Here is a 72,089-nt window from a genome sequence, read left to right as displayed (position 1 = left end):
TCTGAACACAAGTCATACTGTCAGGGTGGAGACTGCAAAGGAAAGAGTCACTTTTCTTTCTTGTTGCCCTTTAACTCTGTTCTGGGCAATGTGTTTGTTGAGTGTGATTTATCTACCAGAGATTTTTCCACAGAAATGTTCTCTTAAACTTCATTCAAGTTTTTCCTCTGTTGCTACTCTTGATTCAACAGGTGCAATAAAGGCAAGGTGTAATAAAGCTGTGGGGAAGAGAATATTTGTTCAATAACATCATGGGACTGGACATACGCATCATATTGCAGTGAAGGAAGAGGCATCAAATTCAAGTGTCTGAGCATCATGGAGCAGCATCCTACAAAAGTTGTGGATAATTCATCTGTGCATAATGGAATACATTCCTTAGATCTAATGCTACAAACAAAATTATCAGGTTTTGCCTGCTGTATACAAGCTAAACATGGCTGAGAGTGCGGGATCTGGTTAAAATTTAGCTACAATAACATCAACATCTGCCTTTTTTTTTTAAATAGTGTTGTGACTGAAGATGACAAACAGTTGGCTTTTTTTTTGTCTCTTCTGCAAAGTGTCATTCTTTAGAAGAACTGACGTCACTATCAACCACATCCTTCAGGCTCTTCTAATTTTATTTTGCCTTGTTGATATTAAGATCTTTTTTTTTTATATGAAGATATGACACTATGGGAAAGCTGCTATCTCAGAAATATCTTTAGGCTCTGATTGGTATACAGTCGACAATAGGTTATGTTGACTAATGGTCAAGAGGTAAATGATCATTCTTTTATGCTGTAAAGTTTCAAACTTCACAGATTTTCAGGATATTAGACATACCATACTTGCTTCCTAAAACTTTCCAAATGTGTCAGGTTAGAGTGCAAGAGGCTGCTGTTTTAACCAACATAGATAATCTGAAACAAAAATCTGAGACAACAAAGTTGGAAAAAAACAGGCTATTTTGATCAGTTGTTATCTATTGTGTGTATCTGTGTCAGATGATTTACTGTGAGCTCACAAATGCCTCTGTTGTTTTTGCTAGTTCCAAGAAATGGTGGCAACTCTAGGGACATGTGCTCGTGGTTACTTAGCACAGCCAGAGCCTTTCAGTGGCATGTCTCTGTCTCCAACACTTTGCCAAAAGTCTGAAGGATCCAACGCCAATCACCAAGTGTCTGACAGGCCTTGGCAAGTTCACCTAATTAGCCTGAGGACTCTTGCAGAGCTTCTAAGCCTCAGAGTAAGTCCAGCCAACATTTAAAGCCATGTCGTGAAACAGATCTCCCCCATCCCCAAAGGGGTTCCTGCTAATCTCCTTGGCCCCACTGCATTCTTTAGCCAGAGAAACCCTGGCAGAGGGCAAATGCTGTGAGGAATTTCTAGTCCTCAGAGGGACTCTTGCAGGGATTTGAGGCACATCTAGTTGAATTAAATGGTTTTGTGAAGGCCCTGATAGTAGCTTGGGGAAGACAAAAAGCTACAGACAAACTTTGGGTACAATTCTAGCAAGCAGGAGACCAAGATATGCTAATTAACACAGCTGCCATTGAGGATGTAATCTAATTTACATAGTTGGTAGTGAATAAATGCTTCCATATGGCAGAGTACCAGTATTTTTCCTTGACAACTTTATCAAAAAGTTAATGAAATTCCCATTAAAAAAAAAGAAAAAAGAAAAAAAAATAACAGAAAGAAAGGAAGAAAAAGAAAGGGAGAAAGGGAGAAGGAAAGAGAAAGAGAGAAAGAAAGAAATGCACTACAGCATTCTCCAGGTAACTTGAGCAAGTTCCTCATCTGCTTGCCCTGACCACATCCACAAGAGCCTCACTTTTGCTCAGCCTGTGCATCCTCCCCTGCCAATTTGAGGCAGATGCTCAAATGCTCAGATGCCCAATATGAGCCAGATGCTCAGATGCAGTGCTACTGGACTTCCTGATGCGTGTAAGCCCACAGATCCATCCCTGCCTTCAGAGTCCTGGACTAATGCATGATTCACTGTGTGTGGCAGCAAAGTTCCCCATACTGCATAGGAATATTACAGACTGCCTCAGCAGTCATGTCATCTTCCTGGTGCAAGGCAGTTTGCTTGGTCACAACAGTGACATCCAAAACTCTTGGTATGCCTTCCATTCAACTAGAGAAACCAACTCTCTTGCCCAAGGCAGATGTTACTCTAGATGTCCTGAGGAATGAGCCGCACAATGTACCACTCTTCCCTAAAGTGGTTCAGTATTTAATTTTTTTTCCGACTAAGTAAGAGTTGATTTAGGAATGCTTGTCTGGCAGATCGCAGGCTGACCACTGAGGTTTACAGCACTGTATTATCTCTCTGGACAACAGTAGTTTCAACCAAGTCAGCAAGGTAGCACGAGGATGATGATACTGATTCAGAGTTTCATTCATCCTCCCTTGTTGTACTACTAGAAAACAGGAAACATTAGTGAATATGCACAGTGCAAGTTCTGATGCCATGGACTTTCCCAAGGGAGGATGCCTCTGCTATGAAGATGCTGAGCTCTGGAAAAATTAAACAGCCTTTATTTTTGCCTGAAACAGGACTGTCTGAGAAATGACTGCTCCACATGTTGTGTAATGCCTTCCACACTGGTTTTTAAAAATGAAACTGCAGATATTAGATGTATCCATCATTAAGTTATTGATAGTCTATCTCTAAGTGGTCAGTGATATGAACATCACATTTGTATGAGCAGCACAAACACATGCATAATAATGTGCCTATGCAAACCAAATAGAGGTCTGAATTATCTAGTAAAGGACAGTAGCCAAAGAAGCTATGCTTGGACCCATGGAAGAAAGCATTCCACCATTCCTACAGATTCTGGAAAGCTTCCCAGACAAAATGTGGTGAGAATATTTATACATATGCTTAACTTTAGACATTTGTGTTGTCCTACACAGACTGCATGCTTGAATGCACTGCTGGATGCAATCCAGGGCACAAGGCACCTCCTGAGGATCAGGCTCAGCCTAATAATCATTCTCCTTTTGTACTTACTCTGGCATTTATACAATTCTTACTGTGTACCTGACTTAAAATCTCATTGCATTCTCAGGCAGATAGCCTTACCTTGTCTCAGTCTGTTTTTCTTGAAAAAAAATCTCTAAAGTCTTTGTTAGCTGACTTTAACTGTTGCTGCCAATAGACTAGAAGTAGTCTATCCTAAAGTCCAGGGAGATATGCCTTCTGCACTTGGACCTCACAGTCACGAGCACATGGTCTGTGAGCCACATCTGAAATGTTCATAAGATACTGAACCAATGCAAAATTATTATCTGTAATAACTGGCATCAATACCATCTAATTTTCCCTAGTCCTGAGTAATGTGCAGCTGGCTGGTCCAAGAGAAAAGCCTTGGCCACATCTGCTCTGCCAGGAAAGTAACACAGCAGGAGGTTAACATGCCCCAATCCAGGTGTAAAGGGAGGCCAGCTGAGGCACCAGCCCAGGTTCTTCTAGGGGCTCTAAACAGAAATCACTCTACAAGCAGAAGAGCCTGAGATGACTGCTGGGGAGAGCTTTGGCTTTGATGCATGGATTCATCCTTAAGCTTTTTATTGAAATAAATCATTAGGATTGTAGCTGTGTGTGCCTGAAATGCAGGAATGCACCAGCAAAGCAATGGCTGCTGTTGTGAGCTGCTCCCATAGGGCTTTCTATCTCCAGGACAGAAGTATTTGGTCTCCATCACTGTTGTCTCCTGTTGGACCCATTCCTCCCATCCCCTGCTACTGGTGCAAGGAGCAGACCTGGCACACAACAGGCTGGCTGCCTCCTGCCCCACACACGAGGCCAAAAGCAAACCTGACTGGTGCACTGGGACATTCAGCCTGTGGAAGGATTTTTCCAGCCACGGAACAGTACCACCAAAGGTCACCTCCTCTTGCAGCTAATGCTGGCCAAAGACAAGCAAACTGCACTTGGGAATGTTGGTGGTAGAAATGTCAGGCAAAATGCTGACACAGGCAGCAATCTGCACTTGTGTCTCTGTCTTTCACCGGAGGTCGGTATGGCTGCAGTAGATGCAGCTTCTCTGCAGTCAGTGCTAGCTGCCATAAACCGGAGCTCAAGAAACATCATCTGGGCTGGCACAGCCCTTACTGCCTTCATAACCCCCTTGTCAATGGTTTGAAAGCACGATGGCTAATTTTGTGCCTGACAAGAAAGGACGGATCATTTTCTCAGATGCTGCTATCAGCAGAGTCAGTGCTGGTACACTCTCCGAGGGAGTCCCCAAACTACAGGTTACTGGCAGGCAGACAAACACTCGCTGACAGCCATTTGTGACCAACTATGAAACACCATCTGCTGTAGTTGGAGGGAAGGAACATATCCAGCAAGTGATACCACTGTGAGAAATGATTTTGTATGTTGACACACAGCGGTCTTTAGATAGCCCCAAAGAATAAGCCTTCTTTATTTTTCCAGATTTTTGTAAGGAGGGAAGAAGCATTTCCTCTCCATGTGGGTCCATGTGTTAGACTTCCTGGGTCTATTTGTATCTGAACCAGAAAAACAAAGAGTTTGATGCATTAGTATTAACAGGTGTACTAAGTGCAAGCTCAAGCTGAGCCAAATGCGCCTTTAGCAATGTCCTGTTATGGAGTGAAACAGTATCTGATGGTTAGGGCACCCACTGGGAGGAATGTAAATCAGTCCCTAACTTGCAAGACTGGGCAGGCCTCATTGCTCCTGGTTTGACTGGTTCTGGGTTCTGAGGAACAATAATAATGCTTTTCTCCAGGAGAACATTGCAAGAACTCATTACTCAGCTCTTTTAAATCCTTGGAGAAAGAGAATACCTATTTTTAGTTGAGTTGCACAGTACCTGCGTGCCACTAAGCAGGCAATGATGAACACTTCACCTTCAGTAGGTTATACATATACATATGTGTACATATAAACATAAAGATAGAAAAGAAAAAGAAACATTTTAAGGCTTACAGAAATGTTCTTAAAAAGAAGAAATCATTTAAGTGTCTCCAGCCACATGCAAAAAAGTACCTAATTGAGTCCAAAATGCTATCCAAAAGCACTGTTAATCAACACAGGCAGCAGCAGATCACAGAAGTTTCAGGATAAGGGATGCTCAGCTCCCTTACAGGGAGAAGGAATCATACTTGCTCATTAATGTAAATAAGGCATGCAGCCAAAGGCATATGCCAGCTCTTCCCTCCCTGGTCAGAGAACAAGGCTTTCATTTTAAGAGTCTTAATAGTCCTATGTCTCATGATTAAGTAATGAGAGCTGGCATCCAAAGTATCTGAAGTTCAGCTGATCTTGCACTATCCTTGCAGGCCCTGACAGACTATAAAACAAAGTATTTTGGAGCAAAATATGCAGACAAAAAAACGAACAAAATATACATCTTAGACTTGTCACTCAGTATTAAAGGAGAGGAGTCGTTTTGTCATAGAAAATTATCACTTTGAATTCTAGTGACATTTTTACTCACTAGTAAGTGTTATTTTTTGTGCAATTTTTATGTGCATCGATATTTGCCATCAGAAGGTTGCAGACATTCAATGCTGTTTTCCAGCAGAAAGCCTTACTGGAGGCTAGAACCAGATGCCTGAATTCCATATCATTAAGTCCGCGTATATCACACAGCATCAGCCACGGGAGGGCTTAGTCCAGATCTTGTATCCTTCACCCTCAGGTGATGTTGCAAAGGAGACCAGCTCACAGGAGCATCCCTTGGAAAGGCAGGAGGGGCACAGCTTGGGGACATTCCTTCTCCTGGGAGCTGCCTGTGCAAGTCCCAGTTCTGGGTGAGCCAGCATGGGGGGAACAGGGAGAGGAGGGGAGAGGGGTTGCAGGAAGCCCTGTGATTTAAGCACACTGTCGCCTGTGCCTGTGCAATATGAAAACCAAATCTAAACATTTGTCTGTAGAATCAGGTGATGGCTGGCCCTCTACTGTCTCAAGGGGGGCAGGAAAACAGTGCATGCACCTGCCACCTAATTCAGTTTAAAACCTGACACATTTACCAAGAGTGGGCTGGCATAATGAACTTCATTCATGCTGTCAGTGGAGTCAATAACTTATCCCCAACTGCTTTTGTCTCCCTGGCGGCAGTGCCTCTGATCGGACTGAGGTACTTATTCAAGTAAAATTTATTTTCAATTGCAGGCCATAATACTACTGGCACAAGCCTTGCTTTGACAGAAGCTTTTGCTCAAGGCTAAACTATTGTTAAAGTTTGTGCCCATTGTCCCGGGTCTTTGATCTGTCAAAGCTGCTTAACAAGCTGGTTAAAAACTGTTTCAGATAACAGGTGTGTCCTTTGAGGACACAGGGCCATTTCTCAACTTCTTTAAAAGACTAGTCCAGGAGCTGACTAAAATTTACATGCTGGTTGGTGGTGATATATGTAAAGCACTTTTAAAGCAAGAAATTAGATTTAGTGTTTTAGTTCCCTGAACTTCCTTGTGGTTTGTTGTTGGTTTTGTTTTGTTTTTCTTCAGGAGAGCAAAAAGATTTATGAAGTGTTTCTCTGGGGTCTTGGCAGTATTTATGGGAAAGATGATTGAGAAGCTGAACCTACCTGCGATGCTGCACAGGCACCCAGCCACAGCCACGCTGGCTGGGGCAGCATACACAGCCAGAAGGACGCTCCCAGAGGAGAGCAGTGGGACAATGCCGTGGCCCATGTCCCACTAGCCCACCCCATCTTCTCCACTGTGTCTTGGCTCCACTTCAGGCTGTTCCACGCTCAGGGTCTGCACCGCAGCAGAAACAAGCGGCAGGGCTCACTATCCAGAGAAGCCATTTCCTGGGAGAAGATCCCCATCGCAGTTTGGGTCCCCACTGTATAAACCAGGCCATTCATGCGTGGCCAATGGCCTGAACAAAATTTCCTTTGAATGGTCCATATGTCAGCTATATTCTTTAGGACGTGTGAAAAATAGTCCCTCCCCTTCACATATGTTTTAAAACACCACTGAGGTCCTGCGGGATTTAACCAGCTTTAACCCAACCTACTGTTATTTTTTTTCCTGTCAAAAACAGGCAAGTGTTGTTAACACTCATACTGAGTTGCATGGAACCAGTCTGAAAGCTTAGGGAAAGGGGGGAAGGACAGCTTACTGAATATTCTCTGTGTGCATGGAGGGGAAGATGGAAGGACAGCAGGATGAGCATCGTTAGGGATATTTTTCCCCTTCAGTGCCACCTGTTTGTTGAGCTGTTTACACCGGAATTTTTGTCCACACCAATAATTTCTGTTCCTTTTTGAGTTTCAGCTGATCTGCAGAAATGGGCATCTTCAGTCACTGAGCGTGAGGCCATCTTCAATAGCAAAAACAACAACAAAAACAACAACAACAACAACAACAACAACAACAAAAAGCTGGAAGTTTCCCGCAGAAAGCAGCAAGGCTTCAACGTTTGCTTTCATCCTTCCCCAGAATTGAGCCCAGCAGCTCCCCTTGCTGGAGAAGCTCACATGCCTTGAGAGCCGAGTATGATAGACTGAAATGACTTTGCTCAAAAAGTGAGCCTGCTTACTAGGCATATTTTCCCCAAACAATCTCATCTGTACTGAAAATCTGTCATCAGCTTGTTAGTTCAAGGCAGCTTGAGAATAAAAGAAGCACTTTGTCAAATGTAGTGGTTTTGTGAACATCCATGAAGCGAGTCAGGGATGAAAGTGTAAAACAAAGTTTTTCTAGTACTGCTCGGCTGTGCTCACCATTAGGATCATTACAGCAGTTCAGAGATTACTTTGACATTCCTGTATGCCATTAGTAAGCTCCAGAGCTACATTTAGAGCAATTTGTTTTCAACATTCTGATATAGCCAGAAAGATATGAGGTAGGGGACAAGTTGTTATCTCAAGAATTCGGCTCCACTTTTGGCCTTTAAGCAGTGCTCTCAGTGGCTTTACTGAAATGCTGGCTCAATTCAAAATGATGTGTGCATTCTGGCAACTGAGCCCATGTCTAAGGGCAGGTTAAAGACCTCAGTGAAGATAAAGACCTGTTATTGTCCAAATACATTAAGACATGTTCTCACCTTTCTAAGCTAGATTAAAAATCATTTGTTTTTCTGTGCTGAAAAGGCCAGAATATTTTTTGCTGAGCTGAAAGAGGTGTAGAGAAATCTACTGTTCTCACTTCTTACTGTGAAAAAAGATGTGGGTGTCCTGAACAAAAGCCAGCTGGATATGAACCAGCACTGTGCCCAGGTGGCCAAGAAGGCCAATGGCATCCTGGCTTGTATCAGAAATAGTGCTGCCAGAAGGAGCAGGGAGGAGATCATCCTTCTGTACCCAGCACCAGTGCGGCTTCATCTTGAGCATTGTGTTCAGGTTTGGGACCCTCACTACAGGGAAGACATTGAGGCACTGGAGCATGTTCAGAGAAGGACAGTGAAGCTTTGAAGGATCTGGAACACAATCCTTGTAAGGAGAAGCTGAGGGAACTGGATTATTTAGTCTGGAGAAGAGGAGGTTCAGGGGAGACCGTATTGCTCTATAGAACTCCCTGAAAGGACAGTGGTGCAGTAGGAATCAGCCTCTTCTCCTGAGCAACAGTAGTAGAACTAGAGGGAAGGGCTTCAAGTTACACCAGAGTAAGTTCAGATTGAGTGTTAGGAAAAATTTACTCTCTGAAAGAGTGGTGAAGTATTGAAACAGGCTGACCAGAGAAGTGGTGGAATCCCTGTCCCTGAAGGGGATTCCACAACTATCAGCATTTTCCTAATATAAATAATGAAATACAGTTGATTTAAAATGTGATTGCCTGCTATCCATTGCAACTAGTGTGATATCTTTAACGCAGGGAAGAAACATAGAATAAGGGCCTATTTTATGGTCTCTTCTGTTATGGAAGTACAATATCAGGAAAAAAAGGTTACTGAATAATAAACTCTTTGAGGAGAAATATAAAGACCATACACAAAGTAGCCCAAGGACGTTAAGCCACATAAATATCAAAACCCTTTTATATTATCATACAGTTGTTACCTGGAAAGTAATATAAGAAAATGGTATGAAGTGGCAGACATCCAATAAGTCCACCATATTATTACAGGAGGGTGTCCTTAGCTATTATTTGTCACTAGCTGTTATTTATATTGCAGATGATTCAACAGATGGTCAGGCAGATGCAATGGCAAGGTGAGGCAACCACAGCAGTGAAGGCTGGAATAGAGGATGCTGCAGCTGGAGGAAAAGGGCTGTGCATGGAGAGAGATAGATGGAGCCAGTGAGTGGTGAGGGGATGAGCAGGAGATGGTTAAGCAACTGAATCTGATAAACTCAAAGACAACAGAGCATGGAATACGTGAGATGTGCTGGAACATTGATGGGATCAAATAAAGTAATGGGGTCTGTAAAGAAGTCTAATTCTCCCAGCAAGATGAACAAGAGAGAAGGAGCTGAAGTGTTGCTGTTGGATGTACTGGAAGACTATCCTTATTCTCTATTTCTTAAAATAAGTGAAACAGGATATAATACAATGGAAAGCAAAACAAGACAGCAGATCAGCAAGATCCCAGGCTGCAGCAAGTGAGTCACATCTCAAACACAACATCAATGAACACAGAAAAAAAAGCTGCTTACATTCAGAAGGCCTCAGGTATGCAGGGATCTCTAGGGAAATACCCTTACCTCCACTGCCAACCCTTAAATGAGATCTGGGAAGGAATGAAACCTGGTCAAACCCCTTCCCATAACTCAGGAGCACTGCATACATCTGAACTCCCTTGGGTTGGCCCTTCCTTCCTACCATGTGCTCAATCACTGTTTCAAGCCCTGACTTAAGCATTTCCACTACACAGGGTTAATTTTAGAAATCTCAGGTACAATCCCTATGGGTGGTAGTCAAAGAGTCAGTGTTAATCTTACTAGAGGTGTTTAGTTAATGCTGGCTTTGCCAGTAGGCAGAATCTGGGGCAGAAATCTTGGGTACAGTGATACTGCAAAGAATTGCTGTGGTTCAAAATTATGGAGTGCTGCCAAATCCGTAATATGCATCAGAGAAGGAAAAAAAAAAAATTACAAAAACAAACAAACAAACAAACAAAACACCTACAAATTTCTGAGGAAAACTTTTTTTCCTCAGAAATATTAAAAAAATAGAAAGGAGAAGTTTTGACTTTGGACCACAGGGTGTTGATATGTTGACATATGCTGAAACAAGTGAAGGATGGGAGCGCTTCTTCCATAAGCTATGGAAAACTTAGAAAGCAGAGGGCAACCCCTGTGTTTGCCCTGACTCCTTTTAAATTTGGGAGTGGGAAAAGCAAGGCAGCAGTATCATAGGTTCATTTTTCTTGGTGGAGATATGATGATTGGTGAGAAAGTTCTGCCTCTGGACATCTGATGAATTTTGATATGGAAAACTACATTGCAAGGTTCCTGTGGAACGTGGGACCTCACTGCCTTGGATATCATTTGTGCCATAAAACTTAACACTGCTGGAAGTCGGATATCTAACAAATGGCCCAAAACCAGAAATAGATGTTCTTGACAGTTTCATAGCAATGTTTTGACAGAGCAATCTTGTATAACTGGGCAAAGCTGAGCAGTCAAAGAGTCAAAGAGTAACAGAAACAAACCAGCTAGTGGGAGACTCTGATCAGTTAATAATGCTGATAAGCTACTCACTTGACAAAGGAAAAGTATCCTCTTAGTAATCTGAAGAATAAAAGATATGGAAAGATGACAGCAAGATAAAAAGCACAAAACTTGATGTGAGAGAAAGACTCTGAGACTCCATCTATACAGAACATGCCTGTGACCACTCTCTAGCTCTGAAGCCAGCTGGCACAGAGTGGCTTGTGTCCACATTATTAAATTTTTGCTTTCCAGACAGTGTGGCTTTGAAAAGATTGCCTGCTGGGGTTGGCCTTTGGCCTGTGCTGTCCCCAAACCATGCCTGGGCTGTGTTCAGGAGAGAGTTAGTTGTTGGAACCAAACCATGCCAGAAACCATTGTAGCAGTTTGACTCTATAAATAATTGAGTTTCAGTGTCTGAGAACATTATGTGACACTGTTGAATTTATCGGTAGAGATGAAGTCCACTATCCTATCCAGTAACAGAAATCTTGAGCACCATAGAGCACCTGAGAAAAGGGAAATGCTGCACTATCCAGCAGAAACAAGAGAGGGCTGATGAAATGGAGACAAGTATGATGTTACCTACAGTTACACGGACCTTCACTGATTATTTAATGTAAAGAATATCTGCTTTTTGGAATAAAAAGTCTTCTTTAGCTAACACATCAGCTCAAAGAGGTGTAGCTGGACTTGAAGACTAGGGAAGCTGGTCGGTTACCTCTCTCTATGCAGAGGCTAAGTGACATTTACATTGCTGCTACTGCCCGGGAAGCAGGCTGGGAAAGGTAGGTTCAATTCACAGAGTGGTTGAGGTTTGCCAGGATCTCTAGGTCTCTCTGCCCCCCTGCCCTCGCAGGGCTACCCAGAGCAGAGTGCCCAGTCCCATGTCCCAGTGTGATTGGTGATCTCCAAAAGACAGAAACTATACAGTCTCTCTCAGTTCCTTATCTAGAGCTTAAAGTTAGGTTTCCTATGCTGTAAACTACAATGGTAGGGACACATTCTGCTCCAAGTTATTCTGACTGTGTCCAGTTCTGGGCTCTTCCATTAAAAAAAGTCAGGGATCTTCTAGAGAAAGTCCAGTGGAGGGCCACAAAGATGAGGAAGGGCCTGGAGCATCTCTCTTAGAAGGAAAGGCTGAGTGACCTGGGGCTGCCCAACTTGGAGAAGAGAAGGCTGAAAAGAAATCTCATAACTTATAAATTTTATAAAACTTATAAATATCTAAAGAGTGGGAGTCAAGTGGATGGGACTAGGCTCTTCTCAGTGGTATGCAGCAACAGAAAAAGGGGCAATGGGCAAAAAACTGGAACACAGGAAGTTCCATACAAACACAAGTAAGAACTTCTATGAGATGACAGAGCATTGATAAGGCTGACCAAAGAGGGTGAGGAGTCTCCTTCTCAAGAGTTTTTCAAGATCCACCTGGACACCTTCCTGTGTAATCTACTGTAGGGAACCTGCTTTAGCAGGGGGTTGGACTAGATGATCTCCAGAGGTCCTTTCCAACTCCCATAGTTCTGTGGAGGGTATAGCTGTGTTACTGAGAAGACACCGCTCATTCTGAACGTATAGGAGAGAATAGCCAAAGGCCTTCTGGTCTTTTAGCAGGAAGCAGGAGATTAAGGTTATGTCATAGAGCATTATGGATAAAACCAGGGGTGAGGTTACTCAAAATAAGGGCTCTGTGGGACAAAAGGAGTTGGGGTAGGAACAAAAATGCAGTTGGGTGCGTATTGCTGAGGAGTTTGCATTACCATTCTCACATACAGCAGCACCCAAGGATCTGTAAGAGAATTGAATAAGTTTTGGTAAATTATGTTAAAGCATTAGTGGTAGGCTACTCTATTTAGTTATGCAAAATGGTGCTTGACTTGTGAGTATCAGCTATGTGTGATATCAGGTTCAGATCAAGATGTTTCCTGAAAAATTGGCAAGACAGTTGACTTACGATACTGAGGAGAAAATCTCATACATCTGACTCTCTGTCTCTATAAGTAAAAAAAAACAAAAACAAACAAACAAAAAAAACCCTTCTCCTGACTGAAATCACCCTGTTGTCTTTCACAGTAAATGTATTTTTGAAAATGACAGGATTTTGGGACGTAACTAACTACTCATTAGAAATATTTCTGCCAGCAATGAATCATGGATCCAGAAACACCTCCTTTCCTGATCTATTCTGTAGTCAATGGGCTGTATTTAAAGCTTCCTTTGAATAAATGGAATGTGACTCATTTTAGAAGTAAATGGAAGCCCCTTTTGAGAGACTTTTTTTTTTTTTTTTTTTTTTGTAGCTCAGTATATGTGCAGTATCAGGAAACTCCATGTACTATACTCAAGCAATAATAAACTTAATAAAATAATAAATTGTATAAATTGCCCTCTCATCTAGTTGACCTAGATGGCAATTGAGTGCAATGTAACACTCCTGTTTCTTGCTTGTACCTGTGGCAGTCAGCTTCTGTGATCTGACTGCTGTCCCAGCATCTCTGCCTTAAGAATTGAGTCTTATCTACTTAAACCAGCTCACAAGGCATTAGGAACTGGTCCTGTACAAATTACTTGATTGTCACTCCTCTGCATGTTTAACAAGCAATAATCAGTTTTTGATTTGCAGGTCTCCTCAAATCACCTTCATCATAATTATTAAAAGTATCTCAGTGCTTGCAGTTCCCTCTTGCCCATCTGGTGGGTAGCTTTCAAGATGTACATGTCAACAACACTCTGGGAGAAAACAAGCAAGCATAAGTGGATTGAACTAAAAATACTGATCTGCAGTCTTCTGCCCTTGCTGCATAACAGCCCAGGGGGCTGATTCACAGCAGATTTGGGAGAGTCCAAGAAGCCAATTGCCAGTGTTGGTCACACAGTCTCAACTGATGATATCAGCTTTTAGGAAGTGTTGCCCTTCATGCAGACTTGAAATGTCCTGCAGCTGCAGTGTGCACACATAGATTCTTACTTCAACGCAATATCAAGTAAAATGCTTTTGTTTCAGTGTCACGAGGATGAAATGGAAGGCAGGAGAATGAAGGGTGGCTGGGATGAGCAAGATGCAGCATTTCCCTTCACTCGTTTGGTGCCTTCAGTCCTGTGCTTTCTACCCGGCAATTGCTGGGTGCACCAAGAGGAACACACCTGCAACTCCTGCTCTATCAAAAGCTGCATCATCTCCTGACATGGCATAAGATGAGTAAGGTAAGAGGTTACTTACCTTTAAGTTTGTCCTGAGTTGAGTCAACCTGGTTCCTTGAAAGATGAGAGAAGACGAAATGGACAGCGCTTAAGACTCAGATCATCCACCTGAGCTTAGGCATTGACTGCCACCGGGATGTCCTGCGGTACCTCACCCGGCCTCTGCTGCTGCTCCTGAGGAACATGAGTGCTCAGCAGCCCTGGGTCGTATTTACGTGGCATGGAGTGGCTGCTCAGAGCATCCCAGCTCGCTCTGGGAGCAAAACAGCAGACCCAGATCCTTTGAATCCGCAGAAGTGCAGTGAGATATATCTGCCTACATTTCATTATTTAGCCTGTACTTAGCTTCTGGTTTGCTGTTTCCTCTTCAGACCAAAAGATGTGTTTGTGTGCCTATAAAGTGCCCTTTTCAACCAGCAATATCTAATAAAGGATTGCACCTCATTTCCCAACCTTGTGCCAGCATGGTATCAACTTGTGATGACTCCTTCCAGCTCACACTGATGTCTATCTGCTTCTGCAGGAGGGGAATGGGGGCTGAGAATAATTATTTAAAAAAAAGAAAAAAAGATGAGTAAGTTTTTCTGAGGAAACACATCAGGCAATCAGAGGGGAGTCGGAGCAGGGCATGGGTGGTTGAAGACAAGGATCCATGATAACCCCATATTCATTTTGGTGCACTAGTTGGGCCCCAATGGGGCACTGCAGCTGCCCTGTGGCCAGGCCTATTGGAGAAAACAGCGGCCTTTGCAAAGATTTCTTTCTTTGTTTTTTACCTTTCTTTTTTTTTTTTAGGTTTTGTTTTATTTTTTTTCCCTCCTCCACTTCAAAGAAAAACGATTTGCTCATTTAGTAATCACCGATGGGGACGTGAATTACCGAGCTCGCCCCCAGACTGGTTTTATCTCCTGGCCAATAAATCTCTAAACTGAAGCAATGAAGCTAAGTACTGCCGCTATTTCTGCGTTTTATTTCCATATTAATCAAAATGAGCCTACTCCGCCTCCTCCCAGAGTCTGTTCTGCAGGGGAAAGGCATTCCTTAGGGGGACTGTGTGGATGGGGCTTGTCAGATGTGGGAACCAGTGGGGAGTAAGAGAGAGGAGAAAAAGAAAGTCAACAACAGAGGGGGCTGAATGAGGCACCCACGGGAACCAGTGTCATGTGTGCCATGAGCCCTGGGTGGGATCAGCAGGGTATCCCACTTGGGAGGACACGGCTGGGTCCTCAGAACTTCTCTGTTCTTAGTTCCTGGCTCCTTTTCATTCTCCCAATTTTTTTTATTTTATTTTTTTTTCCAAATGTGTGCATACGTGTGTGGAGGAAATCGACCCAATGAGAGCCCCATGGTTTCCACTTTTCCCTCCATAAACATCTTCTCCCAGAGTTCTTTATTTTTTTTTCTTTTTCAGAATTGAAAAAGACAGAAAGGAGGGCTGACAGGAGAGCAGGGCCCTGGGAAGCTGTGCAAGCCCCCACAGGAAGCAATGCACTGAGGAGAAGGGAAGGGAAAGGAAGGGAAGGGAAGGGAAGGGAAGGGAAGGGAAGGGAAGGGAAGGGAAGGGAAGGGAAGGGAAGGGAAGGGAAGGGAAGGGAAGGGAAGGGAAGGGAAGGGAAGGGAAGGGAAGGGAAGGGAAGGGAAGGGAAGGGAAGGGAAGGGAAGGGAAGGGAAGGGAAGGGAAAAGAAGATCTCCTGCTGCATTGGTGCTGCTGGAGAGAGTAAATATTTCTGACCAGCGTGAGTGTATAAAATTGTGACCCTGATCAAGGAGCTGGAGCCTCGATGCTGAGACTTGGGGGCTAGGAAAGAGAAAGGGGGTAGAGCCGGGGCCGGGGAGGGGGGGGGGGAGGGGGTGGTTAGGGGGGCAGGGAGCAGACCAGGAGACAGCCACCCTACCTTCTGTAGCGCACAGCACCACATCTCCACATAGCTCGGGATTCTCCTTCCTGATCAGTCAGAGACATCTCTGTCACTATCCTTTTCCTCTGCCCCTCTCCAAGGGCTGGAAAGTGATGGCAGTGAGCCTAGAGCCACATGTTTCACTGTCCTAATGGGGCACGGTGTCCCGGGGCCGCTGGGGCTGCTGGACAGTTATGGACACTTCTGGCTCTCCCTAGGGACACAGGAACCCAGCTCTGTCTCATGCAGTCCTATAGCTTTGAGAAGGAAGGAAAGAAGGAAGGAAGGAAGGAAGGAAGGAAGGAAGGAAGGAAGGAAGGAAGGAAGGAAGGAAGGAAGGAAGGAAGGAAGGAAGGAAGGAAGGAAGGAAGGAAGGGAGGGAGGGAAGGAGGGAGGGTGGGAGGAAGGAGGGGAGGGAGGGAGGCAGGCAGGGAGGGAGGAAGGGAACTGCGGCATCTCTTAAGCATCTTGTTGATGTGGTAGATGAACATCAGCAGGAACTGGCTTTTATTACAACACAATTTGTTAGTTTATTGTGTTTGGGGTGCGAATATTCATTCTCCTTTTGATTCTTCAATTTTTCATGTATGCGTTCTGATGTCTGAACAACGATTTGTTTGTTACCATTCCTCGGGGCTCACTCACGATACGATCTCCTCACGGTTCCTTGCTGACAGTTGCCTCTATCCCCGTTTAAGCGCCCCCACATTCCCACCCCCGGCAGTCCTCGTCCATGTTCCTTCTGATCTTTCCTCGACGGCCCCTCCGCCGCCCGCATTTCGGAACACCGAGACCTCAGTGGCGAGCTGCCGTCGGGGCTTCGGGCATCGGAGCGGAGCCGCCCGCCCCGGCTGCTGCATGGGGGACGAGGCGGGGGGCGCGGGGCCGCACGAGGATTGGGGGGGGATCCGGGAAAACCACGGGGAAAGGCGGCCCGGCCCCAGACAGAGGCGAACCAAGAGGCGGTGTTTCATTTTTAACTTTATTTGGAAATCTCATCCAGAAACACTGGTCAATAATAAATATATCGATAGTTATCAAGAATATATAAAAAATAAAGACACGGGGTTGTCTTTGAGGCCCTAACCAAAACCAAACGAACGATCGAACAGAATTAATGATAATAACAATCCAAGCGAACGCGCGGGGAAAGGCGCCGGGAGGGGACGGACAGCACCGGCGGCTCCGAGCCACTGTCAGGGGGAGCGGCCCTGCCGCGCCGGCCCCGCATGCAAACCAGAACCGGAGCGGAACAAACGAAACAACGAAACAACCGCAAAACGAAACGGAACGGTTCTCCGAGAGGGGAACCGAGCGCCGAGGGGTTTCAGGGAGTGGGATGCGAGGGGTTGGCAAAACGGGCCCGGAGGGGCCGCGCCGGGCTTTGCACCCTTTCCCTCCTTATTTTGTTGGTTTGTTGTTGTTGTTGTTGTTGTTTTATAAGAGGACGCGGAGGGAGGAAGAAAGGAACTGCCAACAGAACCGCGCCGCGACCAACGCCGAAAGGAACGGCGATCTCACCCAAGGAGATCCGCGCTGCACCCCACGGAGCTGAGCCCGAAGCCGGGGTGGGGCGGGCGGGAGGCTGCGGGACGCCGCCGTTGGACAGAGCAGTGAGAAAACCCCACAATTGGAGGAGAACCCCAAACCGATCCCATCGTCTGTGAACAGCTGCGAGCACTGCAGTGACAACCATGTCTTTTTTTTTTCTTTTTTTTCTTTTTTTTTTTTTTCCCATCCATTTTAAGGAATTATTTACATTTCCTCCCCACCGCTATTACTTTTTTTACCGCGGGGATCGCTCCTCTCCCGGCTCGGCGCGGGCGGCAGCGTCCCCTCGGCAGGGTCCTTCCCTCCCCGGCCCTGCGCTCCCGGGGGCGGGGGACAGAGTCGGGGCGGCTCACTTGAGCAGGTCCTTGGTGTCCGCCGAGATCCGGCCCATGCCGGAGGCGGAGAGGGCAGAGAGGTGAGGCGGGGGGGGCACCTGGCAGATGGTGCAGGGGCACGGCAAGCCGGCCCAGTGCTGGAAGCCGCCGCCGAGCTGCAGCGCGGGGGGAGTGGAGGGGGTCTTCAGCAGGGAATGGGGCGGCCGGATGGTGCCCAGGGCCGGCAGCGAGGCTGGCAGCGACGGGGACGCGTTGGCGGAGGAGAGGGCCCCGCCGAGGATGGGGTGCACTTGGTGCACGGCTCCGGCTGCGTGGGGCGGATGTGCGGCGGCGGAGTGGCCCACGGTGCCGCAGTGGAAGGCCGAGTGGTGGCCGCCGTAGATCTCCCCCACCAGGCGTTTCATCTCCTCCAGGGAGCTGGTGAGCATCAGGATGTAGTTTCTGGCCAGCAGCAGGGTGGCGATTTTGGAGAGTTTCCGGACGGAGGGGCCGTGCGCGTAGGGCATCACCTCCCGCAGCCCGTCCATGGCCAGGTTGAGGTCGTGCATCCGCTTGCGCTCCCGCCCGTTGATCTTGAGCCGCAGCTGCTGCAGGTCCTGCTCCGAGAGCTGCTTCTTGATCTTGTACTTGCCGCCCTCCCCCTGCGCCTTGGGGCCGCCCCGGGCCAGGCCCTCCCCGGCCATCTTCTGCACCAGGTCGCCCTGCGTGGAAGAGACGGGGTTGAGGCGGCTCTCCGGGTGGTGGTGGTGATGGTGGTGGCGGTGCTCCCGCAGGTACATCTCGTCCATGTCCGGCGAGGAGGCTCTGCTGGAGACGGAGCTGGAGTCAGAATTCATTGTACTCGAGCGCCGGAGCGAGACACCTTGCCCTGATCGGGAGGCGGCGGAACGAGGCGGCTCCTCCGGGGGGCACCGAGGGATGGACGGGTCGGACGGCGCCGGGCGGGCGGCAACTCGGGGCGGCAGCGGGGGAAAGAGCCCTCTGCCCCGCGGCAGCGCTGCCCCGCGCCCCGCTCTCAGGGACGGCGGTGGGTGTGTGCCGGGACTGACCTCCGCCTGCCTACGAGGGGCTTTTATAGGGCTGCGGCGGAGAGCGGAGACAAAAGGAGCCCTCCTATGTATAGCGGTGTAGTTGGGATGACGTGCCGTTATTCAGGGCGGTGCGCTTTGACTGTCCCATTTAGCGAGGACCCCCATTCATATTCATGGCGGTGCCACCCGGGACACCTCAGCCACGGACCGTCAGGAGCCGAGGAGACACAAAACCCCTCTGATTGACACCGCACACCCGGCGCTCCGCGTGCCCGCCACCTCCTCCCCCTGCCCCTCATTTCCAATATAACAAGGCACCCCGTTCGCTGCGAGGAGCCGGGGCCGCGGGGATTGCCCGCCCGTCGAGGCCGCCCGGCCCTCCCCTCCCAGCTCGGCCCCCCGTTCAGGGTCGGTCGTGCGGCACCGGCTGCACAGCGTCCGCCCGGGGAAGCGACCGCGGTGTTCCCGAACCGCTGCTCCCGGCCCCGACGAGCCGAGAGCGCGAGATCGGCACCACTTGCGGGGAGCCGCCGGGTGCGCTTCCACCCGCGAGCGTGAGCATGGGAGAGAGTTCCCGGCGGGACAGCGGGATGGTAGAGGGGTGTGGGGAGATGAGAAAAGGGGGAGTGGGAAACTGTCATCCACCGAGTTGGACCGTGCTTCGTCTGCTGAGAGAAATTAAAGCCTTCTCATTGTAGGCACTGAGAGAGAATCCCACAGGGGAAGGGAAGAGAAAAGAAGAAAAGGAAAAGGGAAAAAGGGAAAAGAGAAAGGAAAGGAGAAAGAAAAAGAGAAAGAAAATGAGAGAAAGAAAAAGAAAGAAAAAGAAAAAGAAAAAGAAAAAGAAAAAGAAAAAGAAAAAGAAAAAGAAAAAGAAAAAGAAAAAGAAAAAGAAAAAGAAATGAGGTAAATCACCCCGTGCTTAGGAGGATGTATCAGAAATAACTGAACGGGACGTCGGCTCATCCCGCTTCCGCCGCGACAGCCGTGAGCCCAAGCAGCACCCCGCACTCGTGGACACGGCACTCGCCGGACCCAGCCGCCGCCGACCCACGTCCGCTCCCGCAGTGCCGCTCCGTCTGTCCCGCTCCTCCTTCCACCGCCCCTCCCGGCGGGTCGGGCCGAGCGAGATGCGCTCGGCACACGGCGGCAGCGGCAGCCGCGCGGCGTCGGAAGGCAAACGGAGATCCGCCGCCGAGGAGGGAACAGAGCGAGGAGCGAGAGGCGCCGTCGGGGAAGAAACAGGAACAGCCCCGCTGGTCAGGGCCGTCCCGCAGCGGGCCGGGGCTCGGCGCGGGTCAGGGCTCCGCCCGGAGCCGGACTGAAAGCGGGAGGTGGGACGCGGGGGGCCGCTCTGCCGCGTCAAAACTTTCCCCGACGGAACTAACACCGGGAGTCGGAAATGCAGTGCTGCCGGCATCGGGGCTGAGAGAAAGGCGAAAACGGCGGCTGGACGGCAACTAACCCAAAGTAACTTTCATCCCTCCTCTTTTTAATATCCGTTTTCATAAAGGCTGACAGATTTGGCGAGGGAGAGGAAAACGCGCTTTCTGCGGAAGGCGAACGACCTCGGAGAGAGCTGGGCATAGGCAGCGCTCCCGACGCCGGTGCCGGGCTCGGAAGAGACCCCGGAGTCGCGGCTGCAGCGGGGCCCGAGCGTACGGTACGCGGGACGGGGCTGAGAGGGACCTCCGCGCGGGGCTGCGCGTCCTTCAGTGCGCTCTGTCGGGCGCCGGGTGCCGAGCGCGCCTTGAGGCTGCGCCCGGTTTTGAATTCTCAGAGTTTCGGGACATCGGGAGAACTTTTCTCATACACAGCATCGCTCTGAAGGAGTATTACACCTCGCTTCTCGTAACTTCATTGACCTTTATCGGCCGGCGGCACGGAATCCGATTCGTAATTTGCCGAGAGTTTAAATGTTTCTTGCGGTTTTGTTAGGAGGCTATTAAGTTTTATGACTTTCGCCCTCTCTGCTTGCTTTTAATTTAATTTGAGCATTTGGACAACCATGCTTTAGCGTTAAACAGTTACACACGTTAGCGCTGTAATGAGGGTGTTGCTGACGGGCAGCAGAGAAGCTCTCTGCTTCAGCTGCGGCTCTCCGCCGGCGTCTCCGGGCGAGCGCAGCCCCGCTCGGGTGCTGTCGCATCCATCGGGCCGGGCTAGCAGACGGCACCCATCTCCTTTAAGGCAGAGCGGCCCAGGTTCCCGAACCGCCCGCCGGCTGCGCATACAGTTTGCATTTCGATTGACGGTGTAATTCCGCTTGATGCTCCTCGTCACCTGACGCTGCCTTCACCAAAGCGATGAGATTTTATTTCTCGTGTTGACCGCGTACTTGCTTTGCAGAGGCAGGGTATTACGAGTTGCCTCAGAATTTGAAACGGTACTCAAATTCTGCAGCCAGATAAACCCAGACTGGACGCTCCGCCGGCAGAACGCGGGGCGTTCTCTTCTCCGTTCAGTTATTTTCAAACTCGCTGGCAACGCGGAGTCACAGCAGAACGTTATTAAGCACGAAAAAGGAAATCGTGCTCAGCTCGAAGCGTCCCACAGCTGCCGGCGGGATGGAGCCACGCTGGTGCTGCTGCTGAGGGCGCAGAGCCCTGCTGGGCACAGTCGAAGGGCACCGCGCTGCCGCTCGTTAAGGGCGACATTTTACTTTCTGTATTTCGGTACTGATTTGCAAAAATTCTTGAAAAAATACGCTGTTATAACTTAGCAATAAAATTTAAAATGTCAGACACTGATTACTGAGCGACGTGTTAATTGCTAATCCTCTGATATACGACAAAAGCTTGAAATTAGCTTTTGTAAATAATAAATGGCATTTAATCAATAGTTTTATTTTTTCTTTTTCCTTTTTTTTCCCTTTCTTTTTTTTTTTCTCTATAACAAATGCACTTGAAACATGCACTTTATTTTGAGAAGAGCTTATAGAAAGTCAAGTGAATGTTTCTAAAGCTCCCAGCCATGCCGTAGTTCAGCCAACTGTGAAACATTTTGCCGTCCTCAGAATTTAAGAAGAAAAAAAGAAAAGTACCCATCGATCAGTTTGTTTTAAATGTCTGGTAATATTGCCTTCACGACACTGCACTCAGTCACAGAGCGAAGGCTGCGATGCACATTTCACATACACAGGTCTGCACGCTTCAATGTGCAGGGCTCAACATGGGGTTCTGGACGAACAAACTTTGGAACCGAGGCCAAGTTTTTACAGCACTGAATGATAATAACACCACTCAGCCGCCTGTATTTATTTTCTCTTCAGCCCATGTTCATATTTAAAATACTAACGTTGAAAATAGACAAGTTTCTTTGTTTTTCTTGCCTGCCTCCTGCGTCTCTTACAGTCCTTTGCACTCACATCACCACGAACTCCCTCCATCCGCTCACACTTGTTACAGAAATTCACCCATTGGCTTTTAAGACCCCTTTCCCTCACTGCTTTTGCAGGTGGTCACTGCTTTCTGAGTTCACCTTGAAGCCACGCAGGCCATTTAAATATCAGCTACACGCAAAGCAGAAGACAGAATGTATGAGAGGCTCCCCCCGCCTCTGTGCTCCCCACCACACACCCCAGATGCACCACTGTTTGTTAAAAGCTTCTCAGCTGATGAAAGTTCTCTGAGGCCCGAATGGAAACCTTGGTGTTACAAAGACTAAAGATTAAAATGTTTTGCTGTCTCGGAAACAAGCGTAAGATTCATTTTTAACATCTATAGTGAAAACAAATAATGCCATAGAAATTATTGAAAATGTCTCCCTATAGACATTAGGGAGCATGGATGACTCTTTAAAGAGAAAGAAAAAAATCCTTGTCTCATTTTGTATCTCAATTTTAAACAATGCGTGTCTCGGGCAAATATTTATGGGTAGTTAATAGGCTAGTACAAATTCTAGAAGACACAACAAAAATTATCTGCAGTCTATTCACAAACCTTTGCCACGTCTCAGTGTTTGGGGATGGGCGTAGGGGCTGCCTTCACCACTCCTGAATAGAACTCTATTGTGTGGGCTTGTTCCACTGGGATCAATGGGACGACATGTGCAATGAGATGCTAATGAACACCAGAAACCACGGTAAAATCTGGCCCGGCCAAGGCATAGGGCTGGTTTTATAAATCATTCCGAGTCTCTTGCTGTACTGCTTTTAGTCAAGCTGTTGAAACTTCAAATGTTCAGGGAGGTTTTGCTATATAAAAAAGGGTTTTTTGTTGTTGTTGTTACTGTTTCTGGGGGTTCTTTTAGGTCGCATTTTCCGTCCCTGAAAAAGTGAATCCATTCTCTCTCACCTTGTTCAGAGTTGCAGCTGAGATGAGGCAGTCCTGTTTTCATGGCAATTGCCGTGTTGATGCAAGTGCATTTCCACAAATGGAAAATGAAATACACTGGAGGAAAATAACATCAAGCACAAGTATAAAACAGAAGAATGATGGCAGTCAGAAAGAGGCACGCAAGGGCAGTGCTGGCATCGCGCAGCCCAATGGTCATTGCCCACCACACCTGCCCATCTTCTGGAAGGTTTGCTTCGCACACAACAGGGGCAGCACTTCAGAGAAGTCCCTGAGGACCTGCAGAGGGACTGTGCTTGGTGTGTGTGTGTGTGTGTGAGCCATGCATGTGGTGATGTGCGGTGGGAGGCTCACAGTTTGCATGGGCTGTCAGTCTCTTCTCAGATCCTGAAGCCTTGCAGTCTGTTTGCACGGTCAGAATGGGTTGCAGGGCTGGAAAAGCCCCAAGCCTGTAGATCCAGGACTGCAATCCATAACTCCTAGGGGCTGCAGCAGACTCCTAAGGGCCCAGACATAATAGCAACAGGGACTGTAAAAGCCCCGTTCCCATCTCTTAAAAGACAGAGGAAAGGAGAGGACAGCACAGCAGATCTACTGACACTATCTTTTTTCTTTTTTTTAATCAGCAAAGGTTAATCATTAACTGCTGAAACACTGATGAACTGGGGTGTTTGTTTGCTGATTTTGAGGTCTGTCAGAGCCAGAAACAAACTTCTCTGAAGCTGACTGATGTCCTCAGTTTCAATAGACTCGAGGTCAGGCCCCTAAAACCCAAGTCATCAGAACAGTTTCTTGCAATGAAGAACCAGTGAGTGCTGTAAGGAAGGGCTTAATTACTCCAGCAAGACTGTTTTGTTTTTAAGCAAAAATGTTTTAATTGGGGGCAAGCCCTCTCATATTTGTTTCCTGTGAAGGAAATTTATTAGTGACTTATTAATTACAGGCTAGTGAGAGAGTTTGTGCAGCCACAGACACAAAACTCAGCTGTTAGCTTTCAATTTCTTTTCAGCCTCTGACACTGAGCAAAACCATTTCCAGAGCAGGGAAGAGTGAAAAGCAGGCTATCTTCCCTGCTTTCCTTCCTGCAGCCATCTCACCTATCATTCATTGGCACCCAAACCAAAGGTGGGTGTCCAGCAGCAGCAGCAGTTTCATGTACCCAAAGATGTTCTGAAGCCATTCTTTCTTTTTTGTTTGTCACTTAGACACTTTCTCACACGGTGTTTAGCTGGGACCCTCATGGACCTCAGCCTTCATATGGAATTCATTGGCTTGAGACACTGCCAACAAATTTGTGAGGAAATAATACACAGGAAATGAATGATTGCTTGGTGGAAGTTAGCACCTGCCTGTCTGTAGGAAATGCTGCTGGCTGGGAGCATAGGATGGGACTCCAAAGCATGCAGTCTGCATGGTTCCTATACTACCCCCTCCTTTTTCTTTCACATATTTCGCACATCCAGGTGAGCTGAGTGTTCTAAGGCTCCTCCAAAGACACATATCACTTCGGAGTGGGATGAAATACACACAAGACAAGGAGAATCCTTTGCTTCTTAATTACCAGAATGCCATTTGGCTCTAAGATTGATACAAATTTTATCTCATTCACTCATTGATAGCACAGTGTCCTTGTGGAAGTATCAGTGATCTGTAACTCTCAGTAACCATTATTATCTGTAGTTCAGTGAAACCAGCAAATCCAAAAGAGGTGGAGACATTGGTGAGATGTGCAAAACCTTCATTGAGGGGAGTACTCTGTAAGTAGGTAAAATAGATGGAAAAGACAAGGCAACAGTAAGAAGAATGATAAAAAAATAAAGATGAAGAAGCAAGCAATTACATGCATTTTTAATTTTAGAGCTCTGCATGACTGCTGCTCACAGCTGAAGTCAGAAGCAATTACGTTTGGCACTTCTGAAAATGAAATTCTATTTAAAATTAAATTCACAAGCACACATGTTTTGAATTGTCTTCTCTTCTTCATATCGTCTTCATTACTAAGTGAGCCTCTTCTCCACAGCTGGTAGGCACCTGAAATGGCTAATTAATGTGTAACAGTTCGGGATTCTGCAGATATTGCCACCGTTTTGCTAAACTGCAGGAAGGAGCCCAGCATTGCATCGCCAGTGCCTGTGAACTATTCAGAGCTCTCTGGAAATCTGAAGAGCCTGTACAGACCTGATATCCTCTTCATCTTTCATTGTTTTAAAGATTTCCACCTATCTGAATTCCTAGACTGTTACTTGTGCACTGCTAAATTTTGTGACCTCAAAATCACCAGAATTCATTACAACTAATTCCTTTAATCAAGACACTTATGTTTTTTGTTTTATTGAAATAAGGCTCAGACAATCCTTGGAGATGCAAAAATGTCAAATTAACAAAATATTAGCTCAAACTTGGCCCACTGTATTCATAAGAACAAAGATGCTCTGGGCTTCATGCTGACTTTCTCTAGTATTAATGGATTCATATCAAATATATTGACTTCTGCTGATACTCACTGAGAACTTCACATCTTTAAAAATAATATTAGATTGAAATAATTAAGAAAGCATAACTGATATTTTACTGAAGTTTCAATTTCCTTCAGCCTATTTCATATACTCTGAACCATAATTCCTGGGCTGAAAATTGTAAAGCACATGCACACTTAGTGACACAAACAATCATCAACAACAACAAGAAAAAATCACTGACAAGATAACCTACGCAGTATGAAAAGTCCATTTTCTTATTTTTGCCTTTTAAAATCTGGCTGCATATGTACTTCTGTCCCTTACAAGTCACAGTGAACTACATGGTATTCCACAAGAGCTTTTATCCTAGTGAGCAGAAAGTGAGCAGCAAGACTGAACAAAAGAATGAATGAATTAATTAATGGATGAATGTATTAAGGGGGAAAAAGAAAAAGACTCCACCTGCTCTGCTCCGAAAATCTCTCACTATGCCACAGAGTGGTTTGCTACATTGACTAATATTAAAATCTTCCCTTTCATTTTGAACAATATGATTTGTTTATATTTGGATTGCCAAAAAGGAGACTACGTAACATAGACAGTGCCTTTACAAGTGTGTCTAATATTAGGAATTCACCACTGATGTTGCCCTAGAGGCAATGAGGAAGCTGGTCTATCAGAAATGGAAAGGAAAAAAGTAGTTTTTTTTTCTAATGCTTTGCCTGAAATACCTAATACACGTTCTAAGTCTTACAGTCTTGCCTTGCGCATGTGAATAGTTCACTTAGACAGGAGAAGTACAACTTACACGAGCAGAGGCACATTTTAAAGAATTCCGTAGGATCGTGCCTTTATGTTCTCCGACCGGTAACAGTTTATTGTCTTCAAACAACAGACGAGAAATAGTCATAAAAAAGTGCACAAGAGAGAACCTTTATTTGCGTAACAAACTCACAGAGATTGCCGGGATTTTGTCGAACGGCTGCTCTGAAAAGAGGAACGGGAAAGTTACGATACCGCCGTCTTCTTTTCCAGGCTAACCAGAGACCCACCAGCGTTAGCAAAGCAAAAGCGTTCGTGGCTCGGGGTGCTGGCGCTGCACCCTGCGGGATTAAAAAGGGGCAGAATGTGTTTATCCCCCAAAGCAGGGCGCTAAAGCCGCATAAAAAGCACTGTCCCCCTCAGGAAGGTGCTGAAATGCAAAGCAAGCTCTCAGCTCCTTTTCTCTCTCTTGGTGGCATTTGAAAGTGTAAAGCTTTGAATACCAATTGCTTGAACTGGACATATGTGAATCTCTTCTAATCCTACTAATCCCGTCCCCAAGTGCTTCTTTGTATGTGGAGGCAACACACATAGATCTAAGTGAAAGTGGCCGTAATCCTGGAAATGTGGAAAAATGTCCCAGTGTGGGAGTTGGGAGAGGGAAAAGCTCCCTAGCAGAGGGGACCTGCTGGAAAAGCATTGTGTTTGTGGGGTGAGCGGGGGGCGGGAGTGGGGGCAGGGAAGATATGAAGGAGATCTCTCACCTTTTCTGAGCTGCCAGGAGGAAAGCAAACCCACCCAGCGGGAAAGCTCCCTTGCAAACAGCCATCGCACACTTGAGCAAACCCACAGAACTGAGACAAAGTTTCCAAATGCTGGGAAATTCACCCACTGGCAGCTTTCAGCAGTGTGAGCTCAGCAGGCTAGGCACTAATGTGCTGACTTCATTATTTCCCCACCTCGCCGCTCTGAATGGCAGATTTGTTTAGGGAATGGTGGGCTACATCTCCGTCCTTTCCCGGACACAAAGATATGAGGGGAGCTGTGATCCCGGCCCCAGTCAAAGGCGCAGCTCTTGGTGTCATGGGGGACCATTTTACTCCACCCAGAAGTGAGAATCAGGCCATGTAAGCAGATGTCTTTGCAAAACCTTTACAAGGCAACAGAGAAGAAGTCAGCTTACAAGTTACTCATTCAGCCTCTCTGAAAATTGATTTCAGGCCTCAAAGTCTCTAACCATACATAGGTAATAGGGCAGAGATGAGAAATTTCTCTTTTACAAGGAAAATGTGGTCACTATTCAGCATCAACAGCTCAGAGTTTGACCAGGCTGTTAGATAAAATGAACATTCTCCTGAGTGCCAACAAACCCTACGGATTTTCAGAATATATAATTCAAATATATAATTCAACCTTGTGAATTTCCCAAATATCAGAGGCCTAATTTACATTGCCTTGGCTGGTTCTGAATAAAGTGTGTTTATACTCTGCAGTAGATACTGTAAAAGGAAATTAATCTGTTGGTTTTTTTGTTTTTTTTTTTGTGTGTGCGTACTTTCAAAAGATTTTAAAATATGGAGCAATTGATAACATTATTTGCCAGCCAAATCTTTATTTACTCAATAAATCTCTAGATAAAACCATGTTAGGTAAGAAAATCTAAGGCTATATATTCCCTAGGAGTTGACTTTTTTATTACCTTAGCAGACTTTGCACTTTCATAAATAAGTGTCAGCTGAAATTAACCTGCTGTTTAGAGATAGTATGGAGCATCCCAAAATCAGTCCATTTCTGCAGCATGTGGACCTCCTGAATGCCATACAACAGAAGGATAGATCCTTAACATTTCACACATAAAGCAATAAGATGCTTTCTTGGAAAGCTGCTAAGCCAACCCTCCTCATGTCTAAAATTGCTTCATTAAAAGCGAACATTCCAGGAAACAGTATTGTTGTGTGTGATGAATGCTAGTTAACTAGTTACTAGTTAGCTAGTTACTGCTAGTTACCAGCAGTGGTAAAACTAGGTGGACTTTACTACTTGTTACAGAAACACAGATCATGTGAGGAAATGTTATTAGGCATGGAACTGAAGGGACACCTCTAACATTTCATGCTCGATCTCATCCGATTCAGCCATGCTGTCCTGCCTGCAGCTGTTGCCCTGTACTGCCTCTGCATGAGCTCTGTCCTATGGGTTGCCACGGGAGGAGGCTTCACAGCGCCCAGCCCTTCAGAACAAAGAAAATTCTCAGGGTATGCTGACACACTTGTTCGCTTACTTTAGATTTGCATCATACTTCCTCCCAGCTGGAGAAGGGACTTGCCTGTAAGGCAGCTAGTTTCATTTTTTGAAAATACTTCCTGTGCAGCACGTGGATAACCTCTGAAACTCATTCCTACTGGATGCAAATAGGGATCAGAAAAATTCGCAGAAGGATGGTTCCATGGGGACAGTGCTGTGAGGAGTATGGGAGCACTCACTTCTGGCTCAGGAAGCTCCTGTACTGCAGTTTGCCAGCAGTGCTGGAGCATGTCAGAGAAGATTTTTAAATCTTCACCCTACCCTTTGCCCCTCAACATGGCCCCAGGACCTCAGTCCCCAAACCCTCTGGACCTCCAGGACTGCTGTGGCATGGTGTGGTCCCCCCTGAGATTGGCAGGAGGACTGCACATGTACTTCCTTCCCTCCCAGCCTGCTGTCCCACCAGGCTGAGCCCTAAGCCAGCAGCCCCTGCCCCAGAGGGCACCGGAGGCCTCTCTCTGCCCTCTGGCACAGACCAGGGGCTGCCCAGTGTCCCAGGCCTGCCTAGCCACTGACTTCCTCACAGTCCTGGCTGGAAGCAGCAAATTGGCATGACCCCACGGGCTACTCTATACTGCTAGTGCTATTTTGTCTCTCCATGCTGGAGGAGCAAGGGATCCCAAGTCTGTTTTGGTGCCCTGAGACCACTGGGCGGGGAGCTACTGCTGTCTGTATACTTGGTGTCTGTCCCTTGCCCTCCAGAAGAGTGTGGCTGCACACATACTACTTGGCTGGTCAGAAGCCATGAGATGGCCTAGGCCAAAAGGGATTAAGCCATGTCAGGGCATGACTGACTGAGCCTTGCACATGCTCCAGCACCGGCCAGTCTACATGGCACCATAGTGTCCCTCAGCAGCTGCAGCTTCTGGCCCCATTCCCACTGTCTCCCCACATTTGGTCACGCTTTGGTCCAAGACTCTCAGCCCAGACAGAAGAGTGGCTGAGGGGCTTGAGCATTTGGTGGGGTGTTGGGCTCATGCGGGGCTCCTTCTTCCTACTGCCCTCAATTAGGGAACCTGGTCACCATGCTCTTTGCCTGGGTACGAAGTGCTGTGGCAGCAGCAGGCAAAGCTCAGTTTTGGTATGTGGGGATTCAGCGTAGTCCCTGAAGGCAAAGAGTTAAATGTTTGTTTAGTCACTCTGACCAACCAGCTAAGACAAGCCATTAAGAAACAATATGGCTCCAACTCATTCATTATGATAGCTGGTAGTGGTACAAGTGAGGTAATTACCTATGTGGATTTTTACAGTGAGCAAAGGCAAATCTGTGTTGTTCTGGGTGGTGGGTATGCAGGACATGGGACACAACTAGCTCAAAGTTGGGACAAGAATTAAAAAATGTTTCTAGAAGGGCTTCATATGCCAGGTGTCAAAGTGTCCTCCTGCCTGACAGCGTCCTGAAGAGTAGGATGATGCAGGTGTACAGGAGCCAGCCTTAGCCTGCCCCTTGGCTGTCCAAAAGAGTAGGTTTCTACCACTAGAGTAGTCCTCATTTGCAGTCAGATCTGTAGAATGTGCACTGAAGTACATAATGATGAAGGACATCAAGACGTTGCTGTCTATGTGAACAGTCATCATCTTGACACATCAATGTTCAATTTTTTTTCCTAGTACTCTCATAAAACAAGGGTGTTATATCCAGACTTCGTAAGCTAGGAACCTCATTGCTATTTTGTTGTCTTTGATGGATTCCCACCAGGTAGAGATCTGACCCTATTTTTATAATCTGTCTCAGATGGCAACAGTTAGAGTCTGTTTCACTTTAAATCAGTGAAGCATTAGTGTCTTTTAAAGATTTAGATTCAGATGGTTTCAAACACAATGAAAAGATGTGGCACCCTGTAGGCTAAAGAACCACTGAAACCAATTGGGTGAATTTGGAACTTTTTTGTGCTGTTGCAATCTACACAAATTCAAGAAGCCAAATGCAAGATAAGTTGGATTAGTGCTTCAGTGGCCCTTCACTATCCATTTATCTCTCAGTAACATGATTTGTATCTTCAGTCTGCTGAGTTTGTTTAATGAAAATGATGAAGGATAGAGGCAAGATTACATATATAGAAGGAGGATGTTGAATCCTGTTAATCTTGTGTAAAATATTATTGCATTTCATTACACGGGAAATTTCACTGAGATTTCCTATATATTCTTCCAGTTGTTAGCTCTCAGAGCCTCCCTCTGTCACAGGAGAAGGAGATACAGATGATACAGATAAATGTACTACAGGTCAGTTTCTTGCCAGTTGGAAGATGAACAAAAGGCAGAATCTGGTTCATTTGAATATGAAGTTTCTGAGACCACTATTTGCTGTAGTTTGCATTGCTGTGACAACTACTGGGAAACCACTTATTTGAGAGAATCCCAGCCTACTTCCTACAGGGAAAGCAGAGAAGGAATAAGCCCCATAATGTAGTGAATTTAGGATTGCATGTGCTGCAGACGATCTCAGCACTATGCCAGTTTTACTGTTGTGTTATACTTGGAGGTCCTGAGATGCACTGGAGAATCAGACTGCCACTCTGGAGGATGAATGCACATCAGTTTGGGCTGTCTTGTGGAAAAGTCAGAGCCATGTAAATAACTCAGCACATTTTTCTCTTGATATTAGAACAGAAGCTACTGTGAACTATTAGGTTTGATCAGGACACAGAATAAAAGGTGGGAAGGGGATTTGCATATGGCTTAGTCAGTATGGGGGACATGAGTATAATGTATACAAAATCTCCACTTAAGTTCTGCATCTGAATCTGAAATCAGCCCATCCATTTACTCATTGTGCAGGTAGAAAGTGTGTCCCAGGGCATCTTTCGCATAGTCTTTCAAATAGCCTGTTAAACCAAAGTAAATGAGACAACATTGCTTTTTAATTTCTCACTGTTTCAAACCTGGTTTAATTAGGCACATGTCAACCTTGGAAAAAATCTAAGAAACAGGGAAAGGATATTGATTCTCTATTATCACTTTAATTGTCTATTCTGATGTGCTAAAACTGAAACAATCTTCCAGCTGCAATGTCTAATGAACTCCAAGATCAAACAAGATCTTGCTAATTATGGAGTTAATGAGGACAAGTTCACAGGCAGAGTTAAGTTAGCAATTACATGTTTCAAAGCATCTTGAAGCTCAATAAGATCTTCATTTGGTGCTGTAATGCTATACATTTTGCATTTCTTCTTTCTGAACGTGTTACAGAAGGGTACCCTATGTATAGTGTATGCTTCTAATCGTGTCCAAACCACACAGAGCAGACTTCAATAAATTAAGAGACTGTCTGTTTATAAATCAACTCAACACTGAAATCTCATTTACATTTCTGCTATCCTATGTAATGTGTTTACACACAAATAATGTCAACATTAGCATGGGAGGGGGATGAATTTAAATTCCACAGCATGTTTCTGAAGCCAAAACGTCAAGGAAAGGCAATCAACATTTTAAATGAGCATGCAAGCAGCTAGATATTCAAAAAGAAGAACGATTAAATCAGGCCTACGAACCCACAGCAGCAAAATAAAACTCACAACTGCTACCATTTCAAGTGGGATAGGGCAACCAACGAAGCACAGTGTTTAAAGCAAGTTATTTTCTGCCAGGAAAACATGTATGTAGCCATTATTTTTTTGTAGGACTTTAAAAGCTGAACTTAGTTGCTACTGATGTTCTGCTTTCCCAAGCTTCTCTTTTAAAATTTATAGTAACCTTGGACTTGTAGCTGTACACTGAGCTCTTGCACAACAGTTGCTCCTACAGGATCTGTAAGATCTAAAGAAAAAAAAAGAAAAAAAAAAGAAACAACAAAAACACAGACAACCAGATTGCTCCACCTGTATTGCTCAGTGTAAGCAGTGGAAGTTCATGGCAGTGCAGTAGTTTGACTGCATCTAGCAAACAATCGTGCTGAATTAAATAAAACATTTAATCTGCCTTGTATTAAGCAGACTATGTTACATTAAAAATAATTTAAAAAAAACAACAATAAAAGAGATCATCTGATGGCAAGCTGGGATTGCTTTAGAGCTTGCAGTCTTGGACTGAGACCAATAACCAATACAGTGAGAGATACCAAATACAGGCTCTGATATACCAGCTTTGCTCTGAGCTTCTGAGAGCTCCATACAGTGAAGCCTGCAGAAGTGCTGAGTAACCTGGCTATTTTTTATTTAAGAATTGTAAATATGTACGTTGTTTCATATTTTCCTTTGAAGTACTTCTGGATTATTTTTCAACCAGATTAGTTATTCTTCTCATTTGCCGCAGTGTCACACAAATCACTGTGTTGACATAGGAAGTAGAAGTAGAGCTGTAACTAAAATTTGAAGAGAGGATGGTTTAAAGACCACTGCCACAATTTGTATCATAGTGTCAGTTTAGTGACTCATAGCATACTTCCCTATCCCAAAATGAAGACTAAGTCTTGTATCTTGCAACTTTCAGTATATGAATGAAATTTCCAACCTGTTTTTCTCCAAAGTGGCATCACAGGGGCCCCCAGCATGAGACCCAGGGACCAATCTGCTACTTAATTTGCAAACTAACCTCAAATTAGATCCATATTTAAACACTATTGAGAAAATACTATTGAGAAAATGCTATTGCGGAAACTCATAGGTGGCATGGTGATCACAGAATCATAGAATCACATAGGTTGGAAAAGACCTCCAAGATCATCCAGTCCAGCTGTCCACCTACCACCAATATTTCCCCGCTAAACCATGTCCCTTAATACCACATCTAAATGTTTCTTGAACAATCTCCAGGTGATATTAAGATGCTTTCATTTGTGGTCAACTGACATGGAACAGCAGTTTCTACCCTTTTAGCAAAGTTTTGTTTGGAGATTGGTATTCATTTCAATGAAGAGCTCAGGATAAAAATTGTAACTTGGATCACTAAAGTTTGCCTGACTCTCTGCATATTCTACACGGGCTTACATTAGTCCTCAGTGAAATTGCGTTTCTCACAGCTGGTTTATGGGCTCCTGTCCAAATGTGCTGCACTGTATTCTTTTGCTGCCAATGCTGGCACAGGGAACAGGCCAGCTCTTGCACTTCTCTCTACTTGCTGCTGCTGCTCCCATTTGCTGCCCAGCACTCAGCTCCCTGTCATTTCTGCTAATGGGTCTGGTCATGTTTCTCTTGGCCATCCTCATTTCCTCAGGCAAACTGCTTCCATTTCATGGGTCCATGTGGAAGATTGTTGGCATCTGAACTAGATAGCCCTCTAGTCACCTCTGCCTGTGGAGGAGGGTATGAGTTGCCTAGTTCAACCTGTCTATCTTCTCATCATTACCATGAGCTAGCATAGGCACACTTTTTTTAAGCACATTCACTTTTATTCCTTCTATTCTGTGGTGCAAAAACTTGCCCTAGGCTTGCTCTGAAGAACTAACCTCACTTACAGCTGTGAATAACACAGAGGCAAAAGTTACCAAGCCTACAGTGTAGCAGGGTCAAAGGTGAGCATCTCATTCCTTGTGTGGATATGGCTTTCTCTTTAGCAGATACCCTGGGAAGTCAAAATTGGCTCTTAGAACTGGAAACAAAACAGGCTCCTGGAGAAGCTCCTTAGTCGTGGAAAGGACAAAAGAGGGAAGGTAGATATCAAGGTAAAACCTTATACTAGATCATACTAGGCAGAACAACTCTTCAATTTTGTGTTATGCTCTAATAGTCTGCATAAGCAAAGACTGGTGCCGTGTGTCCCTAGTTCTTCCTAAACTGAGGAGAGAGCTGATGTCTAATTGATAGGAATTTTTATCCCACTAATTCATGATAGATCTGAAAACTTCTCTAAAATAATTTTAATCTGAATCATCTTTTTTCCTTACAGCACAAATTCTAATTCACTGCATATATAGTTGTGCAATAAGTTTCTTTAAGCAGTCCCTCCATAGTATTAAAGGTTTTCTTCTGTCATTTGAAATGGGGAATATTTTCCATTCTGCATGATCTTTGGTTTCCATTCCTTTCAATGTGATTTTGCTTTGTTTCCTTTCTGGGGTAGGAGACAATAATATGGTTCACACACCTTCTGTTCTGGTGCTTGCAAATCTACCCTGTGTTTAGCTCTGGTGCAGCGAGCTGAGGGATTTCTCCTTGCATGCTGCCAATTTTCAGTGTGTTCGTATGTGGCTAACGCAGCAGGAGACTAATCCCAACAGCAAACATTGTACTCTTTCTGTACTCACACTTTGGAATGAAGAGTAAAAAGTTCTTTTTGAAACCCCTTTTCTCTGAGCAATCTGGTAAGCTGTTCTGGACTTTCCAGTCCCTGGCCAGAACTCAAATATATCTCAGTGCAGATCTCTGAGGGCAACGACTGTCCCGGGCATGCCTGACTCACCAACATTCCCATGGCATGGGATCAGAAGGACATGCTTCTTCTATAAGAAGTAGGAAGCTGATGATTTAAACACAGCTGCAGCCAACATTCCTCAGCAAAGTTAACCATAGTGAACATACTTATTTTCATCAGTCTACTGTCTCCAGTGTCTTTGGTTGCAACATACACAGTTTTGGAAATAGAAAATACATGATTTAATGGAATTATTTCTCATCTCCAGACACAAGTTGAGCTGGCAAACCTGACCAGTGGAATAATGCTTGAAAGCTCATGACATTTTCTGTTTCAATAACAATAGACAATCTTTGTTGTCTGGAAACAAATGTTGCCTGTATTTAGGTCTCAGTGGGAGCTGTACATGTTGAATTTGGCCCAAAGAATCATGGTGCAAGATGTTCTTGCCCTGCTCCAAAGCTTGATTCTTGCTATTTGTAGACAAAAGCCAGCTGACTGAAATAAAGGCTTGTTAAAATACCTGTCTTGAAACAAATTTTTGCTGCAAATGTACATGTGGAAGGAAATATGGAACAATTCTACTGATCTCCTTGGCTTCTCAAAGCTGGACTGGCACAAGTGAAAACCACTCTGTGTCTGTTGAATATCATACTGAGTGGGCATTTTAATACCAGCTCCTTTTTATCAGTTCTTTGGTTTTTCATAGGCAGGTCTTCCTTCTAGCTGTGATTCTACAGAAGAGAAGAAATATTTGCAGCATTACATCTTTACAACTGCATCCTTTGTTGGACTGTTACTGTAGGAAATCAGGTGATGCTTTGTGCAATTATTTTGAACTCTTTGAAACTGGGAAAGTAAAAAGGCTCACAGGAGGGCATCTGGGAAGGAATCTCATTTCTTTCTCACTTGCATGAAGGGGGAAGCTTCCAACAGGGCTAATTCCAAAAGGAACTTGAACCCCTTCAGTGTGTACAGATTTTAGCTATGAATGCTGTTCATTTAGATTTTTTTGATGCTCACAGATGGAAAGTAAATTTCTTATAGAGAGAGTGGAGCTGGATGACTAGGGCATGGTCCTAAAAACTGGGAAGCACAGGAATGATAAGTCTCAAAAGAAAGAAGGACCTGTAACTTCCACCACCTCTGGGTAGGCAGGATCCTTAGACAAGAGGCTATCTCCTGCCAGAGGACAGAGGGAAAAGGAAGTGTTGTGACTTAACCTCTAAACTTCTTTCCAGATATGTCTACTTCCCAAATTTGACCTAAATTTTTAAGTAGCTTGGGACAAACCAGACTTCATTTATGGATGATTTTCCTAGGCAGCCGATAAACCTTCTTTGATACTACATTCTCCACACTACAGCTGCAGCTTTACTACTGGCCTGAAATTCTTGAGAGCAGAAAGTTCTCCTCTTCCTCTGTTACAGCCATGTGATGCTGAAGGACATCACAGTTGTCATAGCTCCACACTCAGACAAACGTAAAAGCCTCCTGTGTAGCTTACAAATCCTGGACTTCACAGAGATTCCAGGTTCCATCATTGCAGGTGGACATGGGGCCGAATGGGGGCAAACATTTCTCTTTTTCATCTGCTACTTATCTTAGCATTGTCTTTTTTTCTGTATAGGAAACCCTTGATGGCAGGTCACTCACAATGCATTACTTCCTAGAGCTGCTGCATAAGTGTGGCTCTGAGAATTTACCTGAATGCTCCTTGTAGGTTGTAATCCAACTGAATCTACTTAGATTGACGGGTCATTAGAAGTGAGCTAATTCAGTACGTTCCTTCACTATTCTACATAGTTGCTCTGAAAACAAAGCTTAATAAAGAGATTGGATGAGGCCATGGCTCTGTCAACTTTGAGCATGCCAAGGAAAATGATGATGTCAGGCTCTTGCATCTTTCTGTAAACATTGTACACTTACTAAAGCTTATGTAAGTAAATAAAATAGTGAAACATTCAACGGTCACTATGAAATATGCAGCCTTAGCCTTGACGATTGTTAGGGCATTAATGCCAGAGCTCTCAAGCATAGTCCTGGCCTCCCTAACTGTAAATGGAGGGATACGTGAAGAGGATACTTTTGTGAGGGAGGACACAGTACTTTTCTAGACATCCTATGGGCTGGATTTCATATGTCTTGAGCTAAGGAGAACTCTACCCTGTAGGGCTTAGAAATCCTTCTTGTACAACTGCCTTTTCAGCTTGCTTGACTACTCATGAAGATCTTTATTTATTATTTTTTTTCCAGGGAAAGGAGGGAGGAGGGGACTTTTTCCCTGGACCTCTTGTTCTTTCTGTTTTGCTTTGAATGTTGCGGTGTGTTTGGTTTCCCCCTCCCAATGTGCTCGGATAACCCAAAAGAAAGAGAAGTCATTCTTTTTTTCATCCCTTTTCCCTGAGGAGACAGAGAGAGAGGGGGGAAAAAAAAGAAAGATTAAGATGTAAGCTGGCTAGATAAGCCTGGAACTGGGTTTATTACTACTTCTGAATGAGAGTACAAGGATATAAAAGCAAACCTGCTTTACTGGAGCTGGAGCGAGGTTGGTGGGAGACCTACACTGATTGTGTGCCACTCCGAGAAGGGATGTTTCATTAATTACACATTAACTATGTGCACTGAGGAGGAGGCAGAGGATAAAAATGCAGATGTTTCTGCTGCCCGACAGAATGAAAACCACTCTTGATCCTGTCAAAAGAACATTTTGAATCAAAGGGCTCCACAGAAGTGGAAGAATGAGTTTTGTGGCTGAGTGCAATGGTGCGGCCTTTTAATCATTAAACCCTTTTATAGCGGTAAAATGAACATCCATTGTCATGGCCACTCCAATGGGGCCATTGGAGCTGGTGAAAAGGGAATGCTTTACGAAGGGCACTAAAACAGGACACAACCAGCCCCGCTGCTGGATTTCTAAAGGTAACAACAGCAGTGCATGACAAAGAATGAAAAGACAGCCCAGGTTGGTTTGCTTAAATTACTTTCCTCCCCAAGCCCTTCTTACAAGCTAAACATGCACCAGATATAATGAGCATTAGGACTTCACAGGCTGGCAGTTCCCCTCCTTTGTTTCCTCAGAGTTTTACTGTCTTGGTTTATTTATTTATTTATTTATTTCTGTTCATTAAGCAAAGGTTCCTTAGGAAAACGGATTGAAATGTTGTTTTATTCTTAATCATTCTCTGCAATTGTAGTAAAGCCACTAGCATTGCTAGAGGAACGATCCTCTCTTCTTGCATCCACACCACCTTCACCTCTGCAAGCCTGCAGGGTTGCAACATTTTAAGGCTGTTTTTCAAATAAAACCTCAACTCATTTTTAGAAAGCAGACTTAATTTTAACTTGTCAGGTCATGACCCTGGAGTTTTACTTATATTCCTTCCTTATCTCTTTCTTCTATTTCCCTTTAATTTCTCAGTAGAAATGATTCAATAAGCTATTTCTCATATCAGTCTAGGAAGAATTCAAAGATATATTTCCCAAAGTTCATATATGCCTTGGAAAATCATATTGCCAAGTTTTTTGGAGCAGAACCTGTCAGAGAAAAGTAACCTCATTTCATGGGGAGTTTCATATCTAGGTTTTGCTCCAACAGAAAACAAAAGGGAATTAAATCCTGGCTCCTAAGTAATCCATCTGATGGACAGGCTGGTACCATGAATCCTGAAATTCTGGACTGTGAAAGAAACTAGAAGAAGATGAAAGCTAAAGATAGCAAGGCTTTCTGGCACTCAGCCAGCCATCCAAATGAGCTGCTGAGGATTTGAGTGCTTTGGGAGCTCCAGCTTTTGAGGAAGCAGATCTACTAGTCAGAGATTTTCTTTCATACCATCAGAAATGTTCTGAATTTGAATGTCGAACTCTGAATAAACTCTGGAAAGATGTCAATGCAGCTAAATCAGCAGAATAGGATAAAAAAAATACTTTGATGGAGTATTTTAAACTGATTATTGACTAATAGTTTATAACATAGAATTTAGGTTGAGAGTTTAATAATTTCTTTTGCATTTGGAATGCAAGTGTATTTTGAACAGTGCTATCTGTTCTTATTTCTATCAAACAAAAAAATAAATGAATACTAAAACTTCTCACTCGAGGGCAATTTGTGTGCCAGCTGCATTGTTTAACTAAGATTGCCATTTTACTATAAGCTAAGGAAGGCAAAAATTCTTTTTCATATGGTGCTCAATTAGTGTGAGTTTAGTATAATCTGAATACCACGTGCTTCTTATGTAAAGGGCAGATGCTTGGAGAAAGTCATCAGGAAGGTCCATAAGGAGATAAGAGCTGTATGGCCCAATCATCTATGATGATTTGATCTATGATGGTTTGATGGAATCATTCCCTGGGAATATCATTACATTCGAACTGAGCAGTTGTCAGCACACCTCAGTTGAAGCCAGCTCTTTAAAGTCCTGGAGGGATCCAAGAATGAAGACAAGCATTTCTTTGCAGATTTGTCCCAAGCTTTTTATCCTTTAAAGATTTCTCAAAGCTGAATTTTCACTTTTGGAGGAATCCAAATGATGGTTCTCAGTTGTTAAGTTCCCTCTGGACGAGGTTGTGTGACCTGCTCGGTATTTTGCTAGAATGAAAATGCAAGTAAGAATAAATGCCTAATAAGAAAGTAGGCAAAGTAGCAGAGAAAGTACTTGATACAGAAAGAGCAAACAAGAAAAGTGCACTAAAAATGTTTATTCCCTGGCAGCAATCAAAAGGGAATGACGGACAGTTCTGGGTGCCACCCTGAGGGGCAGGGGAAATACAGCTGAAAATGGAACATTACCACAGGCTGGCCTGGGTGGCAGGGAGATTGCTGAACTGCTGGGAGGGCTGATCTGCAGGAAGCTTTAAAAAGGGCTATTCCGAAAATGTCTTCATAATGACAGGTAACTCAAATGTATAGAAGGGTGTTTTCTGTACCCTGTATGATTGGCCACATTCAGAGGAGTTGGACTGCTAATGTCTCTGATAAGAGCTGATTAAAGGATTGAATACCGCCAGTAGATGATAATGAGATGGGAGAAGATGGTGCCCAGCACAGATCTTGTTCTAAATACTGAAGGAGCATCTGGGCAAATTCCACTCTGGCACTAGTTATAAAGGTAAGGAGGCTATAGAGAACTGTGCATAATAAACTTTGGCCTCTGAGATAGGTTTCATAATGACAGCGCTTAGCAGCCATAGTTCAGGCTGATCATCCTGAAATTCTGCTGATCTTAAATCACGCTTATAAAAATACTATCAATCAGTTTAAAGTATTTCTTGCTTGTCTTGGTTTCCCACGGTAAAATCAGGGTTGCAATTGTTAGTTTTCTGTTTTCCTTTCTCTGCACTTCTATTTTCTGAAAAAAATATTTAGAATTAAAATGACAGCTTCCTATTATTTCAGCATTACTAGTATCTTGCTTTTGAAACTTCTGGGGCATTATCATGATGAAAGTAGAGCCAACACAAGAGCACAGTCAAATCACAACTAATTTAGAGCCACTAGTGTGTGAGCTGCAAGGAGGAAGAATGCTTTCCCCATGCTGCCTGAGCCAATATTTGTGCCTATGCTGAATCACACCAAATCAGCCTTCTGCAGCTACTACAGAGCAGCAATGCATCAATTATTTGTTTTGGCTGTGGTCCATCTATCAAGCAGACCAGTGCTTTCAGTCTCTTTCCTCCTGACATCTCCTTGCTCAGATGGCAAAGTACCCACTGCCGGTGGCTGGCTAAGACAGGTGGATTTCCTTGGCCAGAGCTGAAAAGAAATAGTGTGTCTCTTTACAACTGCAAGCAAAATAAGAGGCAAGTCATGTCAGTTTGTGCTCCTCCCTCTCTTTTTTCCTACAAACAAAATTGTTAGTAATGTCGACATTTCAGTGCTGGTCTGTAAGCATCTGAGATGAGCACAGTCACTGCTCTGAATTCCCAGGACATTGCAGACAACGAGCAGGAGTGTGAGGAGCTGGTCTGGCACTCCAGTGATGCTTCGTATCCTCATCCAGCCCAAGCTCTGCAGGCAAGCAAACGTGAGTTCTTTTAAATCAGAAGCAGGAAGACTGCTGATCATGAAGGGAATAAATTGTATTATATAGGAATTACAATACAAACATTTTTTGCTTGCCTTTCCTATAATATATTTATTTAGCTGTATTTTCAGTTCCCTGTTCAAGCTAGCCCTGAGCTGAACCACTGAACATAGATCAGGGTTGCTTAATTCAAATACAGAGCATATCTAAATAATTTCACACAGTTTTAGTTGGTTCCTGTTGATGTAACAAGTACTGCCATCAATGCATAAAGAAATCTATTTGTTAATTTTCTTTCTGGATTTGGTACTGCTCCATAGTAATATGCACTACCCTGAACTGAAGGTGTGTGTTGCCTCAACTTGTGAGGAATGGAGCATCTACAGTTCTGATAGTTATACAACAATGGGAGAGGGGTGTGGGAAGTAGGTCGCTGGCTTCCTCTTAATTCCAGGTAACGCAAGATGAAGCCACACATTCCTACACGCCCATATATGTGAAAGCATGCTACAGATGTAAACTGCATTAATAAATGTAAAGGGGAAAAAAAAAGAAAAAAGAAAAAAAGAAAATAACATCAAATGCTACTCAAGTGATTTCTATTCTGTATTTATAAAGTCCTGAGAGTTTCAACAAGACAGTTCTGGTGCTCAGCATAAGCTGGGTTAGGGCACCTCGATTCCCAGAAACATTACACATTAAAATTGGGATACCTCTGTTTTGTCACCTAATAAACAGATGGCACCTCAGCTCCTGCCAGCTCTGAGAAGCCCCCTCCCAGAGCTGTGTAGGGATGCAACAAGTGAGGACATTGAGAAAGTCACTTGTTTATAAACAAAGCATTTTACACTTCCTTGTGAGACATTTTAAGTGAGACTGTGTCACATAAAGCTCCTCTGGGATCTGCCACAGCAGCAGCAGCCACAGCAGCACACAAAACAAAGTCACTTCTTCTGCTGCACTTTATTCTGTTGTCATGTTAAAAGCAATGAATTTATTTCCCCCTCTCAGCCCTCCCTCAACTACTGCAGCCCTGCAGTAAATCAAAAAAGTAAACTCTCATTCTCATTGTGCAGGGCTTACTTCCAGGCCTCTACAGTTACCACAGTAACTAATTAGAAATTTGCATCTCTAAGAGAGAATTATTTAATACTGATGTAAGCCCTTTTATTCTTCGGAGCTTGGCCTTTTGCTACTCAACTTCTGGTAGATGTTGGGCCTTAAGGTCATACTGTACAAACTCTGAATGTAGGTGGCCCTAGTCTTGCGTTTTTTATTTCGGATGATTCATATCCTGTGAAGAAAATGTCTTGCCAGGTTTTTGTTGAATGGCATGGATTTGAAAGGCAGCACCCAATTCATTTAGTAGCCATTTGTTTTAAACTGTAACATATTCCCCATTCCTCATTAGCTAACTCTTGTGTAATTGAGTCATGCATTTTTAGCCTTGTTAAACCAATGGAGTTAGGTCACACTGATGCACCTTTCCCATTAGTTCCATTTACTTCCTCTCGCTTTCCGAGTTTAAGCAAGCTTTTATTTTGCATGACAGAAAAGAAAGCCTCAGCTACTCGACATGCACAGACATTTGTGTTTTATAGCTCAGTCGTAGGTACTGTAAATCTAAGATACTGTCCCATAGTCTCAGGGAGGACATAAATACTGAGAGAAGAGGAAGTAGAAGCTGGAAATGGAACAAAAGCCTTCCTTCATGTTCATGCCAGAAAAAGGCTCTGCACTGTTTTCGTCTCAAACCAGCAAGTGCTCGTCACACAACTGGGCTAAGTCAAATCTCAGATGACTTCAGTAGGCTTTGCATCAGCGTTCAACTGGGAGTCCAGACTCACCAATTTCTCGGCTACTGCACATTCATACAAATTATCTGTAAAGAAAGCAGCATAGCTGATACCACCCCTTTGTATCATTACACGAATCTTTTCTAGCCCTTCCTATCCAAGCCTTATAATGCAGTACTTAAAAGAACTTTAGTAGAGTACATTTTATAATCTTGTAAACTTTTGATTTTGTAATCTTTAAATGTAATATATATATATAAAATCAAATATACATATAACCTACAATCACATGCAAGTATAATATACATATTCTATAAAATATGCATATATAAATATGTATATGCATAAAGAATAAAAGACTGCACAATCTTAAAATGAAAGAGGAGCAAGTATTTTGGCTTCCTCCCCATGCAGTTATTTCCAAAGAAGACACCATAACTGAAGTTAAATGATCACATCATCCGAAATCTTTCAGATTCTATAGTTACAAATAATTCGTGATTGTAACTCAATGCAACTTTAATTAATTGAGACTGAAAGAAATGGAACTTTAAGAGCATCTCCATTCATCACTCTGTCTATAGTGGAGGAGTTGTTTGAGAGACATAAGGGTTATGAACTCAAGTAAGTGAATCACAGACTCCATTTTCTTCTTACCTCAAAGGTATTCTGAATTAGATGCAAACCTCAAACACTGTGCACTTATTATGATCCAAGCACTGTGAAAGGCAACTTGAAAGCATAATTAAGAGCATCCAGGGTGAGAAGCAAGACCTATCTACATCAATAAACATCTCCAAGAGTCACCAAGATCTAGTGTTTAAAGAAAGGACAAAGAACAGAAATGCAATATTCTTTCTGTGTGCACTTCTATACAGCAGTAGGTTATTCTTAACAACTGTGATTTTCTTGTGTTTCCTCGTATGGTTTCTTCCTCAGTGGCTTTCTGAACTTCAGTAAAATTTTGGCACCACACCATCCTGTAACAAATAGTTCCACAGATTAAATACATATTGAAGAGGTTTCACTTCACTATTAGGAGAAGAGATTTACCTGCTATTTACTTCCATTCGTTTCTTCTTACACTAGAAAAATCACCTAGAGCTTTTATTGTAAAGATATTCTTTGCTATGATTCAGCTTCACTGTTTGACTTGTCTGTCAACAGCGGACTCCATACTTAATGTTAACGGCTTAAGATCTAGATTTGCAGCCCTAATTCTCACAATCTCATGACTTTAGCACTGACCGGAGGCTGCAATGCAGTTCCCTACAAACAAGCACTTAATCCATTCATGAGGCTTCGGGGCATCTCGTCTGGTTGCCAACTGCTTCTCCAGTCCCTCTGTCTCCTTTAGGCCTATGTCAATCTGACTACTCCCTGTATGCACACTGAAGTGCACCTGCAGGGAAGCATTTCCCTGTTGAGATTTTAAAAGATTATCTAGTATTTCTCTGTGTCTTTTTTTTCTCTTGTTGTAATCTAGAATTCTGATGCCTCTTCTTTCTCTTACTGATGGATAGGGGGAAAAACACACACAAAAATAAGCAAGTGTCAAAGAAGAATGGGACTGGCAGAAATCTTCCATCTGCCTTCTAATAACTCTCTACTTAGAATCAATTTGTCACAACTATCTGTAGAAAATATTCTTCCTTTGGATAACCAACTGATTTCCTCTTCAGAAATAGACTGCTTTAGTAGCAGTGACTAAGTTCCTGCTAAGAACTTGTCATTTATTATGTAATCAAGTAAATAGCCAGGGCAGTTCAATGATTTTTGGTTTTGATATAAAATATATATATATGAACATCTGACTTTGTATTTTTAAATGGGAAAATACCAGTTACAGATATATGAATATGTACAACGGAAGATTGATATATACATTCATGAACCCACTCGTATCCCCAGTTTTCTGCTGACTTGGCATTATAACTGTCCAGTAAGTTTTGCTCATTTTTAACAAAGTCAGCTCAAAGAGTACTGTTGGAATGAAGAAAGGCAAGCAAACAAAGAGAGCTTTTTAGAAAAATGTTATGATTCTAGATATGGGAACATATGAGAACAATTATTTATATCCAAGTAGCGCTGAATATCTTTTTAATTCTGACCTGATCACTTCTCATTTTTGCTAAGAAAATTTACAAAAATAGATGTTTCCACATATGCACGTTAACAAGTGGCTATTTGCTTACACAATTAAAGGCAAAAAGAAATAAAGCTCTCTTTATTTTGGACAACTTTCTGAAAATCCTTCTTTCCTTCTAAAAATGCTTGCTCGTAGCATGTCCACAAATAAATCACACTCGTAACACTGGTAAATCCCACCAGAGGAAACTCCTCTCCTCCATGAGGTCTTTCCTATTGTCAGTGAGTGGAAACAGGAACAAACATGAAACTCACATTGCGCCCACATCCAGGTCACAGCCACTCCTGTCACAGGTGAAAGAGTTCTGAGCTGAGAAGCAGCCTTCTGTCAATCACCTGGATGCAATTCCTTCATCACAGAGGTGGTAAAATGGGAATTTATCCTTAAGTCATCTTTGTACCATGTCACACTGGTATCTCCATTTAGGCCACCTCCTTATCACTTACCTGTTAAGAGATATTAGTGGGTCACGTGGGTGGGTTGGTGTGAGAACAGAAGGACCAGGCAGCATTTATTGACATTAGAGTCATTACAACACAGCCAAATAGTCCAGGCATCTGCACACCACAGCTGGAAATGGGCTTTGCATTGAAGGGAGAGGGAGATGTGTAACTAAGGGCATCTAATTTGATTAGTAAGTTTGTGTGCCTTGGACTGTCCCATAATTCAGTCAATTAAGCTATGCTTTAATAGCAGGGTCTTTCATGGCACACATCCCAGGGTACCACACAAAATAATAAAATTAACAGCTCATGTAATTATTATGGAAAGACAGTTACTTCTTCCTAAGTAAAATTTTATGCTTTCTGCCGTGAGCTTGGTACAGGCCCTGCTGCCATCAGTCTTGTCAGGAAAAATCCTCCTATCACCGAGTCCACACCTGTAAAATGTAGCCAGAAAACAGATTCTAAGTCCAGATTTCAGACGAAATTTCAGTTGTTCTCATTAATAGTCAGCGACTCATCCTAAAGCCAGCACATCCCGTGCAGTGCTGACTCCTGCCCAGGCCAGTGGAGTATAGCTGCATTCAGTCAGGACCGTGCTGGTTGGGTTTGTAGGCCGGGTGCTTCGTCTCCTCACACACTGCCCCAACTGGAGCTATGTGCCATACATCAGCAGGCTGCCAGGGTGGCAAATGCTCTGTTCCAGGACATTTTTCTACTGGGAGAACATGAGATAGGATCTTTAATAGTTTTAACCTGGGAAAACACTGGTCTAGAGCATCAAAGCCAGGGAGTGATGGGAGATCACGTGTGCCAAGGATGTTACTCAGTGAATCTCTAAATATTTCACCAGGCACCAGCTGATGCAAGAAGGCTGTTATGCACATTTTTTGTTACAACATTACAGTTCAGCATTTCAGACAGGTCAAGTTGTTGCACTTACTCAAATCCTCAGCATGACTTGCACATGTTGTCAGGAGAAACTGCCTGGCAGAAAGAAAAGCAGAGAAACTGAAAACCCAAACCATCTTAACCCCCTCTCCACTTCTTCCTTTGAGCAACCAATATTTAAACTGGTAGTTTTCTTTAGAGCCAGTGTGCCTTGCTCCTCTGATGAAGGTTTGGATGTGGTGCTCAGGGACATGATTTAGTGGAGGGTTGTTAGAGGTAGGGTAGAGTGGTTAGGTTGCAGTTGAACTTGATGATCTTTAAGGTCTTTTCCAACCTGAGCAATTCTATGATTCTAAGGGTGCCAAGGGCTCTTCCCTATCCCAGTGTTTTTGGCCAAGCCCTCTTAACTCACACTGGGGTAAGAGCAGCTGCCCCAGCCGCTGATCCTCACCTCATGCCCAGCCATGGGGCTGAGAAGCAGCTCTGTCCCACACGGGCCTGGTGCTCTGCCTCTGCTCAGCTGACTCAGGCAACCGGAATCACAGAGAGGGGCTGGGTGCTCCCCTCCCACAGCTGGGACAAACCTCGGTTTGCTGGGTATTGCCCAGAACTGTGACAGCTCCGCAGCGATATTCAGATAAAGTGAAAGACTGAAATCATGGTTATTAGAGAGCAAACATCATAATCAGGTAAGGAAATAACCCGACTGCCTTCTACTTGCTGCTGTGTCCCAAAGAAATTATGCTGTTCCTCCTTATAAATAATAGGGGTGTGCAACGTGTCATTCCTATTCAGTGTTTGTGGGTTTTTTGGTGCTTATTGATGCTGCATCTGTTTTGTCAGTGCGTCAGCTAATGGAGAAAGTTAATTGTGTTGGTTGTAAGGCCACCTGTCACACACATGCCTCATTTCCATACTAATAGCCCAACAGTGGCAGGCAGTGTGCTCCTCTGCAGCAGCACACGCAGCCTCTCCACCAGCCCAGGCCAAATGTGCCTATGCAGCAACCGCAGCCCTCGCCTCCAAACACCGCCAGAGCTGCAGCACCCAGCGCAGAGCCACAGCAGCACCAGGCTGCAACGGGTCACGGAGACACTTTGAGAAACACGTTCTCTCTTGGAGGCAGAACCAATGCCAGAAAAGCTATAATTAATTAATATTTTATTTAAACATATGAGAAATTATTCTGTGAGAGGCTTCCCTTCCTTCTTTCTTCTTTCTTTCTCGCTTCATACAGAAGATTATGTGAGTGGAAGGATTCACTCTGAAGTATCAACCCCACTGCCAGTCAGAACCCATGGCTTCGGCATGTTTTCCTCTGCTCTGTAAAGATCCCTCATAAACCCTGGCAGAGTTTACACCAAAAGCATGTCCCACGAGGCGATGCCTGGCATCCCGACAACTTCAGGGGAGACCAATCTTCATGCCTTTTAAATCACTGCAGCAGAAATTAGAAATACCGTGTACAGCTATTGGGCTTTCAAAGGAATGTCCTGTGGGCTGAGAAACCTGCTGTGCGTGATCTGCTGCTCCTTTGCACCCTCTGTCTGCAAGCCTGTGAGAAAAAGAAAATGCTCCAGCTGCAAAGTATTGCCTCGTGGTGTAATACAGCCAGTGACGCAGCAAATGCTGTGCGTATGTCAGGGTCAGGAACAGAGACGTCTGTGTCTGTTACACAGGGAGGAACTGGCCAGAATGTCTACTGCTGAGGTAAGTGTCTGGCACGAGGGCGCATAACAGCACTGGGCAGGGTGGAGGTGGGCAGCACCTGCCCCCAGCTCCTCACCTGGCTGAGAGCAACTGGGTTTCATCGTGCACAGCTGCAGAGTTCTCCTGTTTCTGCATTGAGCCTCTCTACAGGTGAGGCTGTAGAGATACTGCAAACATTTCTTTGGCCAAATGGCCCTGCGTGCCTTGAGAGTAGCTGTGCAGGTTGGTTTGAGAGAGGGTGCTCCTGGTGGCAATCCAAAGAGCCTTTTGGCTTGATGTGTCCCATCTAAGAGCCCTTTCAGTTTGATGTGTCCCATCCTCCCTATGGCTAGTTTTGTGGAGAACTGTACTTTAAAGTATTTTAGTGCTGAGGTGGGTTTTTTGTTTGTTTGTTTGCTTTTAATGTGGATTGGCTGAGCTGAAGCATCAAGCAAACATTTACAAATTCTAGAGCTTTATAACCTGTTCATCTCTGAGACAAAGGCTTCCTCTTCAAAATGTGTACAAACTGCTCGTTTGCATTTGGCTGAAGCAAGCATTTTACTGTATAAAAAAGATCCTGCCAGGGCTGTACAGACTGCCATTGTGAATGATGTGTGGCCGCTCCACTCGCTTTGTTGCACACGCGGCTGCTTGAAGTCGTGCTGCCGGGGCGATGACCCACCCCTTCCCCTGCTCCAGCAGAGCAGACATCCACCTCCTGAGTGGGCCTGAGGAATTTATCTCTAAGTCTGCTAACTTCTCCCCATGTGGCTGTTATTCTTTTCCCCATGCGAAGGGCATAAAATTAGTTGCAGAAAAGCAGCACAGTCTATGTGGGACAAAGAGTGTTTCTCAAGTCCTGGATCCAGGCACATGCATCTCCCATCTTCCAGCTACAAATTAAGGTGAAGAACAGATGCATGCTGTTATGCGCTCCAGTTTCCAAGGGAAGAAGACACAGGGCAAGAGACCCGCAGGAATTTCCAGCAGCTCCTAAGCTTCAGACCCTCTCCACTCTGTGACCTGCACATAGCCATGAAGGTTATCACAGCTTCCAGGCAGGGAGACACAAGAATCTCCTCACATGAATATGACTGTTTTTCCATTACTTCTAGCAAGCTGAAATTTTCTGAGAATATTTTTTTCCAGCATAGTACAGTCTTAGACACGGAAATCCTCACAAAACACGAAATTAAAGGTTACAAACTAGACCAGCACTGTTGTCAGCCTTTCTGTACAACTGGTAGCGTGACACCTCGTTTTAACACTTGTGGCTGTTAATAGCACAAAGTGAGGGCACACTGACCAGACTGTGGTGTTTGGTGTCCCACCTCTTCTGCCTTTTTAACCAAAAACCTTACAGGCTAAATTCTGGCTTTTTCTAGTTTCATGTGTAGATCTAATGAATAGCTTTATATTGTACATACACATACGTATACAAATATTTATAAAAGTGAATTAATACATGTGTTTTAAACAGTTAATAAAAATACAGTGTGTTTGTTAATTGGTTGGCATATCACAAATAGGATTTCTAGAAATGGTAAAAGAGTTGTTTTTTTAAAAATAGCAGTCCAAGCAAAACCAACATATTTTTTCTGTCTTTCAACTATCTCTTCTGTTTTCTTTCTTGAGAGTAAAGTCAAAACTGGAAAACTGAGTTGGGGCCTAGCAGAATTCCACCTTAAATTCTCCCTCTTTCCAACAAAGAATAACATTTTACTTTTGGTTTTGTTTTTTTCCCAGAAATATTTACATGTTTCTGAGCCAACACAACAGCTGAGAGTGCTACTTCCCACTTCACCACACTGCATGCTGTGCTTTCTGCACAGACCTCCTGAGATTGCGTGATTGCATATATAACCTTGCTCCACACAGTGTCAGTATTGTTCTGATCCTTTCTCTTCCCCCACATGAGTTTTTGTGTTCAGCATATCTTGGCATTGTGAATTGGAGGCTTTCTAAAGGAGGTCTCAATTTACCCCTGATTTACCCCTATAAATCAGCTAATAAACCATTGTCAGCACTGGTGTTATTACACTACATGGAGACAATGAGGACAGAATATGCTGGTACAGACAACAGCATTCCAGTTCTGGGGGCTTAAATGCACAGGACCCTCCAAATGCTGAGGATGCATGAGAGTAGCCTGCAGGACAAGATGAAATCTGCGAGGTGATTCCTACATCTGCTTCACTGCTCTGTGACAAGTACAAGTCAATGCATTCAGCCAGAAGTAGGTAAAATCAAAGGCAAGATTGTGATTACAGCTGGGGTCATTTATTTTTCTCTGGGAACATCTCTATGCTGTGGTTGCTTTAGATAAGTGGAATACTAAGGCAAATATCTCACAGCCGGCTGGCCGCATGAGGAAGGACCTGCTAGGTGGTCTGTGGCGCCGTGCTATTAGCAGCAAGACATGGGGGAACAGCCTGGTGCTTCCTCTTCTTTAGGCTGAGCAAAGAAGACTCATTTGGGAGAGATGTCTCAGCCAAAGGATGTGTCAACCTCTTTTAACACCACATAATGCAGCTCGGGTGCTTGCCAAATCCTAACGTGCTGGAACACACAGAGACAGAGGGCTGCGGGAAGTGCTATGTGAGCTGCCCCAAGGTGCAGCACCTACAGGAGAAACCTTCCCACTCTGCCAGGGAACCCTCCCTTCTCCATCGTCAGGAGAATGTTTAACTTGTCTTTTCTGTTTTGGTTCTTTTTCCCTTCACTTTTCACGCCCTTGGGCTCTTGGCAGCCAGCCTGGCACAGCGACGTGTCATAGGGTCCTGATGTTACCATACGGAGTTTGTTCAGTGTGGAGCAAAAGGGAGAGAAGTGTGCTGCTGTGTAGAAGTGTGATATTGTCTGCATTAAAATAAAAAGTGTTGGCGACAGTAAGGCTATAAAATATATCCAGAGCTATTAATAATCAATGCCAAGGGCAGAGTGGTTGGCATATTCAGTCTCATTCTTCAGACCTTAAGGCAACCTCTTATTTCCCAGTGTCAAGGTGAAGGCAGCGCAGTCTCTGCCCCTTACCTCTGCCCATCACTTTTCCAATGCAGCCAGGACCTGCCACTACTGCAGAAAAGAGGGGAGATGAGATGGACTTTGTGTCTGTTCAAGCAAGTGGTCACTGTGCTCTGACACAAAGCTGCTGTTGTTTGCTGTCCACATTCAATTTGCTAGTGGTCAAAAACAGTACCGTGTACAAATACTATATTACACCTTACTAAAGTAAGTGTAACGTCAGCTATTTGCATTTATTTCTGGAGAAGTTCGTAGACTTCTGTGCTACAGCCTTTATCCAATCCAGGTACTGTGCTTTGGAGCAGTTTGCACAGTGCTACACACAGTGCCCACTCTTCCTTTGATCACTAAGAAGAATTGGGATTTCATAGGAGTATTTCACTAGGCTGTAACATTATCACTGTTGCACTTGTGTCATAACAGAAGACCCTGCACAGATACGCAAAGAGTATTCTTTATTTCTTTTGGCTACAGTATACCTGTTGACTGTGTCCGGTTTGGGAGTTGTCATTTCCCTCAATGGATATACAGCATTTCAAGGCATTGTGTAATTTTGTTTTTTTTTTTCCTGCATCTGGTTACAGGTTGGGTCTCCGCAATCATTTGGCGGAGAACAATTTTTTAATCACGATAAATCTCTTAGCCTGGCCTCTCAAATCCTAATGATTAATCATTTTACCACCACACTCTCAAAACAGATGGAGCTTTGCACTGTGTTTTAAAGCACTTAAGCCCTAACCTTGATGTGTTCAGGAACACTTAGTGTCTGGCAGAAGCAGGCTCCTCTCTGCCGCTGAACAGGGGCTCTGTGCTCAGATCATCTCCTTCTCCCCTTTTCCTTTCTCTTAGCACTGCGGTTTCCTCAGACCTCTCATTCCTTGGGTGTTGGGGAGCAAGGGGCTGATCTGTGCTCATCCCATGGGCTCTGATGTGCTCACATTTTGGGCACCCCTGAAGGCAAAATGACATCTGCATTCTCAGTGCTATAGAACGAGAGCACAATGCTTTAAAGCCTCTCAGAAAACCTACAGGACAGTTAATATGATTTAAGCCTATATTTAAATTTTATGAGACTCATTTTCAAGGCTAATAACCCAGTTTACTGTGCACAATATCGAATGCAAATTTTATTACTGACTTGGTAAAAACCAAGACGATGTTCATTAGCATATCTCAGCGCATCACCCTTTTTAGCCAAAAGGTGCACCAGGAGTAACAGTGGGAGTTTTTATATGTGCTGTAAATTACAGTTACTATCTCATTAGATAAACACATTTAAAATCAGGTTATCATTCACTTATATATCAGAAAGTTGTTTGTTCAATTGCAGTTAGTCTCCTATTACAACATATGGTACATGAAATTCTTAGACTAATAAAATTTCAAGGTACGGGAAGCTGGTGTCTTGGAAAAAACTGTTTCTGCTCAATGAATGGCTCGATATAATCTGTAATTGCTTAGAAACAATTATGCAGCAGGCTGTTTTGTACTTAATAGTATTTACATCCTTGGGTTTATTAGCAACAAAATCTAAGTGGAACTTGTGAAAGAGAAAATAATTTTTCCACTAAAAGGTATAAACTTTTAAGTTAAAGATCCAGCAGATTGTGGAAATCTAAAATATATGTAATAGACTCTAATTTAACTTAGTTCTCACTGAAATGTTTCATTATTCCTTCAGATACCTGTGGTAGTTGGGTTATCTCCTCCGCACCCAAAGAATTCCATGCAAACTTCTATGACCTGAGCTGAATTCCTCAGCTCTTCCACCCCCGTGGGTAGGTTTGGGTTTTTTTGCTCAACTCTAGTTTTGCCATCTCCTGTAAGTGTTACATAACTATTAGGAAGTGTCCACATGCGTTATCTGAAAACTAAAAGTTCATGCACTCGTGAAGTTCTCAGAAAGTTCTGCCTACTAAGTTTAAGCAAACTGCCTAGAATGCGTGAATGAGTTCAGTCAGCATTTTCTACTGTTCTGTATGCTGGCAGTTCAATGAGCAGCAAGGTACACAGTGTCAGGAAGGGAGGCATGCCGAATGCACAGCAACTGTGAGGAAGGTATGCTTCGGATCTAACTTCCCTGTTGTAAGAACTGCTGGAGCTCCAGCTGCTGGAGAACTCAGCCAGCTGACATCATCCTTGCATTACGTCTAACTAAAGTCCTACACTTCACCAGCTACACTCAGCATATCCACATAGGTTCCTTCAGGTTTCATGCTAAATGCTAATGATGCACAAGTCAGCATTTGAAGTGTCTAAATGGGGGTCCTTTCAGTCTGGAGGGGGGTTATGAGAAAGAAAGGGACAGATCCTTTGAGAGGGCCTGCTGTGATAAAACAAAGGGAAATGGCTTCAGACTAAAAGAAGGGAGATTTAGACCGGATGTTGCCTTCAGTTTTCTTTGTACTAACACATTTTTAAATATCGAAACTAAAATCCCAACCTTTGAGTTCAGCTTTACTTACCTGTCTCTTGGGCTGTGACTTCACTGATCTTCCTGTTGCTCTTGTTTGCAGTGAACTGCAGCGAATTCCCAACCAAAGCCCTCAACTTTGCACACTCACAGTGCCAGCAGTATCCTGGGAGGAGCAGTGTATGCAAAATGCTGTGTTACTGCTATCACCTACCAGGGTAAATTTGTCAGAGTAAAGCATAATAAAACTTTAACAACAACCCTCACCCTCTCTGCAAGGGAATCTCTTTAGTTGCTGCTTTCAAGGGATTTGCAACAGGGACTGTTGTAAGGAGCAGGTTCTGCAAAGCTGTGCAGCCTTCTGGGCTAGTGCTGATAAGGACTTTGTAAGTGCACACCCTTGACTGCAAAAACAACTTTACATTTTGCAGCAACAAAAGCGGGCGTAGCCTGGTTTCAATCTCACTGATCCAAGGTACTACAGAAAGTAAAACCACAAATAACATTATGGAGCAAGACTGGAAAATCACCACGTGGAAAATAAATCCCGCCGCATGCTCAATGCATGCTGTACCACCAAACTTCCAGGCCGTTGTGGGGCCCCATCTGTGTTGCTCACTGCCTTGCTCAGGGTGGGAGCCAGGAGTATGGCTAGTTCCCTTCCCTGAGAAGCAACAGGGCTAAACCTGGTGCCAGCTATGTCTTCGGGCAGCAGGTTAGCTTCTCTGAAATGTGCTGTAGCAGCGTGAAAAGCAGTTCACAGAGCAGATGCTGCCTTACCAAACCACAAATGTTCACTACTCTATTAAGGTTCTACACAAGGTATCCTGCTCCTACCAGGTGCCGAATATCCCCTTATCCTACCTGGCAGGTGCCAGGCTCCTTTCTCTATTCATCACTAATTCAAGCAAATTTAGGCCTAACTCCCAACACTGATGTTTACTTGCATTCACACGGAGCATGAAACCCTTTCTTCTTTGTGTTCATACAGCACCAAAAAAACTGAAGGCCATTTATGATGAGGTCTTCTGGGTCCTGGTGCAGTAGCGTTAATAGTAGCTGGATATATTTAGAAGCTACTCCTTTTAGTATTTAGTATTAGTATTTAGTTTCTGGCATGGACGATTTGTTGATATTTTTGCCGTTTTATAGCTTCTACAGTTGAATATAAATAGATTGAAACACGTCCCTGCTTTCTTATACTTCTAAGTCTAACCAAAGATGGTTTTATCAATAAACCAAGCTTCTTTTTTTTCCTGAATGAGTTTTGCCTAGATTATGTTCAGTAAGTGCCTGTATGTACTTCTGAAGGGAGAAGTAAGGCTTAGGAAATGCATCCACTAAAACGATACCTTTAGCCTTCAGCAATATGGCCAGGCAAACATTAGCAAGGGTGGATGTAGGTAGAGTGAGGTGCAGAAAGATTCACAAGCATAAGAACCGTGGCACTCTGCACAGTAGTAATGGAGACTAAAATCTATGAATATTTGCGCAAAAAAGTCTGAAGAAAAATTTGGAGTTTACTAACTAAACAGATATTTTGCAGTTGCAGTGATTTAGCGGTTAGTTTATGTCCTGAATTAGAAATTCCTGCTTGTTTCAATTTTTGCTTCTGTATATTTAGTTCCTGTTCTTGGTTGTGTCATTATTTTGCAGGTTCTCAGAAAATCTCCCAAAATAATGAAATCCACATGAAGTCCTCTATCTCCCACATCATTCTAAGAAAATCTAACTTAATTTAGTGCTAGCTTTGCCATCCTTTTTTCCATAACAGAAAGAAGCACTGCCATTTAATCTCTTTATAGAGTTCCTCTTATCCTCAAAACAAAATATTAATATTCTCAGGGATCTGGAAAGCCTTTTGGTTCTTTTTTTTTCTTAGATTTTCTTTTAGATATTTGTTGTTGTCAGGATGGCAGGGTGAGTAACAGCCTAACACTTGTTAGCACACATTAATAACCCTTAATAAAAGTTAATTTACCTGAGAAATCACACTGCTTTATCTTCAATCTCATTTTGAAGTAGCTATCTTCCTTTCTGAAGCTTTGCTTAATTCTTTAGAAGAAAATTCTCTTTTCATTTCCCTTTCCCCCAGCAACCTGGAAGAAGACCAGAGCTCTTGTATTTTTTTTTTTTTTTTGGTGGGGGGGGAGGAGGGGGAAGAAGGAGGGGGAGGAATGATGCTCACCTGGTTTATTTAATTCCCTGCTCCTAACCCCAAAAGAGTATGGAGGCCAAAGAATGTCTTCTTCCCTGACAGAGGTAGCCGCATTCAGTACCTACTTGGTGAAGCCCATGCAAAGCAAAAGAGGCCTAAGCTCAATATCACAGGGAAGAAGAAGTGTCTTGCGAAGCTCCTGAGGTACCATGCAGGCTAACATCACATGTAAAGAAGTAGAAAAGAGTGACGAAGATGACTGTTGCTTTCTTCAGCTGTGTGAATGGTGAAGGATGCAATCACTATGCAAAGTATGAGCTTGGAAGGAACCTTGAGAAGCTGTTGGGATTAGTAACCCCCTGATGCAGGGGAAGGGTGGATGCCTATACAGATTGCAGATTAACTTCATTGTTACAGAAAGCCAAACACTCAGCTGACACAAACTTCCAAATCTGGAGATAGCCATCTGCTATGAGGATACCAATAGCAGAAGTCTTAAAATAAATTGATTAAAATAAAATAAAATATAAATTGCATAAAGCCTTTTATGGAAGATGTAGAAATGTAAGATCTGAAAAACAGAGCAACCACTCGGCAGTATGCAACAGTCTGGACACCATTTGATGGGTGGCAAAGTGCAACCAACTTGGCAGTGACATGGAAGAGAGGAATAACTAGTGAGAAGCCAAGGCCAGACATGTGCAAGGACAAATCGTCAGTTCTTTTCAAGTGGAAAATTATACCGGTGAGTATGAGCTGAGTTTCTTTTGCTCTAGGAATTGTTCAGTGAGCTAGGCATTTGTCACCATAAAAAAGGCATGCTCTCTCAGAAATAAGAGGGACTGGTGATCACGGTCTAGTCCTCAAAAAAGGATAACACAGTTTTGGTATGACTATGTGCCAGCACAGTAGTTCAGACACTGAAATGACAGATGGTGTTTATAGCCAGAACTGACATTGTTTTGTGATAATGCTTAAAATTATATTGTTCATAATTCAAACAGGAAATACTTTTCTTGGCCTGAAGCACTGAAATTGTCTCAGGTCTGATTTCTCTAACCCGTTTCACCCATATACATTTCTGTCCTTCAAGGCCATACAAGCAGTAAGTTCATGCACTCTTGAGAAAAGGAAGAAAACTGTGATGCTATGAAGTTGTTCAAAATGAAAGAATCACAAATACAAAGCAGTGCTAACTGAAGATGCAGTTTTCTGCATGGTTTCTTTATAAAAATCAGATTTATATGTATATTAAGGTTTATTAGATGAAAATTACCAAAATAAACAATCTCCCCTTTTTATAATGCTGTACATCACCTTGTAAACTGTTACTTAACAGTGGCAGTTCTTTGGAAATCTCTTTTTTTTTCTTTTTTCTTTTTTTAGTTTCTATTTGTCTGTCTAGATAGTTTAAAGCAAAGAAGTAATCTCATCTGATGGCAACAGAAAATTTCCATGTCTGAATCACTGTGTCTTTGAAAACAAATTTCCAAAAGTTATTTTGAGAGCTTTCTACCTTAGCAAAACCTTCAGGAAAGCAGATCCTTTGTGGGCTTGGGTTGAATTTTTGGGTGTTTTTTCAAAGTATCATTTTTTCAGTCCATAGTCTTGACACTTAGTGAAAAACCTTCAGTTGAATTCCTGAACATATCTGTCTGTCTCCAGATGATCCATAAGTTTAATCACTCCACAGTTTACTTTCATCTAGATTCAGGAAAAAGATTATATTTGGATAATGTCCTCATTTATATGCTTTAACTTTTGGTTGTGCGCAGGCAGTTGTACTAGATAATCTTTGAAGGTTCCTTGCAACAGAACTGTTTCATTCTGTTCTGTTCTAATATAGCAGCTGAGAGTGCCCAGAAGTTGGGCACCATTCTTGTCTCCTCGTGGGGTTCAATGTCTATCTATATTATAATTTTGCAACATAAGAGAATAGTAGAGAATAAATTCATAATTCATAAAGCCATAAATTCCTTTTGTTGTCATCTTAAAGATGTCTCTAAAGTAGTCTTATCCTGGAACATATCAGGCATTTTCGATGTACAGAGTTGTACAGGGAGCTGAAGGAGGCAAAATGGCCAGGATCTCCCAACAACAACGTGACTGAACAGCCTGTAATCTTTTTATCCCATCACAGTGGACTCTTCCTCACAGAGATGAATGGGAAACAACTGCTCAGGTGGTTCACTCACCCTCCTCCTAGCACAGCTTCTCACCTGTCCTATGAGAGCCTGCATTTCTGCATGTCCTGCCATACTTTAAAATGTGAAGATTATAAGAGTTTTCTTCCTTCTTTTATGTCACTTCTTCAAAGCTAGACAGACTCACTGTTTTCTTTCCTTTGATGAGCTCCACAGTGCTGTAGAGAGAAATGGACTCTCTTGGGCAATGTACATCACCTTAGGGAAAAATACAATTCTAGAATTCCAAAAATCCCAAAATTTCGAGCTTTTTCAATTTATATCTGCCAAGCCATTATTCTCAAACCACCAACTATGTGGGATTTTTATTTTGGCACATCCTGTAATAAACTCTCTATGTAGTGCTACATTTTCTTTCTCAAGTCTAGAATTAACCCTCCTTTCTGGGTTCAGAAGAAGTATCTTGGTTTCAAGATACTTGAGATTTGAAGAGGTCTAAGATTTGAAGCACGGTGGTTCTTGTTGACTGTTCTCAGTTGAGCAAAAGATGTCCAGATGTAGTTCATAACCATATCTGTCTGTCTACTTGTATCTACCCAACTAGCTATACATCTGTCTTATCCAACTCTGTATTTTGGTGGTTGTCCTCAATATCTTATTCACCAAAACAGCCAAGCAGAGGTCAGAGGACACCCTGGGAAAGCTTAGCAATCAAGTGTTAAGGCAAATCCCTGGGATCCCAAAGAAGACCACAGTGCTGTGACGTCAAATGTGACTGCAGTTTCCTCCTCTGTGTGAGGACTGGGTGTTCTTGGGGAAAGGACCGGGAAGAGAGGAGAGGAAATGGGAGCTAGCACAGAAACAGCTTCTTCCACAGAAATTGTTCTGCTTTCTGTAGTTCAAGGGGGCCAATCACACTTGGTGGGAGGAAGACTACAGCCCCTAGCAGATCAACTTCCCCTCCCCTTCTTGCCTCAAGGGTTCCCAGGTCAAGTGTCCCTGCTAGGGAATCCCCATGCTCTTCTTGCTTCCCAGAACCCTCCTGCAAAGGGGTTTTCCACTGAATGGGCAGGCAAGTCAGACCTGTGTTTTTTCTAGTTTATTAATTTTGTATATATTGATGGAATTCATCACCGCCTGTTGAAAACATCAATCAAACAACAGAATCCATTCTTGACATCCTCTACTCCCTTCTCTAAAGCAGAAAGTACTGTAGCAGCAGATCTAACCAAGAGTATAAAAGATCAAAGGGGAAATTAGGAAAAAAAATGCAAGATTTTGCACTCTTAGTGACCAAATAGCAAGAGAGTGACTCCAAGTTTTAAATTATTCTGGCATTTTAAATAGCAACTGGAGATGTTTTTTTCTTTTAATTTTAGAAGAAGCTTTTGAAAGTGAAGCTCCCAGCGTACACAGCTGAGGCACATCCCCCTGAAATTTCTCACAGCTCCTACGCTGCACTTTACACAGAGCAAATTCTGCGTGTGAAATGCAGGCAGAGTAAGGAGCACCTCTGTCAGCGCTGCAGCAGGCTTCACGTGGTATTGATAAGCAGCAGCACATGAAGTAAAAGTGATCTTTGTGGCTGGTGGGGGGAATGGCGAGGCTGAGCGCTGCTGACCACGGCTGCACCACCAGCAGCGCCCACCACCGTGCGGACAGACAGACGAATGGATGGAAGCACAGAAATCCAAGGCATCTAATTAAGACTCCCTCATGGAAAAGCTATAGCTAGGTAAACAAAACTGTTTAAAGTGTGTTCATCATTAAAGTGTCCCCCGACAGCAGGATGCGGCAGCAGGCTCGGTGACAGAAGGGAGAAGAAGAGAGGCATATGGCCCCCAGCCTCATCCCCTGCTGACAAGCTGCCTCGCTGCAAGCCCCCTTTTCTCTGTCTTCCTTGCGTGCAGCAGATTGCAATGGCCCAACTTCCCCATCTGTATCCTAGTCCTGTGCCCCCGACAATGTGGCAGCCATGCAGCTTCGTCGTGGCCGGGAGCAGGAGGAGGAGGGGGGAGATATTAGCGACCAGTAATCACAATGCTATCCATAATGCATTGTCTCTACGAGATTACATGGTATATTTCCAGTGGGGATTAGCCCATCCATCACAGGCCTTTATTGGCCCTTTTTTTGTTGTATAAAGCCCAAACACTGTCGTAAAATTCTAAACCGCTTAATTGCTGTGCTGTAAAAATTTGCATATCAGAGATATGTCATTCCTTCGTTAAATGGCACTAGGCATTTGTTACAAGGTCCTAACAATCAGGCCAGAGCACCTCAGAAAAAGGTCAGTCCTTGGCATTATGCAAAGTTCTCCGCTGAATTCTAATCTGCAGTAATTACGGGTTTAAATATATTGCAACTTAATGGATTTTTATTCCGTGCAATTCTAACTCCCTGGGCGCACGGTCTCCTTGTTCTGTGTGATCAGACTGGGTAAGCAATGTGGTTGTGGTGGCACGGTCTCTGTTTCTGTATGGCCTGCAAACTGCCTCCCAAAAGGTTTTATCATAAACTACAATGTCACTGAGCTCCGGTACAAGTTTTCCTTGATGGGCATGCATTTATGGTGAGTTCTTAATTTCTTAGATTAATGGCAAGTTCCGAAGAGACTATGGAAGCCATAGCATTGCCACTTTTAGAATTCATCATTAAAAGCAACCTGAAGTTACATGTTTTTCCATGTGTACTAAGAAAAAGGATCATTATAATATTCAGCAGAAATATTGTACTTCTAACCCATGGATCTGAAAGTTGTGCAATACAAAAGGAAGCAAATATCATCCAGATTTTACTCCCTGAGAAACAGGTTTGTGAGACCTCAGCTGCAAGCATAACACCTGCCAAGAACTAACTCTCAGGACATATCATCCTTTAATGACCCAATTTCTCCTCCTTCCCCCAGCTCTCACCTCACTCCCTGGTCCTCCCTGGCTCTACATGGAATACAAACTTACCTGCTTCTGGAAAGCTGAGGTATTGGCATTGCCCATCCTATAAATGTGCTCAGATTCAGCCTATCTATGTGACTGTGGATGTAATTAAGGGAGACATACGTCATCTTCTATGGGACTTGCTTTCTGTAATGACTGAAAATTACATAGATTTACAGGATGCTTGAGAATGGAAGACACTTCTGGGGATCACCTGGCCCAACCCGTGCTCAAGCACGGACACCCAGAGTAGGGTGCCCAACACCATGGTGGCTTCTGGAGATCTCCAAGAAGGAGACACCACAATCTCTCTGGGCAACCTGTGCCAGTGCTCCATCATTTGCACAGCACAGAAATGCTTCCTCCGAGAAGTACCGTGGTGGTGTTAGCACTGTTGCTTTTAAAACTGGAGAGAGTCAATGACATTTGGACTCTTCAACAAACATATTCCTGAACACACTTAAAGGCTTACCAGTGCCTTCAAAGATTTCAAACTTGCTCCCTTTTCCCAAATGAGGTTTCCAGTGGCATGTTTCCTTACCCCAAAGATAGGTAGGAGAGGAGGACTAGAGCTCCTCTCCATGTGCAAGAGGTAAATGTTAATCTCTGCTTAAGCCACATCAGCCTTTCGAGTCTTCCTCAAAGAACGCAGCTAGCCTTGCCATCTCCAGATAAGATGAATGTATTACAAATATTATTCCTCCAGGAGGAAGCAGATGAATAAAGATGTGCCACATAACCTGAAAATATTGCAGAAACTCACATGCCTTCTGTAGCAGGAAGCAAGAGGCAGAGCTAACACACTGCTCTTACTGAAATCAAAGTGATTTTTGCCTTCAAGGTATCTAATTTATTTCATTAACCCAGTCCAGAGACCCAAGGAACCCAGAAGAATACTGCATCACCTCAGGAGAATTTCTTCTCAAGCTCCATTTTCATCAAGTCATTTATGTCTTACATTGTCTGTCTTACATATTTGTTTTCTAGACATTTCTCTCCCTACTGATTAGCACATTTTTCAGGCACGTACCTCTTACTGGCGCTGTAAGCACTCATACTTAAAATAAACCTTACATCGTATTTAAGCATCACACTATGTTGGTTTTATTATTATCACATTTTAATCTGGCAGGTGGTTTATTAACCAGAAAGAATTCTAACAAGAAACCCAAATGCTCTAACATAATAAAAACATCATATCTTTGTTTTTCTTTTTAATTAACAACCAACATCAATGCAAACTTCTTGTCCTACGTGTGAACTCAGCTACAGTCAATTCACTTTTATCTGCGCTCTTGATTAAGAAGGCCTCCTACGAAGTATCCCCACGTATCTATCCTGGAAGAGGTTTCAGCCCCTGTCCTTGCGCTGATGAAACCCTCTCCCTCTGTGGAATCCATGCAACTAGTTGTAGGGCTGCAAATTGATCCCCCACAGGGAGAAAACTCTAAAAAACTGGCCAGGGAGGAGTTAATTCAGGTTATTTCAGATATGCAAGTCACAGCCATCGCTGGGAATCTCAGAAGATGGAGTATTTTGCATCCATCAGCCTGTGCCTCTTCCTCAAATGTTATCTTTGCTATACAGGAGTTGCAGCAATGTCTGATTGGTTCAAGGTTTTCCAGCACTGCAACGGCAGAACTAGAAATAGGACTACGGTCCTCTGCAGCAGCATGGCATGACCCTAAGTGCCATTTTCTTTATTCCTCCTCCACCCTGGAGAAACTTATAGCCCCTGGAAATGGGCTGCCCAAGACGTAGGCACAGAGCTCAACGGGCTCTGGCCTGGGCTCTTCAAGGGACAGAACTGCAGGTCACTTTGCCAGCTGCCCTCCCTGAAGAGCTGTCTGCCCTCTGACATTTATGTCTGCTTTGGAAATACATTTGTTACCACAGCCCATCTTCTAGTCCATCCTCCCCTCCTCTGTTTCCTTTGTCTTCTGCTGGCATCAGACACAGAGGATTCGTTCCACTGTCTTCGGGGAGGTTTGAGATAGGGCTAAACAATCTGTAAGTGCCATTTATTTTACCCTTATTGAGCATTATTAATGTTTTTATTAGGACTGAACAAACTATGTAATAATGCGTCATTTTCTCTGGCTTGATTCATTATTCAAAATTATCCAAACAATAATTTATGTGAATTATTCTGCAATTAATTTGCCATGAATTTCTTGCAAATATATACTGAACAGTATCTGAACTCTCTCAATAGGTTACAAACGTCTGCTGCATGCTGGGAGTGGGATCTCATGTAACACCAGCTAAGCGCAAATTTTAGGAAATGTCTACATATGAATATGGGCTACTTTCCATTAAATTAGTATGCAGTCCCATGAGAGGTCTTTGATTTCTCTGTAGCTCAGAATAAACTTATTTCTAACTGAATTACATGAAATTGGTACAATTTGGTTTTGCATCAGTGTAATTTCCATGTGCTTTTTTCACTGTTTTAACCAAATCAGTGTAAGGCCACAGACGTACTTAAGTTCCTTCAGCTTTACACATAAATAAAGCACTCTGATTAAGTTTTTTTGACTCGACAGTTCCATTTTGCAACACCAACGCCTGTTTCCCAGGTTTTTTGTCCAATAGTTGTTTTAAAGTGATGCCCTATGATCTGTCCCAAAGTCTTGTGACCTCAATGGAAAAGGCCCCTTAACATTCCTGAGGTTTTTGGAAGACGCCCAGAATGAACATCAGTCCCAGTAAACTTTATTGCAAGACTAATCAAAGAGCAAATACCAAATAGAGAAGCAGCAGTCCTGTAAAATGTACAAACTACTCCCACAGTTGTGAGCTGGCTTGGTCTATTTCACTCAAGGCCAGGAGCGGGTACAAATGGCCACCAGCAATTGCTGCCCACAGGCGAGGGTAGATCTGCAGACCTCAGGCACAGAAGAGGGGCCAAGGAGAATACTGGGAACCAGCCAGCAGTGCAGAGTGCTCCTTCACATTTCCACTTGCAATTAAATCTGTACCTATTGCATTTTCATTAGCAATGAGGCTTAATAAGCTCTTTTTTGAAGAAATAAAGTGGCTGCCTTATTAATTGCATCTTGAGCATGTGCCACCGGACACTGGATCTTTCTTAACTTTCTGGGTCTATAATCATTAACAGTACCATGAAAATCATGATATTCAGGAGCTAGATCTATTGTAAGCCTTTGAGAATACCCTTTATTCCTTTAACACACGCATATTCCTCCTAATACTGGTCTAGCTAGTCTAGCAATTAGTAACATTTTAAGAACATTAAAGACTTTGGCATCATATCTTTGACGTCTTTAAAGCTACTTGCTCAACGCATAGCTATTGGAAATGCTGGAGGGTGAGTTGGTCAAACAACCGCGGCAGGAGTTCTTATCTCACATCCAAGTAAAAGGCAGTGAGCTAGGAGGCAGGGAAGATGCAGAAAATAAATTAATAAAGGACAGAATGTTAAGAAGTTTGGGGGCACTGGAAGAAGGCCTGGACCGTGCTGCCACCAAGTGCCAGCTTTCCTGACCAAGAGGGCTATTGCCATCCCATGTTCACCACCCGTTTCACTGCTCCATCCTTCAGCCACTCAGTTAAAAGACCTTATCACAGCAACCGAGGGTACTTTCACTGATAATTAACTGAAACTGAGTTCATTAGGTAAAACAAGAGGTGAACAGGCACGTGAATGTCATTGCAGCCTCTGGTATGGAAAGTAAAGGCAATCCATAATCCATCCGAGCACTGGGTGGAGTAAAGGCTCACATATTATAGCAGTCACCAAGGTGTAAAAATACAATAATAAAGTTCTGCAACTGTCCTATTAACATACCAGATTTGATTTGGCTCCATTATATTTCATCAAATAGTTTACAAAGCACCCAGCATAAACCATCATCATAATTGTAATCATATATTTGGTGATTTAACGTGTACACCATAATGTACCATTAGTTACACAAATAACTAATAATTTGCTAATGACAATATTATGTTAAGTCAGTTTAGGGGCAATTAAAGTGAGTGATATTTACATATGCCTAATGAATCACCGTCGATGGCAGATTAAGAGATTCTAATGAATATTCATCCAGACATTCACAACCAGCTTCACAGTTTATAAACTGAATTATGGTTGATTTGCCCTTTTAAAAATGAATATGTGAGTATCTTCTGCATGGGAAGAATGAACAATTGGGGCTGATTGTAAAATTTTTTTAAAGCAATGTACTGGTCAGGACACAAAACATTTTTATGCACTCTCATACCCTTGGCTTCTCAGATCTTTTTATATCACATATCAGCATTGATGAACTATCTCCATTTTCATCCCTACCCATGACATGAAATATAGAAATTGTTTTGTGTTGAATTAAATGCAATAGAAGTTTTATGCAGCCTCACTAAGGATATAATTACACAGGTATCCTGCTTTCCCTAACCAGAGCAGGCAAACTCTCACCACTATAGGTTAGCAACATTCTGCTTATAAAGAGGGTCTTTATGCACTCACTTGAGTCAATGAACAAATTATCGCTCATTCACAAGGAAGCTGTGTAAAGCTTTTCTTGGATGAAATCAGAGTTATTCTGTCACATCCTAGACCAGAAGTTTCTCCTATGATTAATATCAACAATATCAATAGCAGCAATAATAATAGCTAAGAGCACAGGACTACACGATACAGCTTCATGGTTTGGTGATCAGTGAGCCCAGAGAAACGTGAAGCATTTAGAGTGCATACACAAGTTTTTCGTTGGTAATCTCTGTAAAGAACCGGTATGACACTATAGTAATCTCTCATAGGGTTAGTCCCCCTGCCCTTGCTTAAGCTGTACTGCAGGCAGTATTGCCTCTAAATTCTGGGGGCAGTTTTGCATTGCTTGAAACACAGAAATTTAAAAAACTCTTCCTTGCTCTTCCACAGCTGAAGAACTGAAATCACTAAAAACCAGCACTGCTTGAGGTGGGGGATGGGGGGGGGGGTGTTTTCTCTGAAATCAAACATTGGAACTTTTCACACCTCCTCTAGCAAGAGAGAATCCCCAGTGGGCTGAATCATTATTAAAACAAGCACCTCACTTTGCTTAATTTGGGGATTTTTGATAACTCAATCCAAGCCTCAAAAGCAATTTGTTGAGTTCCACAGAGTAAAGTTGTTTGTACATATGCTTTGTGCAGGCTGTGCTCAACATCCTGATAGAGTTACAGAGCATTGTGTAACAGTGCAGGTCTAGCTTGAATCCTGAAAGCAGAAGTCATACTGGGTTTTGGTGACAGGGCACTGTAATTTCAACACAGAGTTAAAGAATATGCGGCTGTAACAAATGAACTCACCAATTCTGCTGCTCTGACCTTTACTGGATTAGGCCAAAAGTCCATTTCAAAAAGATTGCTGCTTAATTTGCTTGTTTTCAAATACACTTCTTATTGAAAAAAAAAGGCTTTTTTTGTTTTTTGAAACAATAAAATAATAATTTTATGTGAGAAACATCATTCACATATTCATTTTTCATGACAATTACTTTTCAACAACTGGAACAAAACTCAGTTCAGGTCTTTAGTGCTTTTAAATAACAGAGATTCACAGTTTTCTCAGTGATCTGCTTTCTTGTATGTATTTCCCTTTTTCAGTGTTTTCTAAGTGAGTGACCAGCTCACTGAGAAGAAGATTGTAAGGTCTGCATTGACCATAAGAAGGACTTGAGCTTCTTACTAATTTGGATTTTTCCAAGGCTTTTCTTCTTCCCTAAGACAGATATTTCTGAGATGCTACAACGAGAACTTCAGTATGCTACTTTCAAAATCTTCAGCGTAAGAAGCTACTTACTAATTTTGTTTAAAGTTTATTGACATTCTGTATTTTTACTGTCCATAGAAAACAAGATTATTTAAAGCCAAGAAGTTATTTCATCCTACCCTTCACAGTTCTAACTCCTAAAAGGAATTAAGCCAGTAATAACTTCAGAACTCTCAAAGCCAGAACTTAACTGCCATCACAGTCATTGAGATTATTTCTCTTACTTCTTTATAATTTCAGCTTTGGTACATCTACTTGCTTTACCTCTGCTAGTTTGCTTCCTCACAAGTACAGATATAATTTTTTACCAGTCTTTCTACTGTCATCTGAAATAATTCAGAAATGTCTATCCCTTAGAGTTAGTACCTTCAACTCTTATGTAATGCAATAGCTTGGAGAAATCTCATTGAAACACTGATCATCTTCAAGCTTAAGTAGGCTCTATGCCTGTTTTCAAAGAGAGGGCTTCTTCCTTCTTTGCTGTCTATAATTGAAGTCACTAATCTTTCACTTTCACTGTCTCAAAACCATGGACCTTGCTCTGCGACTGTTTCTCTCACAAGCATGGTCACTGGTTCCCATTTGAGGATTTAGTGACTTCACTATTTATTTCTGAATTGAAAGTCTCTCTCAAATACAACAATCAAATTCAATACTTCTGTGATCCTTTCTTTGCCACTCATGGTGTGAACAAGTCTTATCTTGCCAGTCAAAACCTATGTTAATATTTGTGAGAATATCATAAATATTGTGAGAATATCATGTATATGAGGTGAAATTTTACAGTTCATAATAGATACAGCCTGTAACAAGTGCTAACAGCAGTCATTAACATCAGCATCATCAGGGTTTCACCAATGAATCCCAAGCCCAATATTGCTGTTTCCTGTATTACTGAAGCATTTAAAAGGTGCAGCCATTTCTCAGAGCTACATTGTTTGTGGACACTTTTCTCAGCAGGCTTACTGCTTCACCACCAGTCATCCCTCCTCTCTCTCACTCATTTTTGTTTGTTTGGTTTTGTCTGTTTATTTGTTTTGTCTGTTCGGTTTGTTTGTTTGTTTTTGTGGACCAGCTTCTCACACATTCAGTGGGCCAGAAAACTCCATGGTTTCATCTTAAAATGCAGACTGAATGATCATGAGTCAGAGTTAATAGAAGCAGAGAAGCCTAGTGAATGATCCCCACTCTACAGGCTGAGCTAAGACCAAAAGGCAAAGACTACTTGTTACACACACACACACAAAAATCACCACAATCCTTTAGAAAAGAATCAGAATGACTTGTGCAAAGGAAGGCATCCGGGGTTTTCCCTGTCTTATCTTACCCAATGCTCTGCATTTAACTTCTCATTTGCAAAAGGGTTGCACAGAAGCACTTAGGTATGACAGTAATCATAGCAGTTTACCGTAGCCAATGATAGAATGGGATCAGAACAAAGGTTAAAAAGCAAACAAAAGATAAAATTATCTGCCTGGTGAGTAATTTTCACTTGGGTTCAAGGTGAGTAAAGATTACTTAATTTATCCTTAACAATATCACTTACCTTGAGCTTCCCTGGGGCTCCCAACAATATCTCCTTCTTCATCCCATTCTCCAGAACTCAAGCGTGGCGCGTAATTATGATCACATATAATGAATGGGAACATACAAGAGCTAATACTCCCCCTAAAAACTCTGGATATGGGGAGATGAGAGAAGCGAGAGAAGAGGTGTTCTGTGCTTGAAACTAGCAATGTCCTTCAACACGTGGGGCTCTGAGAAAGAAACTTGGGAGAAGAGCTAGTTTGGCTTAACGTCTGAGCCACAAATGAGCATTACTTCAACAGGTGTAATCCTACAGTTCTCTGTGTCTGCTACAGCAAATGAGAAAACTGATAGGCATTTAATGAACCTCATCCTAACCTGTGTGGAATAATCTTCCAGCTAATCTTCTAACTGGTTTCCATCCATCTAGCAACAGCAGTGCTTAAATCTCTTGTTTGCACTTTACTAGCTGCAGATTGTAAATGTTTTATGAGCCGCTGAGCTTGCAGCATTACTATTTTATTAGAACGCTGAATATCTCGTGTTCATTGCTGTCTTACCAGCAAATTTTATCTAAACAAAAATTGCCTCCATACTTCTTGTGAATGACAATTTGGTAGTTTGATGGATGCTGTTGTTTCAGCTTGTTTCACATCAACAGTTTGGAAATAGCCTCTCTGCCTAGCTGGGCTGCAACAATGCACCTGTGCTAATGCCAGTAAAATACATTCACATTATGAGTATATCTGATTTGGCTTCTGAAGAAGGGGCAGAGTCCTGTGAGTCTCTAGTCCTGATGATAAGCACATGTGAGAGATTCTCCTGCCCCCACAATGAAGGAAATGTTTTTCTATGTTGTCATGGTCCTCACAGTGCTTGCTCTTCCTCAAACAGGCACAGCAGCATTACTGAATAGATAAACCATACTCGTTCAGAGAGTAGCCATAACTGGACCAGTGCAACATCAAACACCGACCCATGCAGATGTCTGGGATGTAGGACCATCATCTTGGTGCTCTGCTCATTTCTCACTAATCATACATACCGTTGGCAGGGATGTTCTGGGTGCACAGCTTTTGAGAGGTGCCAGCAGCCCTGCAGCTGTACAAAGGAGCACTCTGGGACAGACAAGCATTCTAGAGAGGAGAAAGGGAGCCAGGAACAAGTTTCCTTACAGAAGGAATAATGACAAGTTAGTTTTCTCAGTTATCCCCCTATCTGTGGACTTTGCTGAAGGATGGTCAAGGATCAGTTATCTCATCTGAATCTGGACTTCATGAAAATGTCTTCTCCATGTCTCATCTCTGCTCTGAATAGCTGCTGATATCCCTGACCAGCCTATCTTCTTCTTCAATATGATGGAGGGAGCAGTTTAGACTATTTGCTAATTCATTTCCTTTGACATAAGTTCTAGGAATGACTGGTAAGAGATCCAAGATCTTCTTTCAGACCTGGAACAGGGGACTGGGACAAAAGAGCTGCCTCAGCCTGGAAACGAAGTTCTACAAGGATGACGCAGCCAGGAGAGTGGTGTGGGCAGTACTGCACCCAACCTATGGTCAACACTCCACTCTTTTTCTATGGCAGCTGCAGCCACCCCATCTACCACGGTTCCCATAGTCAGCTGCAACCCAACATTCCCACTTCTCCCCTTCCCCTTCCTACTGCATCCCTTTTCCACCATTTCATCCCCAGTCCTCTCCACACACCACATACCCTCACCTCCTGCTGCCCGTGGGACCCACCCACACACTCCTGTCTCCTGCTAACCCATCTCCTGTCCCATTCTGTCACAGAAACAGCTTCTTCTTGGAATTGTATGAAACTGTAACAAACCCGTTCAGATGCAAAGTAAAAGCAGTGCTCAGGGTGGTTCTGGTTCCCTCGCATTCATGAAGTTCCCTATACAGCATTAGGAGAAAACTGATTTCATGTGGCAGCGTCCAGTCTGATTTCCAAGCAGAAGTTAAAATCTGCGTGTAAGCAGCTGGGAACGTGCTGGATGGAGCAGTTCATCCAGACTCGCAGCAAGCACCGTCAGTACTGGCAACGTGTAGATGGCAGCAATGAATTCTCTCCAGTGATAGATACTGCAAAGACCTGGTGATCGCGGGCGCACCGCAGAGAGGATCGGCCCTGAGGTTTGGATGTCAGATGCCGTTCGCTGAATAGTTACAGCAGCACCGCGCTGCTACCGCCATTCAGAGCTAACCGCAGCACACCCCGTGCAAAAACTGCCACTCTCCCAGCTCCTCCATTGCCTCAAACCCAAACCCCCTGCGTTGCCGAATATCCGGGCCGGGGATGGGAGGAGCGCCCAGCACCGCTCCCGCAGCGCCCCCTGCCGGCCGTTCCGCGCCGCGGCCGCGGGTAGCGGAGGGGGGCCGGCATGCTCGGTGCAGTAACCGTGTCCGCTAAAATATCCGCGTCCTGCCAGATAGAGGAGTTACATTAAACCAGAACGCCCATTTCAAACTGCTCAGAAATGCCGCTCCATAAACGCTTTCTTTTCCTGCGGCGGGGGAAAACCATTTCCACCCCTCTGCAGACAGAGCCTTGCGAAGGAAAATAAACCGAGTGCTGACTTCAAGGAAATGCCTCCAGCTGCCGTTGTCTTTATTATAAGAAGGGAAGAAAGAAAAGAAACAAAACAAATAAAAGCCCTCCCAGGGAGAACCGTCAGCTTTTTAAACCACACACCCATTTGGCTCCCCAGAGAACTCTTTTCTAATTGCAAGCAATGCCCGCAGCTGAACCAGCCTCACTGCTTCTCCCCAGCTGGAGTGCATGTAAGTGCAGTAACTCTGCCTCCGAGTGCTGCTGTGTGGCTGAGGTTACAGAGTCCAATGGATCACCTCTGTGGCCCTCGTCTGGATGAACCACTGAGCAGATCCCTTACTAACCTGTGCGTAGGACAGACGATCCCATGCCATCTGAGCTCTTCAGTGTTCTCCAAGATCCCAGGAAAATTAAATCCTGAACAGGGCTGGGCACCAACAGGAGACAGGGGTCTGCCAGGACAAGAGCTCAGCTGCCTGTGGACTGTTTATGGAGATGAGGTACAGAGACCCATGCCGCAGGGAACTGACATAAACTTGTCTGAAAGCCCAGCTCACTGCAGATAGGCCCAGATTTCACGAGATGCATGCATTTCTATTGATTGGTCCAAATGTTTTTCCACTTCTGCAACTAGGCACAATGCAGCCTCTTCAGATGCAAGTCTTCTTGGTGGTCTGCAGGTTTCCCTGGCAATCGTAGCAAGGTTGCTACAGTCAGCAGGAAACACAGGCCAGGGAACCAGCCTGGAATTTTCCAGAACTGGAGAGTTCACAATCCTGCAAGGACTCAGGTTCAAACCAGTGCTGCAAGCAGGTGAACAGGTATAAGGAAATTTCATGCAAGCGTCATAGCAAAAGCTTCTCTGGTGATGCAGCTTATTCATTGTTCTTTGCTCCCATTACAGTTTCGTGGCTCGAGTCACGCTGCAGGATATTACACGGTGATAAGTGTTACAAATAGAAAACATACAGTCTGCAGGATATTACACGGTGATAAGTGTTACAAATAGAAAACATACAGTTTTCCAGCCTTCCAGCTTCTGGCAGCTTCCTTCATGCTTTTTCCTTGTATAATCTGATGTCTATGAATCACTCAGGGCTTTGCCAGTTCCTCTGAAGATAAATAAACTGTGGACACTGAGGTGTTTGCAGTGCAGTAATGTGACAGTTCACACTTCTTTCTGCCAAAGTTTCCACCTCATTCAGTGTGTTACAGTGCAAATACAATTTATTGGCTGGTCACAGGATGTAAGAGAATGCTTTTGCTATGTACAGCACGAGCTCAAGCAGGAACAGACATTGTATGAAGGGTTATATTATTATGAGAGTGGTGAGGTGCTGGAACAGGCTGCCCAGAGAGGTTGTGGATGCACCATTCCTAGAGGTGTTCAAGGCCAGACTGGATGGGGCCCTGGGCAACCTGGTCTAGTATTAAATATGGAAATTAGTGGCCCTGCCTGTGGCGAGGGGATTGGAAATTCATGATCCTTGAGGTCACTTCCAACACAGGCCATACTGTGATTCTGTGATTCTGTGATTATAGAGTCTCATTGAGCACTATGTAAACTTTGCACAGTTAGGTGTTCTGAATCATAGAAACATAGAATCATAGAATCTTTAAGGCTGGAAAAGACCTCTAAGATCATCTAGACCAATCATCAACCCACCCCCACCATGTCCAAAGGCACATCTTGATGAAGTCCAGATCCAGATGAGAAAACTGATCCTTGACCATCCTTCACCATAGCAAAGTCCATAGGTAGGGGGATAACTGAGCAAGCTAACTTGTCATTTATTCCTTTTGTAAGGAAACTTGTTCCTGGCTCCCTTTCTCTCAGTGCTACATCTACACCT

General features: G+C 43.7%; 1 protein-coding gene and 1 long non-coding RNA gene across 3 annotated transcripts; both read right to left on the bottom strand.

Moving 5' to 3' along the window:
• Positions 1–16,433: 16,433 nt before the first annotated feature.
• On the bottom strand, positions 16,434–18,634 carry OLIG3 (oligodendrocyte transcription factor 3). Its single transcript, XM_010707253.4, has one exon. The coding sequence runs from the start codon at positions 18,391–18,393 to the stop codon at positions 17,572–17,574; it is 822 nt and encodes a 273-aa protein (XP_010705555.1). The 5' UTR covers positions 18,394–18,634; the 3' UTR covers positions 16,434–17,571.
• Positions 18,635–47,148: 28,514 nt separating this feature from the next.
• Positions 47,149–71,544, bottom strand: LOC146544983 (uncharacterized). 2 transcript variants are annotated; one of them, XR_014881385.1, is made up of 5 exons: positions 69,514–71,544; positions 55,322–68,813; positions 55,115–55,232; positions 53,186–53,299; positions 47,149–47,559 (listed from the first exon to the last, which is right to left on the bottom strand). It is a non-coding gene; the product is annotated as an uncharacterized LOC146544983 (long non-coding RNA). The 2 variants fall into 2 exon arrangements; XR_014881386.1 differs by having other exon boundaries at positions 68,723–68,813; positions 69,514–71,508.
• Positions 71,545–72,089: the final 545 nt, after the last annotated feature.

Source organism: Meleagris gallopavo, chromosome 2, assembly GCF_905368555.1.
Source record: "Meleagris gallopavo chromosome 2, MGAL_WU_HG_1.1, whole genome shotgun sequence".
Lineage (NCBI taxonomy): Eukaryota > Metazoa > Chordata > Aves > Galliformes > Phasianidae > Meleagris > Meleagris gallopavo.
The sequence above is the reverse complement of the archived record's forward strand: the minus strand, read 5'-3'. Positions and strand labels throughout refer to the sequence as shown.

Coding starts and splice junctions, on each gene's coding strand:
- OLIG3 (XM_010707253.4), bottom strand. CDS start 18,393: ATGAATTCTGACTCCAGCTCCGTCTCCAGCAGAGCCTCCTCGCCGGAC.